At 35.9% G+C, this 57,527-nt stretch overlaps 1 protein-coding gene across 1 annotated transcript; it reads right to left on the reverse strand.

The window, feature by feature from the left end:
• Positions 1-3,557: 3,557 nt before the first annotated feature.
• Positions 3,558-46,202, reverse strand: LOC126973711 (zinc transporter 1). The gene is made up of 8 exons (XM_050821040.1): positions 46,050-46,202; positions 36,020-36,224; positions 21,902-22,154; positions 21,208-21,318; positions 20,096-20,218; positions 9,300-9,475; positions 7,118-7,217; positions 3,558-6,082 (listed from the first exon to the last, which is right to left on the reverse strand). The coding sequence occupies exons 2-8, from the start codon at positions 36,206-36,208 to the stop codon at positions 5,955-5,957; spliced, it is 1,080 nt and encodes a 359-aa protein (XP_050676997.1). The 5' UTR covers positions 36,209-36,224; positions 46,050-46,202; the 3' UTR covers positions 3,558-5,954.
• Positions 46,203-57,527: the final 11,325 nt, after the last annotated feature.

Here is a 57,527-nt window from a genome sequence, read left to right on the forward strand (position 1 = left end):
AAAAGTGTTATTCAGTGATGTTGTTGTTGGAATATAATAGATAAGTATATTATAGTTAGAACGCTTAAATAATAAAAAGAAAAACCTAACCTAAAAACAAACAAAATAATCATTTATTTCTCCACTATCCCGGTTCTAAATTAAAAATGTATAGTATCAATAGATTTAGAAAATTATAGAGAATTAATTAGTACAGGTCAGTTCTTGCGACGCTACCATTCCATTTTAAATATTTTGTAGTATGAAACTTCGCCATTGTTCTTTTCTGTTATAGCAACTGCTGTATTAGAAACAGTATATTTAAGGAGTTTTTGTACAGGTTCCTACATTAAGAATAATCTTAAACTAAAACTAATTATCTTAATTTTACAATTTAAATAGTACATAGGAACGAATTAGTAGGTAATTAGTGTAACATTATTATACACGGTTAAGAAAATCCGTTACAGTAACAGATTCGCTTTTCTTTACAGATGTTCTCCTTTCTCAGTATATAATTTAATAGAGGAATTCCTCCCTATAACGTGTAGTGTGGTTCCACGTTATACGGACGTATAAGGTGATGTAACGACCTCGTAATTCCTAATAATAATAAATCACAATTTGTTTTGTTTTTAAGGTGATAACCCTCACTTCTAGGATTAATACACTATAAAATTTGAAAAGATTTACAAGAGCGACATCTCAAGTCCTGTAGATGAAGCCACAACCTGTTGCACAAAGCATACAAGATTTTATGACGATACGTCACTGGAACGGTTAGCTCAGTTGGAAGAGCACTCGCAAGGAACGCGATAGGTCGGTCCCGCATCATTCATAAAATTTTGTTTTCAAATTTTATTTGTGAATAAATCACAATTCTTAATAAGTATCTCCAATTGTTTGCCTAGTTTTCCTATTTTATTAAGGTTTTTAATACACAAATTTAATAAAATAATTTAATTTTGTAATAACACAATTGACACACGTGCAAAGATACGCGAAGCTAATTATGAACTGTACAAATCATTATAAATTTCACTGTACAGAACTCCGCGTTATATGTCGATATGCCCATGTTATACGAGGGGATTGAAATCGCGTAATATGATACCGCGTTATAAGGATACCGCGTTATAAGGATACCGCGTTATACAGATTACTACTGTATATACCTAGTGAGTAGAGGTCAACGCCATTGTTCAACATTTCAATGTCTGTATTATTTTCGTTGACGGAAGTGAATTCAAAGGCTTATTGTAAACTTGAACCCGCCTTAACAAGAAGTTACTATGCGATGATACTTTAATGAATCATTCGTTTTGTTATCAATCAATCCGCACATCCTGTCAGTGCAACTTGACATGAAATAATAGATTACTTTCAAATTATCTTTTGCATTTACGTTCAATTATTTTCTACATACTTTAATCTAATAAGTATAATATCCGGACGACCGAGCCTTGATCGGATTTTTAAGAATGTACAAAACTTGAACAAAAAAAAACTAATAGGCCATCTGGATTCGAACCGGGGTCTTCTGCTTTCTGGATCAACCAATGTCCCATCTGAGCTATTACAGTCTTGTTTATAGTGCAGAAATTTACCTTTTTATTCTAATGTTATTGTAGCTGTTTCTCATTAAAACACGGATAAAACTACATTTTTATAAATTGAAACCTAGCTAGATCGATTTATTACCCCCGAAATCCCCAGTATACTAAAATATCAAAATCCTTGAAGCCGTTTCCGAGACATAGATTATCCCCCTTATTCATAATAGTCTGCTAACTTAAAGCATTGCTAACTCTCACTCTGTCTTCTTCCATTGACCTAAGTCAGAATGAGAAAAAACACTCCTTAGCGGCTGTTTAAAGTGAGCGGACCATTATGAATAAGGGGGTATATATATAAAATAACGAATTGCTCGTTTAAAGATATAACTTAGATAATCTTGCTGTTAGGCAACGCATAACAACAGGTTAGCCTTATTAGTTTAGTGTGCATGACAAGCTACATCTTATAGTCGCGATATACTAGTCACTTCATTTTAGTGTTCATGCGTTGTTAATAATTGAAGCTAACTCCGCTATATTTTTCGACGTGTTTACAGCTGTCACAGTCTCTATCTAGATATATAAATTATCTAAGGTATATAATAATTATAAAATATCCATGTATGTCATCATTATTTCACGGAAGACGTCCACTGCTGGTCAAAAGAATCCCCCAAACATCTCATGACGATCGGTCCTGCGCTGGCCTCATACAACGTATACCGGCGATCTTGACCAGATCGTCGGTCCATCTTGTGGGGGGCCTACGAATACTGAGTCATCCGGTACGTGGTCGCCATTCGAGGACTTTACTGCCTCAATAGCCATCTATCCGTCGAGCTATGTGCCCTGCCCATTGCCTCTTCAGTTTCGCAATCATTTGGTTCTCCTACGGATCAAAGTCACCGACATAGACAATGTATATATTATGTGAAACATCAAATGAGAAACTAAGTACGTACAATTTGCAATCTCTATTTTCCACCAGTAAACGATTATTTGTTAGCCCCTTGAACTTTATACATGAGTCACAACACACACCGGACGCCGGAAATATGCTTGTTGCGAGCGGGAATCGAACCCGCTATTACTAGCTATAATGAATCCGAGAAATGAGGATTCCACTTTAAAAATAACAAATTGTTTAGATTTAAAAGGGCGACATCTCAAGTCAATTTAACTAATATGCAATTATTGGGGTTGATCAGGTTATCAACTGTAAAGTAGATCCTGTAGACGAAGCCACAACCTGAGAGTTGAACAGAGCAAACAAGATTTACGAACCGTACGTCACTCGAAGTTTTCGCTACGTTGGTAAGAGAGCCCGGGTTCGAGTCCCGCATACTTCATAAATTTTGGTTACAAATTTAACGTATGTAACAAATTATTTCTTTTGTTTCCACCCAACTTACGCGATTCCTTTCTTACCTGCGACTACCTTTAGAGCAGCCATTAAGTTGAACGAGAACTGAATATATATATGTATGATATATCTGATAGATAGTTTTATGTGATCACCATATAACTATTTAGAAGATATAAGAGTACAATACAATTTTGGTAACAGCCAAAGCCTTGTAAAAAAAGGTTTCTTGTCTCTTATAATTTTTAGGGGAAAAACAAAGGTAACATTATCTTTCTAAACCGTTAAAAACACTCTGCACTTATTCTTAAAATTAGATTATTATTACCTATGTACACTTATATTTAACGCGTCTTATTAAAATATGAAAACTAAATCTAATATCCAACAGTGAGCATTAATACCCTGTTATAAATTAGTTTTGAACTTTCGTTGGTTTGTGATACATTTTATATATATATAGCACAATTGCTATATTTTATTAGATAACAATGTATAATATTAAATACATTTCACAATAGATAATACCTAACTATATAGTATAATAACTGTTTCAAATAAAACTTTTAAATAAAACACTTTTAAAGGATTCAAACGCGTGTAATTGTAACGGTTTTACTTTAGATGTTTGCGTAAAAGTTACATTTTTATATTTTCCAGATCTCCAGTCCCCCTGAAAACGAGATTTTAACACTTTAAAAGTGTTTTATTTAAATGTGTTACACTCGCGTTTATCAAAGAAAATACTAATATCTTTTAATTTCATTGAAACTTCAATTTAGAGTATTATCTAGTATTTGTACATCCATATAATATCTTGTAAACAAATCCGTACTTATGTACACATGTATACTTCTTTGGCAAAGCAAATCAAAAAACTCCGACAAAAAAAAACAACTTTTAAATAGAAATGTGTCATGACATCGCAAATGTTCGCCTTTTCGCTACAATGTGGCCGCAGCTTAAAATGTAAAAACTATTTTTAAACAAAACTCTTTAGTGCTTTGAAGTCTTAATTATTATTGTTACCTGTTCTCATATATTCACAATGTCACTGATTAATATATGAATAAAGATATCATTTCACACCAATGACGTTCTATACATAAAGACAAATCACGTCGCATAAGAAAAGCCGAAATAAGGAACATGCCACAAATTAACACATTATAAGCTTCTTAAACTGCTATACCTATACATTACCGCATTTACTCCAGTTGTTTAAAATATTATTGGTCAATAAGCAGCAATGTAAAACATATATTCAGTTCAGGTTACATTCGGACAGGTTTCATTACTTGACACACGACTAAGGAGAAAAGTGTGCTTACAATGTCTTTAACCACACCTTTGTCGTTCCGTTATCAGACTGTGAATGATATGTCCTTAAATGTGTATAGAACACTGACCTGTACAAATACCACTGGACAGGCTGTTCCATATGTTTGACAGCAAATTTTTTGTGCCTATTTGATGCGCCACTAGCGAGCGTCCAGAGAACTAATTTTAACGTTTAATACAAATGGCTGCGACAGAAGCGTACAGTACAGTGCATTTTGAATTAATTTCGTTCGTTTTTCGTGTTATTTATACTTCAGGAATCAACGTAATAAAACACACATTTTTTTTGTTGCAAATAGTTTCCCACCATCTATCGATGTTTGTTTAGCTGAGGTCGTGATTACTAGTTTTACTACCGCAGACTCTCGCTATGGCCAACAGCGCCAAAATGGTGAATATCAAACAGGCACATAAGCACTTTGACAGCCGCCAGTCCAGTGGTAAATAGTAGAGGGCAGTGGTATAGAATGTCATTGCTTCACACCAGAGAGATGTATCGATTCACTTCATGGTATAGGAAAATCATCGACAATAAATCACTCTTACAATATCTCGTAAACGTGACATATGAAATATAAACCTTAAAAATCTTGCTTAATTTAATAGGTCTTAGATACTATATACATAAATTATTATATTTGTCATTAATATTGTATTATAACATTACAATTATTCAGTTAATTCTACAATACATACACTATCTACATGGTTTTGAGCATTCGTTACGTCTGGTCTGCCGTGCTTACGTGTTAACAATCTTTGGGCGAATGTTCATGGCAAGTATAAGGCAAGAATATGTAGTACGCCAGAAAATATAGTGCTAGTTTCAAAATAATAAGTCCAATATTTTAAAATTGCTCCATAAATGTTTAACTACACGTTCCTAATTCTTAACTTCGTAACTAATGCAATACAATTGTCCATTTATTCTTAATTATCTTTCTTCGATGTAGATGGGCTACAGGGGTAAATGCGAACACGGCCCTAGTTCGCGCCCAGGAGCCATTACCAAAAACGAAATACGAAGTTTCGGTTGACGGATCGTACATTTTCCTGTTACGAAAGTGTTTCAGATCCGAAGATCGATACGAAGTTCGCGATAAGACATTTTGTGTTTCGTTTACCTTATTCCCAAATTCACTTGAATACTTTTCATTGTTTGACATTATTATTATCGTAACTATAACTTCAGTTTTTATGGTTATGTCTATGGTTCCGAAACGAAATTCGCCCGCACTATTCGGATCCGAAGTACTTTGGTAACAGGCAGAGGTGTACTTTGGTTTTCTAGCAAGGTAGGCATTCTAGATTTCACTAGTCGTACTTGCGCTTTAGTTTGCCAGTACTAGGTCTAAATGAATAAATGTTGAAGTTGTACATCGAATCTGCAGACTGCCTACCGGGTACTAGTATGTATTAAGGATCTAGCCAAAGGAAAAATAATATGAGTGGGTGTTCAATAAAATTTTGGTAATAAATTACGGAACTAAATCAACAACACTAGTTCTATATTTATGTAGGTTTTTAACGAGGCAGGCACTGCCTAATTGCCTATACCTATGGTATGCACGCTCCTGCTAATAAGATTTAATTAGAAGTTCGTCGTTCTTTCGTTACGGACCGAAACTTCGGCTTACATTTTGGTACTAGACCTCCTGTACTCAATTCGTCCATGCCTATAGGACCTCTTGCATGTCTAAATATGTAAAATGTATTCAAACTCTTGTAACTGCAGGCTTGCATGGTGTTGCACAGCATTTCGGAGCCATGCATTCCTTAGCGCACGGACATGAACACGCTGTGTTTGCGAAATCCACCATTAGCTTCTGTTCCTCATCAGAACCTGCAAAGATGAATTATGTTATATCCATGGTTAAACACTCGTATTAATATCTAAGTTGGTAATTACCTACTTGCAAAAGAACTCACAGAAACGGTACAATGAGCTGAGGGATATTTTATTAAATAGTTTGCGTCACCGAAATGCTTAAAGCAGTATATCTGTAGGTATACAGTTGACGTATTGTACAACATTAGTGCTGTGTATATCTTATAAGTGAAATTGAATGGATTTAATTAAAAGATCAATGTGTATATACTGTAAATTGTTGAAATATTATTTTTGTTAATTTATTATTGTTATTAAATAATATTATGAAATTTGAAATGCTAAAAGTCATAAGTTTTCACTTCCATCGGTTGCATTTAATATAGGCATAGTCTGCATCTGCCAATTTCTTTTTATTTCATTCATATACATTATTGATGAAAAAAAAAGTTAAACCAGCGGCTCATTATAACTGTCAATGTCAAATGGGTCCTATTTGCTTTAAGTCAAACCTGTATAACCGATTGTAATCTAAAACTGGTAATGGTCTCTTTGTATTGGATTGTAATAAAGTTTATAGCCCTAAAGACTTGGCCTAAAGGTCTAGATAGCAGGCCGTAAACTCCAAAAAAAAAAAGTTTATAGCCTTGAGTTATCGGTTATTGCATTGGATAATAGATTTTATAACATGACATACTACTTACTCTTCCAAAATTCATACTAAAACATGCATAAAAATATATACATCTTTGCTGAGATCATTTTACGTCTGGATACTGTGACAGATGTGAAAACGACGAAAAACATTGAGGTTGACTGTTAACCTCTTTTTCGAGCAATGCACGCACACTCACACAAAGTGACATACAAACGCCAGTGTAAGACGTAGCTTGTCACGCACACTATAGTAATAAACCTGGCATATTTTCATCGGTTGTCTAGCAGCAAGAGGTTGTATCTAGACGTATAAATTCTTACTTCACACAAACGTTTCCAAATATTGATTTGAACTTGGGAACCCTAGCTTAGTAACAATTTATATAAGCTAACCTGTCATAGCAGAAAGTGTAAACTCTGGTTGTAGGGTGACTAGTCCGATCCCATGACGTTTGAACACGTCACACACCAGACCGGAACTCTTGAGGAAATCCTGAAATAATATCACGGATGATTGGGGTTCTTAAATTTATCCATACATATATATACTAGTGGACCCGACACAAGTTGTCCTGTCCACACGTCTTAAATTAGAAAAATCGGTGCAGCCGTTAGGAGGAGTTCACTAACATACACATGAGCAGGAGAATTATATTATAAGATAAATATATATATATATATAAAAATAAGAGATTTCCACCCATTGACTCATCAAGATATCTCTGGAACCATAAGGCGTAGAGACGTGAAGCTTGGTAAGAAATTCCACCCGCAAGAGTTTTTATTATGAACAGAAAAGCGTTTGTCGGGTCAACTAGTCTTAATCTTAATATATATAAAAGCAGTGTCCTGATGTTTGTTTCCAGTTAACTCCTAAACTAATAAAAGGATTTTAATGGGGTTTAATTGTAATCTAAAACATCTCATTTTAAGGAATTCGTGTTTAATGTTTAGTGTAATCCATACATGTGGGTTGGGCTACTAAGTCATGGTGTCATTTAAAGAGTGACAGTAGGGCTGGGTTTTTCGTCACGTCCGACACGTGACCAGTTTTGTGTTCTTAACTCAATTTCGACATGATTGTGGTTTTATTTGGAACGTTTTTGGGACCCATAATTATTTTTAGTTTCATTATTTCTTTTGTATGGACATTAATTAATCTATGAGAGAATTTGTTGACGCACGGCTTGACAGTTCTGCTGTGAAACAATTTCAAAGCCGTATTTGATAAACTTTTAATTTATTCAAGGCATTGTCTGACCCACAGAACAGTTTAAGGCCCCGTATCCACCAAAGCGGAAAGGAGAGGAGATATTTATTTGATAACCAATCAGATTTCGTCATTTCCACATCTCCTCTCCGCTTAGCTTTGAATGGATCAAGCGGAGTGGAGAGGAGATGTCTCATTTGTCTATAGAATTATGTGCCGCGTCGACCGATCGATATTATTTCATTATGTATAGTAAGTTGTTCATTAAGGCTCGGACTGACTAGGATTGTAAATGCTACAACCAATGCTACAATATTTGTGTTGATCATGTGGATAAGCTGCAACTGGGCATTGTTATTACTGGTTTTCGTTTGATTTTTCAAATTATACATATTAAATTGAAAAATTATACGGTTTATGTTTTAGAAAAATATCATTCCTATTAAATTCCTAAAAAAAGATTGTTGTTATCGCTGAAAATTCAGAGATTTTTAACTCCAAACTTTATTTTTGGGAAGCAACTTCCAAATTTTGATAGGATATTTCAAATTGTATATAAATAGTCTATTCGGTTCACTATTTTCTGTGTCGGAATATTTTCATTGCGTTATGTTGTAATCGACTCTCTAAGAAACTAATTATTGTGGAATTTGAGGTATGACCGCGCCTTAAACTGTGTAAAGTAGGAACATACACACTTTTTTACACGCTTTTTATTAGCTTCACCTGTATGTTTGTATGTTTGTAACCGACTTCTTTGGGCGCGATTTTGACCTACTTTAAATGGCTAGATTTCGTTCAAACTTTGTAGATTTGTCGAGGACCGATGACATTACACTAATTTGACAAGATTATTCCATTATTCAATATGCAAAATAAGATTTTTGCCAATTTATATAATTTTAGAATAAATAAATCACTAATAAGCACCATCTAGTAATTTATTGTTAACTACAAAGGAACCGCGCGACATGTCAAGACAGTTCCACAAAATTATAGTATCTAATTCGTTTAGAAGCGAATAGATGGCGGTGAATTTGTGTTTCACCCCATCTAGCAGCATTTTAATAATGTAAAAAATAGTGTAAAAAAATATATTTCATTATAAACAAAAGCGTGGGGTGTAGAAGAATTATTATAAAAAAATATATATTTGTATGTAAAAAAAAAGCGTGGGGTGTTTTTAAGATATTATTAAAATAATAATTCTTCTACACCCCACGCCTTTGTTTATGATGAAATATATTTTTCTTCACTATTTTCAATTTAAATTTATTAAAATTTATTTTCTATTTTTTAGTTGAATTTTATATAAAGCGTGTTTTTTAGTTTTTTTTTTAAACTATTATTATATAATCCGATTACCTCTTGTGATCTGTAGGAGACATGTGCTGTAGCCACCATCTTGTCGCGATGTAGTTGCCAGACGTGCAGCTCATGCAGAGCTAGGACCCCGGGCACCTTAAGGGCAGCAGTTCGCAGGTCACAAGCGCCCAAACCCTCGGGAACTGTCTGCAATAGAACCAATCCTGCTGATCGCACTGGATAGGTTGAAAACAAAAAATATGATAAGTATCTTTATTCAAACAAAACAAATCTTATAAACATATTTACAATATGTACGAACTATGATTAGGTACTTTTAATAATATAATCTAAAGGAAGGTATATAGTAAAAGTAATTCACAAACTGACACTGACACCAAACCATACACGCACAAATACCATTATTATTATAAATATTGTTAATCCATTATTTTAAGTAAGTTCTGCAATAGTATTATTATAGCCTAACTTATGTTCTGTGGCTTTGTTATGTATTAAATAAATAAATAAATAAAACTATCGTTATGGGGAAGTGTAATAAGTATCTAATAAAGAATAAATTTAAATGTATATATAATATGTAGGTATATGTTAATTAACTTACCTTAACAAAATTAAATTTATGTGTGGAATATGAAATAACATCTATTTACTAAATGCATAATATGAATGTTTTCCCGGTGTTTATTCTAGAAGTTTTATAAAATTTATCTGTCTCCCTGATATGTGGGTGAGCTAAGAATAAAAGCTATGTTTATCTTAGAAAATGACCTACGAATTTGAACTGCAGAAAAGGACAATTCGAGTAGTATATAAAATGCGTTCAAGGTTTTCATTGAGAGAAATTTTAATGAAATCATAATTATAACAGTACACTAATATGTCAAAGTCAAATAAACTTTATTCAATCAGGCTTAAACTAAGCGCTTTTAAATTGTCACTACAAATATTTCTTGTAAATTACTGAATTTACGATATGTTCGTAAAAAGTAGAGCTCGTGAGATGAACATATAAGAAACTTAACGGCAACTCTTTTCAATCAAAATGAGTATTTTACAATTGCTATAATATACATAACAAGTTATTTTGTAAGGTGCAGCCAATATATGAGTCGTGTTTAAATAATATTAATTATATCATAAGAAGTAATAAATAATAAACTGTATAAATATAAATTATCGTGTAAATACATAGCTCCACGCACACACTTACACTACTACAGGCCGATAGGCGGCCATTATGAGAATTGTCATCGTCTGTGACAGATCAGTTTGCGCCTCAATAAAATATTTAATAAATGCCGTCGTGCGTTGTGAAAATGTGTAAAAATCTAAGTATTTGTGGCCATATATGATTATTTAAGGGAGAAAAAATTGTGTAACTAGTATCCCCCGTAACAGCACACAAGCATAACGGTGCTTCACTTGCTAATACCACGGCGCGGAGTCCTTTTTTTTTACTCGTCCGTGCTGTATGGATGCTTCGTGAACATGATGGTCGTGATTACTGTCACAATTAGTAATTGCATCCAACAAATACAATGATTTATTCACTATAACAGCCGGTCGTCATGTTGACCTGGCACCATAATATATGAGAGCCTATTGTAAGCTCATAAAAATATTAGCTAATTTAAAAAGAGTAGAGATGTACATAATGTCTCTACTCAAAATAAACATTCACTCTCAATTACATCTACTAGGCTTCGTAAAATTGCTAAATCTTTTACAGTGTCTTGTATTATATTGTTAATAACCTCCCACATGATATTAAAAAACCGGTCAAGTGCCAGTCGAACTATTCTAACCTATACTTTTAAAGAAGGGAAAAGTTTTTTTTCGCTAATTATCATAAATTTGAAACTATACATCATAAAAATAATTAAAAATTTGTTGAAATTGCTTTTGGTAGTGGTGGGAGGATCCTTTGCACAGGATGCCGCTAGATTATGGGTACCACAACGGCCTATTTCTGACGTGAAGCAGTAATGTGTAAGCATTACTGTGTTTAAGTCTGTGAAGGGCGCTGTAGGTAGTGGAATTACTGGGCAAATGAGACTTAACATCTTATGTCTCAAGGTGATGAGTGCAATTGTAGTGCCGCTCATAATTTTTAGGATTTTCAATAATCCAGAGCGGCACTGCATTGTAATGGGCAGGACGTATCAATAACCATCAGCTGAACGACCTGTTCGTCTTGTACTCTCGTCGTTAGATTTCTATGGTCAATTGGAACACGTACAAGGACAATACGAAGGATTTCCATCGTTCAAAATATAAAAATAGCTTTTATCCGTCTAAAAAAATCCCACATCAAATGGTTATATAGTTTCGTCTCAATACGATCAGTAAAATTCTGTTATTGCGCGTAAAAAAATATAAAGATTTTTTATATTTTTATGACAAAAACCTAAGTTCTATCATTTTATTTACAATCAAGCTAGCTAGCTAGCTAGCATGCTAATAAACAGTTCAATTTAAAGTAAAACTAAGAAAGTGTCCATCAGTCTAGCGTAACTCTCTAAGAAAAAAGCGATTTACCCGATTGTATGAAACGTGCATTCATTGATAGATTGACAGATGACGGCTATAATCTTTTAAATAAACGGCGATAGCTGAAATACACTACGTTTTAAGCAACTGTTTGCTTTCTTAACTTAGCCCAATTACACTTCGTCGTCAATCGCGATACTGTAATTACTACTATTTCAAACTAATGCCAAATCACTGCAAGTTTCATACATAATTAAATTTAAATTTTTACTACTACTACTAATTATGTAGTATTTACATCCTCTTTGGTGTCCATTAGCACTATTCTTATTGTCTCTAGAGGAAGTTACTATGCTCTATTGTTCTTTATTTAAAAATATCTAATAACTGAATACTATCCAATATTTTTAAATTTCTTTATTTATTGCCTTGTCAAGATCATGTTTTTTATTTTATTCATTTATTGTAACACATAATTTATATTACACAAGCCAATAAAGTTTCCACTTAAATATAAATAAAGTACGAGTGAATATAATACAAAACATACGATTTGATAATATACGAATAAACATAAGGCTAAAACAGTACACAAGAATATTAACGATACAGCAGTTATCAAATTTATTAGTTGGACATATTTTAGGGATGTTTAAGATATTCTTTAATTTTATAAGCAAATGTTCGAGCTATGAAAAATGACTGAATGACTATAATTTTTTTTGGAGTTTATGGCCTGGTATCTAGACCTTTAGGCCAAGTCTTGAGTATTTTTATTCGGTTTATTATAATTTCCCAACTGTATTTTCGATGAATTTATATAGAGGCACGTAATAGGATTTATTTTTCAACATAATTATCACTCAGGCGGCGGGAGGGTACTTACACTGTCAATTAATTTTGCACTATTTCACTAATTCCACTGACAATAATCAATCTGTCAAATGAAAAGCACTCACATTTAAATATGAAATGTTCGATATCACCAACAGAATTATTGCAGAAGGTGCAAATCACTATAATTATTATTATAAGTGTTGCATGCTCTTATAATAAACAATTGCTAGTATAATTAGTTTGACGAAAAGGGATAAAGAATGTATCGATAGAACGTGTATAATGTTTTGGACAGTTAAGTTTAATGTTACTTAAAACACGATCGGAATTAATTAAGTCATGTAATATTTTGAAAAGGAAAACTTGATCTCTGTATTCTATATGCTGTTGTAGAGATAGATAATTTATTCGAGGAGTATTACAGTTTTGAATAACTTATAATTTAATGTTAAACCTACATATTAAAGGTTACCTGGAAGTGATCGCTCACTAACGATAAGGTGGCCTGATGGTATTTATTCTTTCATGTAATTTACATTTTTTTTATGGAATACGAGGACAAACGAGCGTACAGGCCTGGTGTTAAGTGATCACCGCCGCCCACAATCTCTTGCAACACCAGAGGAATCACAGGAGCGTTATATATAATATTATGGCTTTTTTGAAGGGGTACCTTCAAATGTCGTATCGTCCCGGAAACATCGCAGCTTTGTAGTACGTGGAAAAAAAGCTCCTTGAAAACCGTACTGTGGAGGACCGCCACAGATCCAGATGGTGGGGATGATAACCTAACTTGTGGCGTGTCGTGCGAAGGTGGAATTCGGCGCCAGGAATCAGGTTAAACAGCTCTTCGTTATTATTATACTCTTTCATATTATGGTATTTTAATCCAAATGATTGATGCCCCTACGTTCATGCTTCACGGCAAGATGACAACTGTGTTGGCAATGATTATCACTATTTTTATTACGACATTGGCTGATATAACTTTCGATGACTCGAAATAGACCGCGACGTTATTTGACCCATAATACCACAGGCAATTATTAAAAGAAATAATGTTACTAAAAGTCTGTTGTTTTGGTTATCATTTAAATAAAACAATTTTTTAAAAGATTTTTGAGTGTAGATGAATTTAATGTCCCCCTGAAAACGAGATCTGAAAGGTCTTGAAACGTCGGGTTAACTAAAATAAAAATGTATGTTTTACGCAAAAATCTAATGTAAAAACACAGTTACAATTACACGCGTTTTAATCCTTTAAAAGTGTTTTATTTAAATGTGTAACACTCGCGTCAATCGAAGACAATACTGGCTGATTAAGATAATGGTTTTAAAAAAATACAATAAAAAGATATAATTGGTAAAAAAATACTGACTATTTTAAAATGCATAATCAACTAGTTGGTGTCATGTTAAGAATCGTTTCAGCTGAGTCAATAGAGAAAATATTCTAAAATGGCGTCGATTATCACTCTTTCTCAGTTACACCCTAATGTTATCTAAAGTTACTACAGGGCAAAACTGCGTGCAGCAAAACTAATAAATCAAAATGATTAAATAATATAAATCTTTAGGTCAATCGAAGAGCTCTTTTTTGCTGACTGTACTGTTGTAATGTCAAGTACAAGCCGCCATATTACATTTTATTATCTATAAAATCTTAATATATATATATTACGTGACACGTTGTTTGTCCGCGATGGACTTCTAAATTAATGAACGGATTCTAATGGGGATTACTTCATCGAGTGCAGTTTAGTCCACCTTGAGAGATATGATAGTTTTTATTTTGATTTGAGACCCATAATTATTTTTAATTCCAATATTTGTTTTGTATGGACATATTTTCTATGAGAGAATTTATTGACGCACGGTTTGACAGTTCTGCTGTGAAACAATTTCATTAGAGTTAACAATAGGGAGCAATAACGTTCTATACATATTATGTGCAATATCCGGACAACCGAGCCTTGCTCGGATTTTTAAGAATGTACAAACTTGAATTTAAAAAAAAAAACTAATAGGACATCTGGATTCGAACCGGGTCTTCTGCTTTCCGGATCACCCAATGTCCCATCTGAGCTACTATAGTCTTGTATATAGTGTCGAAATTTACCTTTGTATTCTAAAGTTATTGTAGCTGTTTCTCATTAAAACGGATAAAACTACATTTTTTTAAATTGAAACCTAGCTAGATCGATTTATCGCCCCCGAAACCCCCTATATACTAAATTTTATGAAAATCGTTGGAGCCGATTCCGAGATTCCAATTATATATATACAAGAATTGCTCATTTAAAGATACTCGTATAAGATATATAGAACGTCATTGACAGGGAGCATATTTTACAAAATGGGTAATTCTTGGTGTTATGAAATATTATTGACAAATTCATAAAAAACAGTATTTTATTTATTATGCACTGTTCTGTGCATCCGTCTGTCGGTTCAGCTAGTAAGCATACAATATGTTTTATTATAATACTATAGTAAACTGAAGATTCCCGAGTTATGCTCCATCATTAATCTTTAACATATTGTTCACAAAACAACGGTTAGCTTCATAGTTAATGTGTAAGTCAAATTTAATGTTAACAGTAGCGCTGAATTTAACATAAACTGCGGCATGTGTTGCATCGTCGTATTCCTTGGCTTTTTAACATTTATTTGAAACTTTTGACAGGTCGCTAGTTAGCTATTTAACATTATCAATAGCTTTAAACCAGAGCATATTGGACGGTTACGGTTAACAGTTAAATATATGACGTCATCTAAAAATTGACAAATGTTATTGCTAAAGTTAATTGATGCAACCCGGCCTAATGGGTTTACATTTCCTACAATTAACTATTACAACATAACACACATAATTATATATTACTAGATGACCCGACAGACGTTGTTCTGTATATAATAAATAAAATAATTTTATATGAATTTGTCAATAATTATCATAACATCAAAAGTTACTTCGTAAAATATGCACCCTGCTGTCGTAAAGAAATTGTTTCACAGCAGAACTGTCAAAACGTGCGTCAATAAATTCTCTCATAGAAATTATGTATGGACACATCAAAGGAAAAACAAATTTTTTTTTTTTTGTGTTAAATTTAGCAGCATTTTCCTATTTATTCACAATTCAAGACCAAAATCAGCTAAATCGGTCCAGTCGTTCTCGAGTTGGAATATCATCATGCTGATGTCAAATTCACATTTGCATACTATGTAAATGAAGAAGTTATCAAATTTAATTTAAATAATGACATATGGGTATGTAATTTTCAATTGCTCCAAACGACTCTCGAACCCAGCCATTGTGTAGACCACATACTGTATTCTGTAGCAAGTCATTGAACCCGCCAGGAAATTGTATTTATAAATGATTGAAACCGGAATTTTTAAAAATATCGTACGTGTAAGTATGACAACTGAAGGCGGTGACCTCATTGTGGAAGCCACCGGCCGTTAGAAAATATAAACAAGGCTATTGGTAGTCCGTTATTTTACTAGTGTACGTTGTTTGTACAAACACATTTGTATATTATCTTTAGTATATATTACTAGCTGGTGCCCGCGACGTCGTTCGCGTGGACGCTTTAAAGCCGCAAAAATATATATATATTTGCCTGCATCTAGCGTGACAATATGTAGCTTATTTTGAAGTTATACTTCATTAGGCGCGTGATGAAAAACGATGAAAGTGAAATTTTAAGATGCGCGCGCATAGCTATAACATAAAAGTAACAAGGTGAAGTGGTACCTAAAATTTTCTGATGTTTGCGACATTCGTTTTTTTTTCTTGGTTTCTTCGACCATTATAAGGTTAGGCAAACTGTTCAAGCCCGTACAGCCGTATTCGTTATTTAATAATTAATTGTCAAAGCCAGATGGCTATTGCAAGATTTTAACAAAATTGTTCTTTCTAAAAACGTATAGCTTGAGGAATAAATAATTTTAAGAATTTTGGATTTGTTTAATGACTGTTCTTTAACTATTATGAAATCATTCAGAAATACGATATTACACATTTCTGTTGGCTTTGTACTATATTACTCTCTTTCATCATTTGTTGTCTATTGATAGAACAGCGTCTTTCAGATCAGCTCGTATTCTATACAGCGTGTTGCAATAATGGCGACATTAAATGAACACACGGGTAAGAGGTATGTTACCTGTAGCGTAAAAAAATAATTCTAAAATTAAAAAGTAAATAATTGAAATTTTCAAACTTTCAAACAAACTAATTATATATATTTAGAAATATTAAAATTTTAATCATCCTTACGTTTTCGCATAAGACGGTACGAAGTAGGTGTCAGTGCCTATGTTAGCGCGCGGCTACTAGATTCATTACAGGTTGTTCCGAAATGATATTTTGGAAAATTTATTATTGGAGGTGTATTATGTTTTTTATGATTACGGGTAAGTAGTTTTTTTTATTGAAAAGGAGGACAAACTAGAGTGCGGGTCACCTGGTGTTAAGTGATCAACGCAGCCCACATTCTCTTGCAACACCAGAGGAATCACAGGAGCGTTGCCGGCCTTTACGGAAGGTGCACGCGCTTTTTTTGAAGGTACCCAAATCATATTGTCCCCGAAACAGCGCATAAAGAAGCTCATTCCACAGCTTTGTAGTACGTGGAAGAAAGCTTCTTCAAAACCACACTGTGGAGGACCGCCACACATTCAAATGGTGGGGATGATATCCTAACTAGTGGCGTGTCGTGCGAAGGTGAAATTCAGCGGTTAGAATCAGGTGAAAGAGCTCTTCGAAACACTACCCGTGATAAATGCGGAAGAAGACACACAATGAAGCGACGTCTCTACGCAACGCCAAGTGATCCAACTGTTCACAGAGCACTGGGTCCCTGACAATTCGAGTTTTAGAGTTTTTTTTTTACAGTTGTACCCATTTGTTTATTTAATGTCGCCTATGTAGCGACACGCTGTATAGTTTAAGTTTATGATATGTTGTATCTTAGGATGCATCGTTATTTATCGTTTTAGTATATTTTTTCACCTTTATTGTTTATTACGCGAAGTTGTAGCATCACGAATTGTATTGTTCTTTCAATCAAACATGTAATTAAAAATATGTGCATCATACAATGACGTTATCTTATCTTCTTATATATGAAATTCTCGTGTCCCGGTGTTTGTTACCAAACTCCTCCGAAACAGCTGAACCAATATGTTTGAAAGTTTGTGTATTTATCAGGTAGGTCTGAGAATCGAATATATTTTATTTTTAGCTTTTTTTGATATTTTTTTTTATTATGGTTCAGCATTAAAAATACACACAACTTAAAATTTTTACTCGTCCCTATTTTTGTATCGCGATTTTAATATTATTTTATTCGATCCGCAGATACGCAATAGAGTTGCAAGATGGCAATCGAATATCATGATTATTGTAGTACGATATATTTGGTAGGTCTGAGGATCGGTCGTCATCTATTTTTTAAACCGCAAAAAATTTAATTATTGAATATTATTTTATTAGGTACTTTAATTGGATTAATGGAGTGCAGTTTAGTCCAATTTGAGAGATATGATAGTTTTTACTTTGATTGGACCCATAATTAGTTTGACTGCCAATTTTTGTTATATATGGACATATTAATTTCAAGGAAGAATTTATTGACGCACGTTTTGACAGTCCTGCTGTGAAACAATTTCATTATAACAACTAGTCAACATATTTTACGAAATAATTCATGATGTTATGAAATGTTATTGACAAATTTATAAAAAAACAGTATTTTATTTATTATAGTACAGAACAACGTCTGTCGGGTCAGCTAGTATATACATAATTTTGATTATTTACGAAATAAAATGCGTTATTACTCTGGAAATGAATTAGTTCTGCTGTGTTGCTAAATTAAAAAAACCTATATTAAAGAACGTTTTCAAGATAATATGCATTTTATTAATTTGTATAGATTTGACGAGGTTACTGACATGTGGGATGTTGATTCAACAAAAATTGTCTCGATAGTCGTTTTCGTAAACGGTCTTAAAGCAAAGAGCCTCGACCATCATCTAAAGAGGCTTCTCGCTTACAGAAAACAGTTATTTTGTGAACCCATCCTGCGGAAGTTGTTCAAACTGTCACCCTAACTCAAATTGTAGTGAACCAACGCCTGTCGGACTCTATTTTTATATTTATACTAGTGGACCCGACAGACGTTGTCCTGTACACAGGTCTTTAATTTGAAAAATCGGTCCAGCCCTTAGGAGGAGTTCACTAACATACACATAAGCAGGATAATTATATTATATGGATGGAATTGTAAATCTAACCCATTAAAAAATCCACCTGAAGAGACACCGAAAGTTTCATTAAAATTGGTCCAGCCGTTTAGGAGGAGCGTGAGAGAAATTTATATATTAGGGTTCGTAACATTGTTATTTTACAAATATGTTATGTATAATATATATGTAGATAATAAGACGAAATGATAAGAACGAGTATTTTAATAATATTGACACACTAATACACAAATTAAATAGCCCCAACTAGGCATAGCCTGTGATTTGCAAGACAACGATATATTTAATACAATATACATACTTAAACAAACATAAATACATATAGAAACAAAAATATATTTATTTACCATAGGGGGTGACAATAACATAATATACTTCAGCAAATATTTTTATTCAAAATAGGATTCAAAATCACTTATTGAACGTCAAAAACTCCCACCCATTCAAAACAGACTGCCTGAGACCTGAGAAGAACGGGCACAATAAACTCAGCGAGCTTTTTTTTATAACAATATGGATTACAATGTAATATCGTAAAAACCACATTTATAAATAAGAGCCTGAGGGTCTTCGCTTCATTTCCAGTCAGTGGTATAATTAAGAAAATAGTTTATGTTATAATAACCTTTCCCACACAAACGTTTTTTAACAATAACATTGTAAAAGCATATACATCGCCCAATAAAAGACTTACTAACTCGACTTAACCGGGTAGTAGGCATAACAAGTTTATGTTTGTTCCTCGTGTGAACAGTATGATTGTCACAGTTTTTAGCAAATTCCTCAATGTGCTTATGAATATATAGAACACTATCTGACCCGACAGACGTTGTTCTGTTCATAATAAAAAAAAACCCCTGCCGGTGGAATTTCGTAAAAGCCGTTCTTAGCTGACCTCTACTCGGTGAAAAAAATATTCATACCAGTTGGATATTAAAAAAATTTTGGTGGCCAGCGCAGAACTAGACAAACATCATTATCCACTATATAATCTACTATACCATAGTAAGCCTTCTTTGTCAAAGAAGCTTCATTATATTTCATGAATTTGTGCTCAGTGAGTCCTAGTTTACTATCTGGTATTTTATTGTACAATACAAGAAGAATCTATATTCAACATATGAATGTTTGCACCTACCGGGATTCCAACTCGGGACTTGTAAACTAGGCAGGGTCTCTAAACACTTGGTTATATGGTAAAGATGATATAATATGATTTAACTTACTGAAAGGATAATTGAAGATAACAAGAACAATAGCAGCGCATGCGGAGAGTCCTGGATCAGCGATAGGAGCTATTTCTGGTTCCCACTCCAGTGTTAAACCAGCACCGAGCACGAACAGACAACCTGGGTGAAAATAAAATACCATTATAGCAACAAATGATTGCGGAACTGTAGTGGCAGTTTGCAGGGACATAGTCCGACGGACAGATGGCCGTTGGGGCAGGTCCTCCAATGGCAACCACGTACCGGAAAACGCAAAAGCAAGTTGTGGCCACGCACTAGTAAAAAAATAAGGACTCCGTGTCACCTTACATAATAGTGTAGCACCAAAACAAGCCGATTAACGTGTAAGTACAATAAATACATAGCCCCACGCACACACTTAGACTACTACAGGCCGATAGGCGGCCATTATGGGAATTGTCATCGTCTGTGACAGATCAGTTTGCGTTGCAATAAAATATTTTAAAAATGCCGTCGTGCGTTTTGAAAAAGTGTAAAAACAATAACATAAAAGTATTTGTGAATATATGATTATTTAAGGGAGAAAAAATTGTGTAAATATACCCCGTAACCGCACACACACTAGCATAAAGGTGCTTCACTTGATAATGTCACGGCGCGGAGTCCTTCTTTTTCTACTAGCCTGTAGTTGTGGGGGACAAGATGGACCGACGATCTAGTCAAGATCACCGGAATACGTTGGATGAGGGCAGCGCAGGACAAATCGTCGTGGAAATCTTTGGGGGAGGCCTTTGTCCAGCAATGGACGTCTTCCGGCTGATGTTGAATGATGAACTTATATTTAATCCCAGAAGTGAGGAATATCACTTTAAAATAAAAAAAACTGTTTAGATTTCAAAGAGCGACATCTCAAGTAAATTTCCTTATATGCAAAAATTGAGGTTGAGCAGGTTATCAACTGTTAAGTAGATCCTGTAGATGGAGCCACAACCTGATAGTCGAACAAGACACACCAGGATTTATGATCAATGCGTACGCTTGGCTCACTTAGTAAGAGCGCTCGGACGGAACCCGAGCGGTACTGGTCTAAATCCCGCATCGTCCATAAATTTTGGTACAAATTAAATTTGTATAAATTTTCAACTCACTAGCTATATCAATTGGGGCATGTGCCAGCACTGGTTCACCAGCTCCTGTCTTCAGCACCACTCCACCACTCTCTGTGACACTCAATCTTCGGCTGTAGCTCAATTCACGCCCTGAATAAACCCTAGAGATTAGCATTTGTAAAAAGTTACAATTAGATTCACCCTTAAATCAAGGATTGGTCTCTACTGCGCTCCAACTAGACTAGTTGCAAAGTTATACAAATGATTTAATTTTTCTTTAGTGTTAATTCCACCAATATTTGTTTTTAAAACAATACGACACGTGTTTCGCCTCTACACGAGGCATCCTCAGGACGTGTTGTCTCGCCAAAATCTGGCGCGAGACTGATTATTTTAAACTTAAATCATTTGTATAATTATGGATTTCCGCAAAGTAACGCCTAATTCAATAAATTTTCTTAGTTGCAAAGTGCTATACTATGCACAAGTGGGCGTACTGGAGCCAGTGTCGAACAATGTGTGACGTTGAATTGCCACAATATGTTCTGCTAAACTGTGCTAATAATTGAAACTAAAATGCCGGGTTGCGTAGTAAAACTTTGTAAAAATAATACTACAAAAAATAATAAAGACACTGGGATCTTACTTATCCGTGTATTACAATATTCCGCGGGTGAGAATGACCTGCTTTTCCCCTAGGTGCGTAATATACTATTATTATAATTTGGCTTACCAGCTAGCAACAAGTATCCTATAGCATTGAAGAGCAGTCCAACAACGGCAGTTCCTAATATAGCTCGAGGGTATCTCGGAGGCTGTAAGTGCGCCGAATGCACTCCAAGTTGCAAAGCATTGACCACAAGTGCCAGAGCGAACGAGGCAAACAGGACATGGACGGACAGTCTCCCGACGACCTCGATGCGAGCCCATCCGAATGTGTTACGCAGCTTTCCTTCTTGTCCGGTCCCTTCGTCAGCACGCTCATACTGTGGGTATAATGGTAGAGTTAACAAACGCACAGACATTAAATATAATGTAATAAATATAAAACCTAGAATACTAGGTGGTTTGAAGTATATTGACAGGAGAGTGGGTCAGGGATTGGAAAATAAATACAAAGCTTGAAGGAACGGGCCTTTATTGCGTTCACTTTTCCGAACTTGCACTTCGCCGGTCTGCCGCGGTTCCTCTTGCCGATGGCGGTGCCTTCAGCAGATCACACCGCACCGAGCACCAGTTTTCTCGAATCTTTTTCTTCTCCTGGACCACTTTCCACTTTTAACTTCTTCTTCTCTTCCTTCTTTTCCTTTTGACTTTCGAGTCTGAACTAGAACTGCCGTAGTTCACGCTTTGAACAGCTTATATACCCCCGGATCTGTTGTATTTTCAAAATGATTCGCTTTAAATTTAAATTGTACGAGAAGTTTCTTTTAACTATTTTTATTTATTTAATCGGTTTGGTCGTGAACTATCTAGAATTTTCCTTTAATTTTACAAAACCTAAATATTCCGTAGTTCAGTATCGAACCCGGGTCTCCAACGTCTGAAGTAAACGCTTTTCCGCTGAGCTACGAATACTGTTGACGAAGCTGTCGAAATAATCTATGCGTTGAAGTTTGACAACTCTCGTCATGTATGTTGAAGCGCTGCTACGCTCTCTCGTGATGTCATCTCACGCGCGCCCGAAGGGCGCGTGGGGGATGATGATCGAGGCGATAGCCTCCTGCATCAGGTATCAGCGCTGGATATGACTATGTCCAGGTCTTTGGGGTGGGGTTCTTACGTCCCCCATGACGTTTTTCCTTCCGTTTTTCATCTTTACTTCCTTCATTTGGCTTCTTGGTTGGCGCCCCCGCTTGTCCCGAGCGATCGAGCCCCGTAGGAAGGATACACGGGGCGATCAGCTGGTCGGCGAGGATTTTCGGCTTCAAGACTTCCGGGACTAAGTGTTCTAGTTGGAATGCTTTTATGAAGGTGCCCAACATTCCAAATGCCTCATCACTTATGTCCTCACTTCGCAATGGTGGTTTTTCCATTATGCGGGTACTCTTAGGTTTCTTTTTTCCTTTGGCCACTCGAGGCAAGGCTTGATTTGCCGAGGCCATGGGTATGGATTCGTCTGCCACGTCTTCTGGCCGTGGGGTTGGCTCTGGATCGCTTCTTTCTGGGCGCAACAACTCTTCATGGTTGTTGCGGGTATCTACAAAAAACTCACTGCGGGTAGTTTCATATTCCTCATTTTTTTCCACGACTTGTGGGAGGGGCGGCGTGGGGGAGGCAACAGGCTTTCTGGAGCCGGTGCGCGTAACCGTGCTTGCGCGTCTGTTGCGAGCCTCTTCTTTGTAGACCCGGCAGCTTGTGTTGCTTGCCGGGTGGGGTCCACCGCAGTTTACGCAGGTGGCGGGTTCCGTCAGTGGACGGCTGCAGTCTTTGGCTGGATGCGGTCCGCCACATCGTACGCAAGCTTGCTGCCGATGGCAGCCGTGCGACGAGTGTTGGAAGCCCTGGCAGCGGTGGCACTGTGCTGGCCCTTTCTTCGAGCGCCACGGTCTACCTTGATGCACGCCATGTTGAGTAATTCAGTTATCTCATATATGGCGGGGGTAATTCCAGGAGATCTCTTCAGGATTATAAAATATATACATCCTGGCCGGCCTCTTCTTGCTTGCACTCGCCGGCAGTACTCGGGACTGTACCCCCGTGAGCGCAAAGCATCTTCAATATCTGCTGGTTCAGTGTCGACCGGCAGGCCCCGAATCGCAAACTTAAGTCTGCGATCTGCCGGCAACGAGTAACTGAACCAGGGGAGCTTCGCGGTTTCTTCTTGACTTGAGAGGTACTGTTGTACCACTCTGTACTCTGCTTCGTCCGCTGGCAGGAAGCGGACCCCTTTGCCGAAAGGGCGGGCATTTGGGGGCCGACCCAACTTCTCGCGCAGGATCTTGAAGTGTTGGATCCAGTTGGGCATTTCTTCAACCACCAGCGGCGGCATTCTTCCCTTGCGGGTGGTGTCGGCGGCCGTGGGGCCGGTAGTGGCCGTGGGGACAGTCTGCGTCTTCACTTGGTGGCCGGGAGTCGATACAACTGCGGCGAAACTCGCAGTTGAGGATGCATTTTGTGGTGGCATCTCAGATGAGCTTGCCCGTATACGGGTGTGCTCATCTGTTGATGAGCGCTGGCTGCAAGTCGATGGAGGTGCGCTGTAGGTCTGCTCGAGGATGCTCTCCACACTTATAGAATGATAGTTTGGAGAGAGCTTCTTTTCAACCGCGTGGCAGGCGGTCGTGACCAGACGCGCGTATTCCGCCTTAACACACGCGACCTCGATCCCCAGACCAAAGTGCGCAACTGCGAAGTTGAGCATGCTCTGGCTACACAACATAATGTTGTGTGCTAGGGATTCGGTCTTGGGCTTCAGGGGAGCGCACTGGATGGTCTCGACTGCCGTGTCGTCGCGGGTCTGCTGTGGCGTCTTGCTGGGCGCAACGCGTGTTTTAGACGCGGCGGGTGCTCGCGGCGGTCCTGCGCTGATGTGCGGCGCGGAAGCGATAGGCGTCGTGTCCATCGGCGATTGTGGTCGCACGACGGACGGCTTCTTTTTCTTGGACTTCGGGCTCCAACGTCGGTGGAGCTGGGACCGTACTTCACTGCTCAAGGCTAGCAGCACATCCCTCCCTGCAGTTGTGCCGTTCTCCGGGGGATCCCGCTGGTGGGAAGCCGGGTAGTAGGTACTGAGCCTGGAGGGCAGCTACGTAGCCGGAGATCGGAGCTGGTGACGGCGTCCTCGCACCACGGATGATGGCGCGGCGCTTTCTGAGGGTAGCTTTAAAAATAAAGCGACTCAGAGAGCTAGGTTGACAACGAGCACGAGTGAATATGGCAGTACGGTTGCCAATCCGCGCTGCTACGCGACACTATTGAAGTGGTAACATCTTATGGGATAGTAAAACTGCTTCGAAACGTAACGCTTCACAGCGCCAGGCTTCCCTTTCTCTCACGCATACGGCAGGCACCTCCTATCTCACTCTAACCAATTGTTACTTTTATAATAATATTAATAATGAACATATTCAAGAATTGTAAATATGAATAAACCAATGAAAGAATCTTAATAACCTTTCCTTACATTGTCATATTAATATACAAAAAACTTTAGTAATAACCAAAGTTTTTCTCAAATTACATTTTAGCCGATCTCAAAAGAGGAGGAGGTTATTAAGTCATATGGATGGATAGATTCAAATAAAAACTATTATAAAAAATCATATTATCTAACAAGATGTATGAGTGATTAAGTGATTTTTAAACATATATTTTTTTAATGAAAAAAAGGTACGAGATTATCAAGACGATGGTAATTGATACGCACTGTCCATTAAAAGGCAGTGCCGCTCAGGGTTCTTGAAAATCCCAAAAATTCTGAGTGGCACTATAATAATTGCGCTCGTCACCTTGAGACATAAGGTATTAAGTCTTATTTGCCAAGTAATAAGATATTATTAATATTATATTATTACTAGCAGATACGCGACTTCGTGTAGACTTTCGCGTAGGTAAAGGGTTCTTAAAAATAATAAGCAAGTTTGGAATTGAAGATCATCTCATGTCCTAGTCCAGTTCTGGTTCCCGTTTTCGCTCCCGTTCCCAATATAATATATGAAGATTTCTATGGCAAACTAAACCTACTATTGGTATAGTTATAACTCATCGACGTGAATTTCAGATATTCACTAATCCCTCGGGAACCATAGGTTTTTCCGGAATAAAAAGTCCATTCCCAAGCTCCAGTCTATCGCTGTCCCAAATTTCAACAAAATCGGTTCAGTAGCTCCGGCGTAAAAGCGGTACAAACAAACTTACATTCACATTTATAATATTAGTAGCGTTCTAATATGGTATTCCACGGAGGCCGACAAGGTAATGATAGATGTATATGAATTTTTTTCTAGCAGCGTAGGTGAAGTTGTTGCGCGGGAAGGAGCACAATCCGGGAGTTCTGTGCTGCTTGAGTCTCCGTGTGCCGGACCGGTACGTGTGGAGACGCCTCCATCCGCCACTACTATCCATTCCGATGGCGAGAACAAATGTGTCGGTAAAGTCGACTTTAACTAGAGCCCTTCGCCATATAAATGAACTCCACCACAAAGTGGACATTTTTGGGTGTACGTGGAGTGAACTCGCAAGGGTATTGTTATATGTAGTATGTTATGGTAAATAGTTGTATGTTCAAGTTTTTTGTATATTCTTGTGTGATGTATTTTTGCTAATGTAATGTTTGTTTTATTAATTTTTGCTATTGTATGATTAGTTTTAGATTGATTTGTTTGTTGTTTGTATATATGTTATTCTTGTGTATGTAACTGTGGTTTACCAGTGGGAGGTTCCTTTGCACAGGATGCCGGCTAGATTATGGGTACCACAACGGCGCCTATTTCTGCCCTGAAGCAGTAATGTGTAAGCATTTCTGTGTTTCGGTCTGAAGGGCGCCGTAGCTAGTGAAATTACTTGGCAAATGAGACTGAACATCTTATGTCTCAAGGTGACGAGCGCAATTGTAGTGCCGCTCAGAATTTTTGAGTTTTTCAAGAATCCTGAGCGGCATTGCATTGTAATGGGCAGGGCGTATCAATTAGCATCAGCTGAACGTCCTGCTCGTCTCGTCCCTTATTATCATAAAAAAAAACTGTCGCATTAGGTAATACCTGTAATGATAGTTGCTGTGTGTGGTAAATAAATAAATAAATAATTTGCTGATGAAGCTGGAAGGTTCATTTGCAAACCGAGATGACTGTAACAAAACAAACGACGACCTCTATAGCCCAGTGGTTAAGGACCCTGTCTATTGTGCTAGAGGTCCCGGGTTCGAATCCCGGTAGGTGCAAACATTTATATGATGAATATGAATGTTTGTTTCCGAGTCATGGATTTTAATATGTATTTATGTATGTTTAAGTAACTATAATGTATTAAATATATCGTTGTCTTGTACCCATAGGCTATGCCCAGTTTAGGGCTAGATAATTTGTGTTAAAGTGTGTCAATATTATTATAATTATTATTATATTGGACCATCGTAATGTGATTCACCTACTGAATCAAAGAAATATACAATTTAGATTTTTAGTGTATTTGTCAAGTAATCATTAATAGACTTATTTATAAATTATTGATCATGTGATCTCTTCAATGAAATAAGAAGAAAAAATGAAGAAATAAATCAAATCAAATCAAAATCATGTAGCTCACAGAATGACACTTATGAATGTCATAAGTTTACTTTTCTTATTAAATTTACCGCCATTTCGTAAGACAAAAATACTCAATAAAAAATGAATAAGCTGTCTCGAAGTACAACAATTTTGTGGGCCTCACAAATAAACTTGGTATGAAGAACCCTGAGAGTAAACCAAGAATATGCGCATAATGTTGACTATATCGCTGACAACACTGTCAATACAATGATAATCCTGAAGTTTTCCGAATAACCGGTGACCTTGCCAATAAACGCGGGAAACGTTATATGTTCGAATAAATCAATCATAAGCAATATGTCTATTTGTAAGCATTTTGCATATTCTTGGTTTAATATAAAGTATAACTTTATATCAATTTTATTTGTAAGGCCGACAATGTTCATCATATAGGTGCAACGGCTTCAGTTGCTCAAAAAAAAAAGTGTGTGTACACTTATGTATGCACGCAAGAAGTTATACTTCTTTGGCATTACAAAGCAAAAAATCCCTTAAAATCATTTATTGCTCCTGCTATTCTACGTTTGTAGAAAGAGCAATATTGTAAAAATCTTGCAAAGATGGCTTTGACAATTAATTAATAAATAACGAATACGGCTGTATGGGCTTGAACCCTTTGCCTGTCCTAATAATGGACGAAGAAACCAAAAAATATATAAGTAATATAAATATAAAATAATGATTAATGTCGCAAACGTCAGAAAATTTTAGGAACCAACTTCACCCTGTGACTTTTGTGTTACAGCGATGCGTGCGCATCTTAAAATTTCACTCTCATAATTTTTTCGCCTCTTAAGAAGTATACCTTCAATTAATGATGTACTTGCACAGAACCTTAATTGGACTCGAACTTTAATTTGTTTTACACCTATTTACTACAGCTTTATCATTTAAATAATCGAATCAATTGATTCAAATTCGATGGAAGTTGAAAACTTGATAATTTGTACTTTTGAGTAGCATACCGATAAAACGGATAACAAATGAATGTGTTGAGTGATAAATTCTGACTTTCACGTGTATAACTATATGAGCACACACAGAAAAAAGTATGTGCGTGTAATCTTTACGCGCGATTGAAGTAAAACTTAATAATAATTAAAATTTACATAATATACGGAATAATTACATATAATAGTCCCTCAATCGGAGGACTTAGGAAGCTTATTTCCATTTGCGAGACATATGCAGCGGCTCACGGCTTAAAATATAACTCATCGAAGAGTGAAGTTATGATATTTCGAACTCCAAAAAACAAGTCACGAAATTATCCTTGCTTATTTCTCGCAAATAAAAAGCTAAAGATACTTGATAAGTTCAAATACTCAGGTCACATCATATCGAATGACTTAAGAGATGACTACGACATAGAGCGGGAGCGTAGAGTGCTGTCAGTGAGAAGTAATATGCTCGCCCGCAGGTTTGCTCGAAGCACAAATAATGTTAAAGCGTTATTATTCAAAGCATTCTGTCAGTCTTTTTACTCGAGCGGCTTGTGGGTGTCATATTCGCGCGGGGCTTATAGCGTTCTACGTGTCACATATAATAATGCGTTTAGGAGGCTGTTGGGGCTACCATGGCGTTGTAGCGCTTCTGGAATGTTTGCTGAGGCATCTGTGGATGGTTATCATGCCATAATGCGCAAAAAAGCGGTTTCCATGTTGCAGCGTCTTCGTGTTAGCAGTAACAGCATCCTAAAGATGATTGCTGCCAGAGCTGACTGTTCCTTCCAGAAACACTGGATACAGTTAGCTCTAGGTTTATAAATATATTCCACTAATAATACTAACGTAGTACATAATAAATATTGTTGCTAATACATTTACTAATATATATGGAGATCTCTCTGAATTAAATAAATAAATAAATATATATGTATATATATTACTAGCTGACCCGACAGACGTTGTTCTGTATATAATAAATAAAATAATGTTTTTATATGAATTTGTCAATAATATATTATAACATCAAAAATTACTTTGTAATATATGCACCCTGCGATATAATGAAATTGTTTCACAGCAGAACTGTCAAACCGTGCGTCAATAAATTCTCTCACATCAAAGGAAAAACAAATTTGTTGTATTTAGCAGCATTTCAAAATTAGCCAAATCAGTCCAGCCGTTTTCGTGTTTTAGCGAGACTAACGAACAGCAATTCATTTATATATATATATAGATAATTTTAAACATTAATTAAGGCCGTGTTACCAACTCAGCACTCACGCATTGCTGAAGCATTGTTAGCTATTATTGCTAATTTTTTTTCAGAAACGCTGACGATATAACCTCATCTTTTGAGCAAAGTTGGCATTTTATTCTCTTCCTTGAATAAATAAATCCTTATGATTCTATTATTTTAACAAGCGAGCTTTTATTTATTTTACAAAGAATGATAAAGCGTTATATTGATATTATTTATTCGAAAATAAACACTTACACTTTTTGCAGGTCAAATCAGGTTTTTGATTTTCTCTTTTATTTTTACTGAGATTCCGCCATTTCATTTAACTCATTAGTATTTTCATTTTAAATTCTATTTATAATTCATTAATACCACTTGCACGTATTAAAATTTAAACTCATTAAATAAAATAATAAATAGAAAAATGAGATTATTATTATTACATATCAATATTACATTGTTATTGAATATTAACGAATATGGCTGTATGGGCTCGAACCCTTTGCCTGTCCTAAGAATGGACGAAGAAACCAAAAACCCGATGGTACAGATGGTACATTGTTGTCTAGTTACCTCGTACTAGCGCCTAAAAAAGGTTTACTTGAAAAATGTACAAATAAGTAAAATCGAACGAAAAATGGCGAAAGGTCATTGGTATCCAAAAATAAGTAGCCTTTAATCATCTACCAAAAATTTAATGCGATTTAGCATTTAATGGTCATGTCCCATCTCGATTAGTTCCGTTAATAGTTTTTGCAAGATTTCGCCTCTATAAAAAGTTGATTTCATTTTATAAATTGAAATTTAAATATTTTTATGCAAAATAGAATTTTAAAGTCAATTATTGATCATCAGAATCTAGAACCAATTCGATTAGATATGCAAGAAACTCTGCGGGCTTATATTTTATTTAGTAAAATGTTGTTACAATAAAAATTATTTATTATGTTGATTAGGTATTATTCTGATTCCTGGCGCCGAATTCCACCTTCGCACGACACGCCACAAGTTAGGATTTCATCCCCACCATCTGGATGTGTGGCGGTCCTCTACAGTGCGGTTTTCAAGGAGCTTTCTCCCTCGTACTACAAAGCTATGGAATGAGCTTCCATGTGCGGTGTTTCCGGGACAATACGACATGGGTACCTTCAAAAAAGCGCGTACACCTTCCTTAAAGGCCGGCAACGCTCTTGTGATTCCTCTGGTGTTGCAAGAGAATGTGGGCGGCGGTGATCACTGAACACCAGGTGACCCGTACGCTCGTTTGTCCTCCTATTCCATAAAAAAAATGTAGCTTAGGGAATCTGCTCCAATTCTAATCTGTGGTATCATAAATGAGAAAGAGAAAGTCATTCATGCTACAGTTTACCACATATACCTTTACCACATAAACGTTTTCTAATAATTCTAATAAATTACGCAATAAATGTTCTTTGCACTCATGTTCTATTTAATATACGGTCACAAAAATCGTTACCTTTTTGCACTTAATAGTGATTTTCATTATTATGACACTAGAAATAAGGGATTGCTTGTAACTAATTCTAGTAGGCTTCATAAGACACATACCTAATAGTTTTAAGGGTAAATGTATACACTTTTATAATAAAGTCCCAGCCACTATTCAGGCATTATCTATAAATAAATTTAAATGTTTTATTCAAAAATGTATTTATCGTAAATCCTACTATTCCACAGCTGAATATCTAAGTGATCCGACAGTCTGGAACTAGATTATGATTATTTTATAGCAATAGAAATGACAATACAATATTGTATATTTGATTAAAAAGAGCGCAAAGAAAAATGCTGGGAGAGTTTCTTGCGCTGCTTCTATTCTCTCAGAGCGCCATTTGTTTCCGATGCGGTAGTAGTATCTAGTATATTAGAAATTACATCAAAACGAATTCTTATCAATTTTGAGAATATAAATGTCTTTTATGCCTTTTGCACATTTTTAGCCGACTTAAAAAAAGGAGGAGGTTTTGAATTTGTTGTTATGTTTTTTTTTATGTTTGTTACCTCAGAACTTTCAACTGGGTGAACCGATTTTGATAATTCTTTTTTTAATTGAACGATTTTTAATCGAGTTTGGTGAGAGTTTGGAAGGATCTGATTATGATATCCGTGACAATGTAACAGAACTCTTCAATTCTTAGGAGCAAATTAAGGATACTCGGCCGAATCATTTTTAAATTTTTGTTTTGAAATCATATTTGAAAAAACATATAACTACATCGCAAGCAAATCTAGCTGACCCGACAGACGTTGTTCTGTTCTTGATAAATAAAACTCTTTGCAGGTGGAATTTCATAAAAACCGTTCTTAGCTGACCTCTACTCGGTAAAAGAATATTCTTACCAAATTTCAAGTCTCTACGCCTTATGGTTCCAGAGATATCGTGATGAGTCAATACATAGGTGGAAATCTCTTATAAGTATATAATATATTTAAAGATTATGTAAAAATATCAAACGAAGAAAATGACAAGTTTGATGTTGGAAAATGGATAAGTTTGGATTAGTTTAGTTAATAGGACATAGACAACATTTAAGTAATTAAAGTATTTAGTATTTAAGAAAAATACAAAACTATGTTTTGTATAGTATAGTAAGATATACGAACAATATTAATATTAATGGTAGCAAAATACAAAAAATTACAGTAATATTTAATCCTACTATAATATTATAAATGTGAAAGTTTGTATGTCTGGATGTATGTTTGAACTTCTTTAAGGCAAAAACTACTGAATGGATTTTGTTGAAACTTTACAATAATATAGCTTACACACCAGAATAACACATAGGCTATTATTTATAAAACTATCGCGTGAATTATACTTTATATGGCAAAACAACGTTTGCCGGGGCAGCTAGTTATAGAATACAGAAATAATCCATGTATGTGGTAAATTCTTGTTATTTGTATAAATGTGATAGAAAGAGCTGTCCTAGTATATGTCTTAGGATTTGGAAAATAAGATCGTAGAAATGCAGATTCGGATTTATTTATTATTTAGATTCAAATTTAAAGTTAATGTTATGTACAATTTATATAATGCTAGCTGTGATTTATTTTATTATTTATAATTATTATTAAATAGATCAATTAATTGTTTATGTCTCTCTCTACCATTTTTATTAATATTATTAATTCATTTATGTTTTGCATCTTCTCTCCCAACTTTGATACCTATATGTGTATTTTTGTAATATTTTTTAACAAGTTTTAATAATGTACTTCTATTATATATTTATTGTTAATACCGTTTGTTTCCAAAAAAAATGTTTGCACGCAAGAAGTTATACTTCTTTGGCTTTACGAAGCAAAAATGATTATTTGACAATTAATTATTAAGTAATGAATACGGCTGTATGGGCTTGAACCCTTTGCCTGTCTTATAATGGACGAAGAAACCAAAAAATAACGAATGACGCAAACGTCAGAAAATTTTAGGAACAAACTTCAAACTCAAAATTTTATTCTGATCATTTTTTCATAACGCGCCTAGAGAAGTATAACTTCAAAAGTATAACCAGTTCGGGTATTAACAGCGGCCTTAAGTGTCGAATACTCGTACCAGGCTTTTAGTAGAGTGTTGTATAGCAAAAACACGAAAAACTATTTAGATTTCTTGTTGCAACGAGAATAAACGAGAAAAATATAAACAAAAACGTGACTTTCTAGATGTTGAGTTATTATGGACACAGAGTGCGATAAGCGGCTAATAAAACAGTAGAGCGGCGTTATTAAGTTTAAATTTAATCGTGTGTTACACGATAACGGAAGCGTGATGAATTTATTGCTTGTTAAGATCTGAACTGACTTTGAATACCGAAAAATAACTCTAGTTATAACCGTTTTTATCTAAACTAATATAACTAGCCATTCTATAAAAAATATTAAAGTGTAATGATTTAAAACGTCGGATGATTGTTGTACTTTTTTTTAAATCACATGTAAAAAAAAATCATTAATTGATCGGAATATTTAGCTTAAACGTTAACGTTCGGTTAATATTAGTCCGGATTACCATTTTTTATGGTAAAGGAGAACAAACGAGCGTACGGGTCACCTGGTGTTAAGTGATCACCGCCGTCCACATTCTCATGCAACACCACAGAAATCACAGGAGCGTTGCCCACATTTACGGAAGGTGTACGCGCTTTTTTTGAAGGTATCCATTTATCTATTTATTGTCCAAATAGCACGGCAGTGCCACTTACACTAATTAGACGACACAAAAAGGAAAAATTACAAACAAAAAAGGAATATTAAAAAATAATTGAATTCAGTATACAATTTCATTGCTCTAGTATTTCAGAAACTAGGGAAGTCCATCCATCATTGAATTGATCCCATTAAGCATTCTTGTCGTATCATCCCGGAAACAACGTACATGGAAGCTCATTGCACAGTTTTATTAAACGTTGAAGAAAGTTCTTTGCAGACCGCACTGTGGAGGAACGCCACACATCCAGATGGTGGGAATTATATCCTAAGTTTTGGCGTGTCGTGCTAAAGTCGAATTCGGCAGCAGGAATCTCATCAATCAGATCTTTGGAATACTCCTTGTGATAAATGCCGAAGAAAATACAATGAAACGACGTCTCTACACACCGCCATGTGATTTAGCCGTTTACAGAGCACTGGACCCCCGAAAATTCAACCAGTCTGTTGGAGCTAATATTGGGCTTGGTGTAAGCAACTTTTTAACAAGCAGAATAATCCAGCTTATGCTTATGCTCGATAGAAGCTTTTCAATGACCCAGCAACCCAGTGTATAATGTGGGTAATATCAAACTCAAAACTGATGGTTTAGTTGTGTGTTAACTATTAAGGAGTAACTAAGGAATATTTTGTGAAAAGAGTGCCTTTACACCATACACAATGAAGAGGTTTTAGTTAGTAATAGTATAGGGGAACCTGTTGAACCTTGGCACTACATGTACCTAGGCCATTAGGCTAGTTCCAAAAATTCCCGCAATATCAAATTCTATTGTCTAGTGTATAACTCTAGTGTATTCTGTACGTCACTACTGACTTTTCAATTTGAAAGTAGTCACTTACCTCCATTAGGCCGGTGTTTGGTGCTATCGACGTTAAAAAGTTTTTTGGGGCAGTAAAGAGTAGTATTTTAAATATGCTTTGAGGACTGATTATTCTAAACGTTTTATAAAAGTCGCTGATCTTTTATATGCCACTAGCTGACCCGACAGATGTTGTTCTGTTCATACTAAATAAAACACTTGGAATTTCGTAAAATCCGTTCTTAGCTGGCCTCTACTCGGTGAAAAGAATATTCCTACGAAATTTCAAGTCTTTATCTCTAATGGTTCCAGAGATATCGTGATGAGTGACTATATACGTGGAAATCTCTTTTATACATATAGATTGGTTCTTTTATTTTACTAGTTTACTTAACGTTGAGAGATGAGTAACCCCAAATTATTTAAAATCCACCATTTTGTTGAAGTTGAAGTAGTGTTGTACCTCGGTCATTGTCATTCAGTTGTACCTAGGGCACGGTACATTTAGATGTTGTATTTTGGCCAAGAGAATATTTTATAAAATTAATTCACATTCACCTAATATAATATTCCTAACAAACTATAAAATATTTTGTTTCATTAGAAAAAAGATACTATGAATATCATTTTGATTTTGTTCAGAATTTGTGAGTTATTTTTTGTTAAATATGTTATTTAAACGAATCAAACGGTTTTAGTTAAGAATAGTTATATTTTCCATAAATTACCCCCGATTCCTCAATGTGTCCTAGGTACACCATAGTACTGGTCTAGATACATAGGGTATGTTGTACCTTGGCCATAAATCCCTTTTTTCGCTTTAATTATTAAAACACATGTAAGTATGAACACATTTTTGATGTTTTGGTGGTGAATACTCAAATAATTGATCTTTCAAAATATGCAAAATGGTTTGAGTACAGTTCGTCAAATAAAAAATAAATATCTAAAAAAAATGTTCTAGGTACAACTGGTTCCCCTACATTGAATGAGCTCATAATATTAGCCCTATGCTTCCCCGGGGCATAAAAAGAAAAGGGAAGTTACAGGCCCAAGGGGGAGGTAAGAAAGTAACGTAAGAGGGTCTCCTCTTACGACACCCTTGGGCATTAACCATTGGGAGGCTCTTTTGCACACGATTCCAGCTAGATTTTGGGTGCCACAACCGCGCTTTTTTCTGCCGTGAAGCAGTAATATGTAAGCATTATTGTGTTTCGGTCTGAACGGCGCCGTAGTTAGTGAAATTACTGAGCCGATTTGATTTGGTTTTCGGATTTCTTCAAAAATCCTGAACCGCACTACACTGTTATCAATTACCATCAGGTGAAAGTCCTGCTCGTCTCGTCCCTTATTGTCAATACAAAAAAATAATAAATTTACCTTATACGCCACAAGCGTGGTAATGAGACCAATCAACCGACATAATGAGTGACAGGTGTCAACGAGGAGTGTGGGTGAATGTGTGGCGTGTGCTGCGAATAGTCGCCCGCTGAAGCCGGCCACCGCCAGGAGTAACGCCAGGAGAGAGCGAGGTGGCGGAAGCCATTGCAGCCACTCTTTCATCGCCATTGTTGCCTTTCTTTATCTATAACAAAGTTGATAAAGTCAAGTAAATATTTCGGCCAACGCATTGGCTGTTCAACTAAGTAGTGCTGCTGGAGTTTCATGTATTTTTTATATAAGAGGGGGCAAAAGGGCACATAGTTTGACGGACAGATGGTCGTTGGGGCAGTAAAGTCCTCGAAAGGCGACCACGTATCGGAAGACGCAGTGTTGGTCCACAAGATGGACCAACGATCTGATCAAGGTCGCCGGAATACGTTGGATGAGGGCAGCGCAGGGCCGCTCGTAGTGGATATCTTTGGGGGAGGCCTTTGTCCAGCAGTGGACGTCTTCCGGCTGATGATGAAACGGGCAAGATGAGCGGGATGGGGAGTGGCGAGGCAACCGCCCATGGACATCCGCAACAGCAGGTTTCTAGAGATGAGATAATGTTGCGAGTATGTACCTATATCTTGAAGGTCCCTAAGTCATATCGGTTCGGGAAAACAGCAGACGGTAGCTGATTCCACAAAGTGGCTGTGCGAAATAAGAAATTTCTTGAAAAACGCGCGGTTGTGGAATGCCAGACGTCAACGTGATGCGGGTGGTATTTAGCATTTTTAAACATTTATAAAATTCGTTACTTGCAGTTAGATATAATGAAATACACCATAGTTACACGTTGGTGCATTTCTTGGCACTCAAAATAATAATACTTAATCACTACTTAGGCGCTGGTTATCCATAAGTTAGGCTATGTTAATTGTATGCAACATCTTATTTAGATATCTATTATAAGAAAGAAAGAAAAACATTTATTTCACAAAACACTCATAGTCACACACTTGATATAAAAAGATAAAATTACAAAAGATACCAAAAAAGAACGTAATTAAATTGTAATTGATTTAAAATTAGAGAGTTCCTGTGCAGTGCAGGAAATGGGTCACCGACTCAGGATTATCTGTGACACGGCCGTGGCTATGAAACAGCACTGATTTTCAGCGGTGCCCGTTTAACTTTGGAGATACAGTGCGCTTGCCATATAATAAATAATATACTTATATAAATAATTCAATAAGACATAAATAAATATAAATCTCAATATATAAAAGAAGATAATAATATAATTAGATGTTTTAAAATAAAAAGTAGCATTTAAAGGAGCGTATATCTATAATATTGGACTACACCTATATTTTCATCATCAATGCAACCAAAGCTGATCTTGTTTTTGTCGTTCTAAGAATAGTGACTTACATTTCCGACAAAAATTTAATGATCATTATTATCATACGTCAAAATAATTATAGGACATAGATATATTATACGTCTAGATAGAGTATTTTGCTGTTAGACAACCGATAAGAACAGGCCAGGAATATTAGTTTAGTGTGCGCGACAAGCTACGTCTTACACTCGCGGTTTGTATGACACTTTGTGTTAGTGTGCGTGAACTACTCTACATATAGGTTAGTACTAAACATAATATTTTTCAACGTTTTCACAGCTGTTATAGTCTATCTAGACGTATAAATGATCTATGTTATTGGATTCTATTCACTGACTTGTATAAATACCACTGGACAGGCTGTGATATTTTTGACAGCAAATTTTTTGTGCCTATTTGAAGCGCCACTCGCGAACGTCCAGAGTTTTACTTTTATGCTAGTGTGTGTGCGGTTACGGGGTATACCAGATACACAATTTTTTCTCCCTGAAATAGTCATATATCCACAAATACTTTTATAGTATTGTTTTTAAACTTTTTGACAACGTACGACGGCATTTTTAAAATATTTTATTGCGACGCAAACTGTCACAGACGATGGCAAATCTCATAATGGCGGCCGATCGGCTTGTATTAGTGTAAGTGTATGCGTGGGTCTATGTATTTACCTACACGTTTACCGGCTTTTTTTGGTGCCTCACTGTTATGTAAGGTGACGGACGAGTAAAATAAGAAGAACTCCGTCCTATCCGTCCGTCTTATTTTACTCGTCCGTGACTCTGAAGTATTATTGCATTTTGAATCAATTTCGTTCGTTTTCAGTGTTATTTATACTTCAAGAATCAACGTAATAAAGTAAACAATTATTTTTTTGTAAATAGTTTCCCACCATCTATCGATGTTTGCTGAGGTTGTCATCACTAGTTTTAGTACCGCAGACTCTCGCTACATGGCCAACAGCGACACAATGGCGAATATTAAACAGGCACAAAAGCACTTTGACAGCCGCCAGTCCAGTTGTATATAGTAGACTAGAGGTCCGTGATTCTATTTGAACATAGTCAAGATGACGTTAGTCTGTCCAGTTGTGTAAACTTGGTGATTACCGACTGTTGTTCCGAAAGAAAAGATACCATTTGTAACCAATCTAGAACAAATTATGCAATAAATTGATTGAATAATGCAATTTCATCAAAACGTTGGTCGCGTTCATTACATGTAGGGTGTGTTGCCGAATTCGATATTCCTTTTAAGGACGATGACGGCTTTAGAATTTATTTGCACAAATTTTGAATAATTTAATTACATTAGTGTTATGCTTTTCAATCTAAGTTTTGAATGTATATATTCTACTTTATTTTACGTGAGACAGCGTTATATGAAGCCTTCCATAACAAATATATAAATAATTTAATTCGTTTTTAATCGACGAAAAAATTGAGGTTTTTTTTCAATTCGACTGTCTTTTATGTGTGTTCGAGAATAACTTCGTCGATTATGAACCGATTTTGATAATTCTTTTTTTGTTGGAAAGGAGATACCTCGAAGTTGTCCCCATTAATATTGGAATAAAATTCCACCCCTAAGGGTAGGAAAACAGTGGATGATTGTTCACTCACTGCTTGCAATGTATGACCAGGCATAACTTTATACAGAATAGTTTCATTTGGATTTTTTTTTCAACAACGTCTCTCTTGGTCCCTGGTTCTGCGGATGTGGGATTATGGGCGCTTGCCTCATCACTGCATACTAACCTATTGATGATAAGAATAAAAAAAAAATACTATGAATAGGGTTGACTGATTTATGACAGGAGCAAGTTCAAAATCGCATACACTTATGTTATAGGTGACAAGTCTCTTGCAGTTCCTCTGGTGTGTATATCTTAGATACTAATATTATAAAGCTGCAGTGTTTGTTTGTTTGTTTGTTTGAACGCGCTAATCTCTGGTACTACTGGTCCGATTTGAATGATTCTTTCAGTGTTGGGTAGTCCATTTATCGAGGAAGGCTATAGGCCATGTTTCTTTTTTTTTTCAAAATTAGGGATCCGTAATAAAATTGCTATTTTGTAACACAAGGTGTAAAATCGAAAACCTATTTTTGCGTGCGCTACAAAAACTATTGACAATAGAACAAAATGATGTACAGGCTGTAATATAGGCAATATTTTATTACTTATAAAACTATCGCGTGAATTATACTTTATATGGCAAAACAACGTTTGCCGGGTCAGCTAGTTCTTGATATATATTCTGTTCACAATATATTCTGGATAATGTTATTAATGTACGTAGGTGAATTTGCTAGAGACTGTCATATCTATAATGTTAACACCAGGAACAGAAAAACTTATAATGCCTACTACTCAGCTAGTCGAGTTAGTAAGTCTTTTGTGGGGCGATGTATATGTTTTTACAACAAGATCCCAGATAATGTTGAAAACATATGTATTACGAAATAGAAAAGACTTGTTAAAAAACGTTTGCGTACTCGTAGTAAAGGTGACTATAACATAAATGACGTTCTTAGTGATACCACAGATTGGGAATGGAGCGACCGCTCAGGCTCGAAAAAAATTGAGGTTAACTGTTAACCTCTAATTTTAGTAATGCTCGCACAGCTTGTCACACACACTACAGTAATAAACCTGGCCTGTTTTCATCGGTTGTCTAGCAATAAGTGGGTCTATCTAAACCTATCTAAGGTAATTTATATTAAAAGTAAAATATAAACTTTTCTTAAATTTCTCGTTAAGTGCGTAGTAACCTTTGCAATGAAGGAACACAGCACTCAGGCGGATTATTGGCAATCTCCGGCCGTTGAGAGCGGGCAGGACTTCCATAGAAAATCCAGAGTGAACCAACGATTGATAAATTACATACAAATTTAATTTACGATGCGGGTTTAAACACGCTCCTTTCGGTATACGCCCCGGAGCTTTGACCACTTACCTAATCAAAAGACGCACAAAAATTAGCATACATAAATTCTGGTATATTTGTTCAACTGTGGAGTTGTGGATTTCATTGTCGATAGATTTTGGTATTTAAAGTCCCAGAAGTGAGATAAATGATTTGTCTCGCGCCAGATTTTGGCGAGACAACACGTCCTGAGGATGCCCCGTGTCGATTTGTTTAATGACAAATACTGGCGGAATTAACACTAAAGAATACTCAAATCATTTGAATAGATGATTTAATAAAGAATTGAAAAGTTACGTATTTGATATCAGCAATCAGGGAACGGGTGTGGTGTTCACTTTATTGTCAACGAGAGGGCGCCTGCGACATTGCCTGCTCTGTTCGTGTGGTATTTGGAATATTATTTATTTCCTCCAATTTTATAATTTACTCCTCACGAGTTAAGCTTTATGCAAGTGAAAAACTTAACTCTAGTTTGTCAAGTGATTATTATGGAAAAAAACGCCAAATGCTAAAGAAAAGCATGTCACATTAAATTATACGACCCCTAGCTCAGTGGTTAGTGACCCTGCCTACTGAGCTAGAGGTCCCGGGTTCGAATCCCGGTAGGTGCAAACATGTATATGATGAATATGGATGTTTGTTTCCAAGTCATGAATGTTAACTTAAATTTATGTATGTAAGTATATTGTATTAAATATATCGTTGTTTTGTACCCACAGTACAGACTATGCTTAGTTTGGGGCAAGATAATTTGTGTAAGTGTGTCAATATTTATTTAATATTATTACTTACTTTTAATTAGTAGAAAGCGCGTTCAAATAGTTTTATCCATATTTGTTTTATTATATGTAATGTTTTAGTTGATTGGTATAAAAATTCGATTTTATAGCGCTCCCCAGGGAGCTCTCAAAATTTTTGGATAAAATATATCCTTCGTGAACTCTTGAAATTTGTGAATAATCAATTTCATTAAAATCTATCTTCTATTTGAAATAGTAGCAGACAGATAGAGAAATTATTAAAACACATTTATCATTTGTTGGAGGCTCCTTTGCACCGGATGCCGGCTAGATTATGGGTACTACAACCGCGCCTATTTCTGCCGTGGAGCAGTAATGTGTAGGCATTATTGTGTTTCAGTCTGAAGCGCACCGTAGCAAGTGAAATTACTGGGCAAATGAGATTTGACAACTTATGTCTGAAGGTGACGAGCGCAGGTTGTGGTGCCGCTCAGAATTTTTGGGTTTTTAAATAATCCTGAGCAGCACTGCATTGTTAGAGCGGGCGTATCAATTACCATCAGCTGAACGTCCTGCTCGTCGCGTCCCTTATCTTCATAAAAAAAAATCATTTTGGTCTTTATATGATCCAATTTTGTTAGCATAAAATAAGTCAATGTATAATTTAAACATATTCACACAATATAAATAGTTCCGACTGTTGAAGGAATTCTACAATGTCTGTAAACAAGATAACTAGGTCATTGTGTCGGTTCTAGATTTTTAAAGCGTTGTAAAACTCCCACACCACATTTTAGTAAATTTCAACATTTTTATATTGTCTCTCATCAATTTTTATACATCTGAAGAGATGTTTATCTTAAAAATAAACTGTCTATTTGACATTCAATGGAATAGATTCTTGAGTCAGGATGAAAATTTTAGGATAGAAAAAGTGTTTTAATTTTGCAGTATTGGAATAATTAGTAAGTAGTAATAGGAATAGAGAAAGCTACTGGTCGTTCGGAGGGCAATGGAGAGGGCTTTGCTTGGAGTTTTTCTGCGAGATCGAATCAGAAGAGAGAAATCCGTAGAAGAACCAAAGTCATCGACATAGCCCAAATTTTTGCGAAACTGAAGTGGCAGTGGGCAGGGCTCATAGTTCGATGGAAAGATGGCCGTTGAGGCAGCAAAGTCCTCGAATGACGACCACGTAACAGAAGACGCAGTGTTGGTAGGCCGACAAGATGGACCGAAGATCTGGTCAAGATCACCAAAATACTTTGGATAAGGGCTGCCCTTATCAACCTTAGGGCAGCGCAGAACCGATCGTCGTGGAAATCTTTGGGGAAGGCCTTTGTCCACCAGTGGACGTCTTCCGGCTGATGATGATCATGATTAGGAATAGTAGCAGTGGTACGAACTATATGTGCAATTATTATGTGCAGTGTATATTTGTGGCAGGAAACGTGCAAGGGGTTTGCCTAATAGAAAGTGAAATGCAGCGATCCATGGACATCAGAAATAGGTCAAGAGGTCGGAGTATATTCTCAACTGGAATATCCCTTAGGTTACTAACTACCACCAAACTTGAATAGGTGTTGAGAGGGAGTACCTACAACAGCCAAACGTAGCTACATGTGGTTGCAGCACAAGCCCGTTAAATAACGGTGCACTTGTGCTATTTGATTTTTTTTTTATTAATGGAAGAGGATACTAGGGTATATTTATCATAAGCCTTTTTAATACGCTGTTTGCCAAATGTTGCAACAAAAATAACTGGAGATTTAGAGTTCCTATAATTTCGATTATTGCTACTTCGCAAGAAATTATAGGAACGGGAATGGAATGTTATGTCATTTTCATATAATATTAAAATGTCAAAATTAATTGTACTTAGATTAAGGATTGGTTTCCGCTCCAACTAGTTACCGCACTTCCTAAGAACAATAGCTTTTTAATTACAACTATTAGATACTTGTTTGTGTGCGTGGACTCTTGACAAGAGGATGATTTGATGATGCCATTTGCATCTTTAAAATTTTGTAACATACGCTTCGTATTATTTTTCATTGAAATATACAAAATACTTACTGATGATATGTGATCCCAGTGTTTTTATTATTTCTTGTAGTATTATTTTTACAAAGTGTTACTACGCAACCCGGCATTTTAGTTTCAATTATTAGCAAAGTTAAACAGAATATTTGGCACGTCAACGCCACATATTGTTCAAGACTGGCTCGAGTACGCCCACTTCGGTGTTGTATTTGTTGCCGCACTTTGCGACTAAGCCTCCGGTATCTATTTGGAGCGCAGCGGAGACTTAGCAGCAATTCTTAATCTAAGATTGTATTGTTAAAAAAGATTGGAAGTGTTTGATGTTTGAGATCACCTAAATCAACTGTAAATAGCTTATACTGAGAGCTGCAACTTACAGTAATATTATGATCTATTTAAAAAAATATATTATTTTCGGTGCAATTTGTCTGATTTTGTAATTCGCGTCTTCTGCTTTGAATAATCAATTCACTAGATATCGAGTCCTATAAAATGTTTGGCATCTTTAAGTAATCTTCAACAAGTATCCGTTGAAGTAGTCTGCTTCTTTTGACACCATCTGGACGTCATCTTGGTCAAACCTGCTTATATGTCGAATATTCTGTAAGTGTTTAATAAGATTGGTAATGCATTTAAGTATTACTCACTATCTGCCAGCTACTGTTGATTTTTGTTATCGTTTACAAACAATCTTGTGTACTGAGAAATATACGCTTATATTTATTTACCAAACAAAACGAGCGTTTCTGTTTTAATAATAATTTATATTGATATTTGCCTTGAAAGACATATTGACTGCACCACTTCATTGGGTTATTGTATTTTTTGTTATTTAATATATTTTTTTTTGATAATTTAATAGTTATTTATGCAACTGATAAGTAATAAGGGGTATTAAAACACGAATGTGGGTTAGCTCGGCTTCGCCTCTACACTCGGCGTTTTAATAATTTATTATCAATAGTTGCATACAAGTCTTTATCTACACCCATAATATGAATCCTCTATAAAATATTCTGAAACAGCTTACTGCTAACAATAAAAAAGCCAGTCGTCGTAACCATAATATTATCCAAAGGAGTTTTATTATGAAAACGGATTAAAGAAAAACCTAAGCTTAAAGACTTCAAAAGATTATAAAACGGAACACTCATTTCGATTATGTAATAGTTATTGGGTGTTTTAATGTAGGCAATAAGCTAACTGTTTTGAGAATCTTTAATAGAGGACTTGGGTAGACATGGGTGTAGATAAAATAAAACGTCAACTACTTATTCCTATAACCAATATATGAATATCATGCCGATAGTTTCATAAGTATTTCATTACGTAAGTATAAAATATTATTTAATTTCAACTATACTAAACATTTTATACAACACGAGTCCACGCTTTGGCAAAATTTGACAAATAAAATTTGAAAAACAAAATTTTATGAACGATGTGGGATTCGAACTCACGACCAACTGAGCTAACCGTTCGAGTACGGCCTCGTAATAAAATTCTATTTGCTTTGTACAACTCTCAGGTTGTGGCTTCATCTACAGGATCCACTTTACAGTTGATAACCTGCTCAACCCCAATATTTGCATATACCTGAGAGTTGAACAAAGCAAACAGAACTTTATAACGAGGCGGTACTCGAACGGTTAGAGCACCGGCACGGAACGCCGGAGGTCGTGGGTTCGAATCCCGCATCGTTCATAAAATTTTGTTTTTCAAATTTTATTTGTGTATTTATCCTAGAAGTGAGGTTTATCACTTTAATAACATAAAATATTGTTTTTGAATCGTTTTCGCAGCGAATGCCTAATAATGACATTTTTTCCATTTTCATAGGATTTCTTTTATATTTCTTGAAAATACAATACATTGCAACAGCACATATTGCTGATAATGTTGTAGCAATCAAAATCACAATATACAGCAAAAAGTGATTTTTTATGATTTTTTTGCTTTATGTATTATCTATATTATCCATACCTTAAAAACTTTTCTGATTATAATATTAGTTTATGTAATATTATTATTAAGTCACAAAAACTCTGAACGCGAAATAAATAAATGATGAACACTATTTGTAGCGTTTGTGCCTCTCGTTCACTCTACCGATGCATCCATTTAAAAAAAAATGTTTACTAAAAGTTTTTATAAGTGGCGATAAAGGGTTGGCCGTGGATTGGTCCTACATTCACTAATTTAAATGATAAATTATCTAACAAGGCAATTAATATTTATTTGCGATTATGTATATATTTGTACAAAATATAAATGTGTTATGTAGCGAGTGTAGAAACTACTAAAAGTAAGACCATATAGCTCAGTGGTTAGTGACCCTGCCTACTGCGCTAAAAGTCCCAGGTTTGACACCCGGTAGGTACAAACATTTATATGATGAATATAGATGATTGTTTCCGAGTCTTAGATGTTTATATGTACGTTTAAGTAAGTAAATTGTATTGAATATATCGTTGTCTTGTACCCATAGGAGAGGCTATGCCTAGTTTGAGGCAAGATGAATTGTGTCAAAGTGTGTCAATATTATATTATATTTAACATAAAATAATAAAATATTAATAATATTATTGAAACTAGTATCGAATAAAATATATGTACTTACTTTATAATATTGAAAAAATAATACACGAATTATTACATAGTATACAAAACGCAAAGAAAGTAAGTTAACTATGATACTTAACTTGCTAGTGCAAAAGAAAGTGCCAATATGAGAGTGGCTTACCAAGTAAGGGAGAAATGAAATCTAAGGTGCCGGTTATGCATGGCTGCCCAAGATCATCTTATCATCTCATTCACCTAGATATACAAGCACAAACGATAAAAATAATCAAAAACTATCCTATTGTACATCAAATATCGCGCTATAAACATTACACTGAGAATTCAACTGTAGTTAAATCTATATTTACCTTTTTGGTAGTACTAAACCACTGTTTAACAACACGATTAAACTTTGAAGTAAAAGCAAACGGGACACAGTTTACTAAACACCGGTCGACGGTTAATTGTTTGTTTTGTAAACCCGGCACGACCGTTAGACGACACAACCTAACCGGCGACTGTCGCCGCGTGAACTGCGCTGGCGCAGACTTTGTTATCGAAACTCTTATGATAAGAAAACAATCGGGTTTGATGTTTGTTGTACGTGCATCTGATGTTTGCTATCTACTGTTTTATTAGATGATATTGTAGGTCAAAGCCCCCTCTCGGGCGTGCCAAATGCAACACGTGTACCTACAACCATGCAATGTGTATCGTAGGTGGAAACTATAAATAAACTATACAGTTCGCTCAATATATTCATAACATTAGCTCAGTAATCCAAAGACTGCCTCATCTTAGACAATTATCAAGTAGATCTGCATCATCAAATTAAGTAAATCAAATTCTCGTGATATTGCAAATATATATTTAAAAGTGACAAAGTCTACAACTAAAGCTGTATAACAACTCTGTATCCAATAGAAAGCGTCATTAGTATTTTACAAATATTTGCAAGTAAAAAAAAGAGTCGACCTTGTCTATAGTTAGACAGAAAGGCTTACCAGTGGGAGGAGGAGGGGAGGACACAGGCTTTGCACAGGATGCCGGCTAGCTTATGGGTACCACATGAATGCGTGCCGCTCAGAATTATTGTGTTTTTCAAGAATTCGGAGCGGCACTGCATTGTAATGGGCAGGCAGGCGTATCACATACCACCAACTGAACGTCCTGCTCGTCTCATCCCTTATTTTGATAAAATAGGCAAAGCATTCAACAGAAAACGATTTTCTTGTTTACTTTCCTCTCTCCTTCCCACAAGCACACAGCCGGTCTGAGGTTCGAGTCTCCTTAGGAGACGCGACTGTTGTTGCGTAGTCTTTGCGGCCTCCACGGCCCACGTCCTACTTCGCTGTGAAAGCCAGGGCTGCTAACAGCACAGAGGAGGTTTTAGTCGGTATGGGGCGTCCGCTTACGCGGACACTCGAGTCCGACATATTACGCCCCGTTCCGGGGCGTAAATACGTAACAGTATTTCCTCCTCTCAAAAAAAAAAAAAAAACTTGTTTACTTTCTATTATTTTCTTACTGACACAAGAGGCAATCGAAATAGTTGTTAGATATACAGAGAAATAGTAACAAATAATACATCGTTCAGGAAAACACCTCGATATTTTTAGGGTCATGGTCGATCAATGTGTATTTTAGTGACCGACGGAGCGCGCCGGCTCAGACAGAATTAGGTTTTACTACTATTAATTCATTGCTTGTTCTAATATACATTCTATATATATTACACATTACCACCTATGTATTGACTCATCACGATATCTCTGGCACCATAAGGCGTCGAGACTTGAAATTTGCTAGAAATATTCCTTCTGCCAACTAGAGGTCAGCTAAGATTTTACGAAAATTCACCCTCAAGAGTTTTTTTTAATTATGAACAGAACAACGTCTGTCGAATCAGCTTGTATCTTATATCTTTAAATGAGCAATTCTTGTGTATATATATATATATATATATAATTGAAATCTCGGAATCGGCTCCAACGATTTTCATAAAATTTAGTATATAGAGGGTTTCGGGGGCGATAAATCGATCTAGCTAGGTTTCAATTTAAAATAATGTAGTTTTATCCGTTTTAATGAGAAACAGCTACAATAACTTTAGAATACAAAGGTAAATTTCGACACTATATACAAGACTATAGTAGCTCAGATGGGACATTGGGTGATCCAGAAAGCAGAAGACCCCGGTTCGAATCCAGATGTCCTATTAGTTTTTTTTTTAAATTCAAGTTTGTACATTCTTAAAAATCCGAGCAAGGCTTGGTTGTCCGGATATTTATATATAATATTGACACACTCTTACACAAATTATCTTTTTAGTTACTTATTTGATACTTTTCAGTTTTTGAAGTCGGTTTTTTTAAACGTAGTTAGTTTATTTTTTATTTTTTACGTTTTAGTGTCCGTACACAGATAACAAATATGGTATCCAGGTAGACAAAAATTTTCATATAAATGTTCACTAAGTGAAAACTACTGGGCCAAACTATGTAAATTTTTTATGGGACCAAATGGCATTTACAAGAATTACGTAAATCGGATCATAAATCTCAGAATAATCGTTGTACATACATTAAAAAAAATATCGATCGAATTGAATCCTCCTTTTTGAAGTCGGTTAAAAAGCAAAGTGAATTGTAAGAATACGAAACTCCGGTCGCGGGTCCGAGTCCTGCATCGTTCATAAAATTTTGTTTTCAGTTTTATTTGTGTTATTAATCTCAGAAGTGAGGGGTTACCTTTAAAAAAAAACGAATTGTTTAGATTTGATGCCGACATCTCAAGTCAATTTCCCAATATGCAAATATTGGGGTTCAGCAGGTTATCAGCTGTAAAGTAGATCCTGTAGATGAAGCCACAACCTGAGAGTTGAACTAAGCATACAAGATTTTATCAACGATACGTAACTTGAACGGTTGGCTCAGTTGGAAAGAGCGCTCACACGGAACGTGAGAGGTCGCGGGTTCGAGTCCCACATCGTTCATAAATTTTAGTTTTGTGATGTATATTGGTATCAAGTCACGAGAACATATATCTACTTACTCTGGCCATAAATATTGTTACAATTAAAAATAAACAAAATATGACATTTAAATTTGGAATCTGTCATTTTTATATTATTGTTCATTGAGTTTTCTATTGAGGTCTCTCGATACGCTTCGTATAAGTAAAATGTTTGTGTACCGGGCTATAAATAGGTACAATGAGACCTCTTCTGTATGTGTAAGAAAAAGATCTGGCCATCTACGTAGTGTTCGTACGAAAAAGGTGGTCAAAGCAATAAGGGAAAGAATTCGAAGAAATCCTGCCCTAAAGCAAAAGATTTTATCTCGGGCGATGAAGATAGCACCTAGAACCATGTCGCGTATTTTAAAATATGACTTAGGACTTGCAGCCTATATGAGACGTAACTACTGGTCATTTCCTAACTTATAATTTAAAAAAGAACAGGGTGGTAAAATCGTAACATTTACTGAAGCGGTACGCAAAGGGAGGTCAAAGAAAAATTTTGTTTACGAATGAGATTTTTTTTACAATTGAGCAAAATTTTAACAAACAAAAAAAAAAATTAACAAAAAACAACCGACTTCAAAAACAATAGATATAATATGCACTTAAAAGTATAAAAATAATTGCGTATTTTTATAAAATCTAATTAATTAATCTAATTCCAGTTACGATTATTGTAATTTTTTAACCTGTTAAATTGTTATTAACACCTTGAGACAGAAGATGTTAAGTCTCATTTGCCCAGTAATTTCACAAGCTACGGCGCCCTTCAGACCAAAACACAATAATGTTTACACATTACTGCTTCTCAGCAGAAATAGGCGCCGTTGTGGTACCCATAATCTAGCCGGCATCCTGTGCATAGAAGAATCCCACTGGTACAATATCCTTTTTAAACACATTTCATGTCGAACTGATAACAAGGGCAATATAATTAATGATATAAGTTTGAAACACGTGTTAGTGGCAGCCTTAATCTGATTACAAGTCAATTATATTGTTTTTGACGATAACAAAATTTATAAGTGGCAGTTTAATATAGCTCTTTATTAGGACACGATAAGATATTATGTCGGTGTTAAGTGCAGGATTGAATATCGTACAGTAATGTACCGTCTAAGAACATCGGCTCAAATAATACAATAGAAGACTATAATCTTTCAATGTACATGATTTCAAGAAAATTCGCGCTTTAGGTTTTTAGGGTAAATCGTAATACCTTTGAATATTTTCAGCTTTCCTATTGATAGTAATAATAATAATAAAATAGTTTATTTGCAGCTAATAATAATCACAAAAAATAAAACAATTCTTTAATTAAATTAAAATTAAAAAATAAAACACACCATACTTATTAAAAAGACTAGGATCGTTACCCGCAAATAAGCTCAAGCTCGGCATATGCTGGCACACATATTATGCATGCTCAGCGCCGATCTTCCGCTTGAGCCATTGTGACTTCGTAACTGTCCCAACACTTATACGCTATAAATATACTACAATACGTATGTAAATGACGTATACTTTTTAATGCAGATAAGCTTCTTTTATAAAGAAATGGAATGGTTCCGTTGTGTAAATTTAGCTATCCTGAGTATTGACAGCCCAGTCAAATGAGCCTTAAGCAAGCGTCTCTTTGGCTTAATGGTGCATATATACCAATTTGTATTGCGTTATTGCTGAATATAATGCATAATATAAAGAAAATAAATGTAGAATATAGATCGAATGAGAAATGAGGTGATCCGTAGGGGAACCAAAGCTACCAACATAGCCCAAATGATTGCGAAACTGAAGTGGCACAGGGCAGGGTTGCCAGTGATGACTTACGGTACGCAGACGTAGTCGCTAACTATGGGCCTGATGAGAAAGCTCATGGTCGCTCAGAGGGCAATGGAGAGGGCTATGCTTGGAGATTCCCTGCGAGGTCGAATCAGAAACGAGGAGAACCAAAGTTGCCAACATAGCCCAAATGATTACGAAACTGAAGTGAAAGTGGGTAGGGCACATAGTTTGACGGATAGATGGCCGTTAGGGCAGTAAAGTCCTCGAATGGCGACCACGTACCGGAAGACGCAATGTTGGTAGGCCTCCACAAGATGGACCGACGATCTGGTCAAGATCGCCAGAGTACGTTGGATGCAGGGCTGCGTAGGACGGATTGTCGTGGAAATCTTTGGGAGAGACCTTTATCCAGCAGTGGACGTCTTGCGGCTGATGATGATAATGATATTAAATTAACTTGATGTCATATTACGTGAAATTCCACAACTTTTCCTATCGCTAACTCGTCTAACGCAGAGGTCCTTGTCCGAATGCAGAAGAACATCGAGTTAGTGAGAACTATCAAGCAGCGTAAAATCTCGTACCTCGGTCGTATACTACGCAACGATAGGTAACGCCTGCTCCAAACTATTTTGATGGAGAAAATTGCTAGGAAAAGAAAGAGGTTGGCTCAGAAATATAAGGGAGTGGACTGGCATCAAGACAGAACTACTCCTCCTAGCTATGGACAAGGAGAAGTTTAAAAAAGCTAACTGATGACCTCCAGTAAAGGGGAGGCATGTGAAGAATATAATGTATAAATCTGGATCTCCAGCTATTTATATGCCAAGTTTCACCACAATCAATTCAGTAGTTTTTGCTATTCAGCTCTATAGAATTCAAGTTTTTCGTATAGAATTCAAGTATATTTAATATTATATATTAAGGAGATGCATACTAATTTGCACAGTTTTTTCTAATTTCGCGATTTTTGACATGTAGTTTGCCTTAGGGATAATCCACCTATGACTCTATGTACTGTACATTTAGTTCCGTTTGTATCATTTATTGTATATAATTTCAACCGACTTGTGTAATATATTAGGTTGTATTAAGGTACTCTCATTCAGATAAAAAAAACCGCGCGATGTTATTGTATCTTGACACAGGCGTGGAAAATATCGGCCTGCAAACTAAAAACTCTAACCCAAATAATGTTTATTTATAAAGGCTAATTTATACCAAGCACTTTTAAAAATACATGACACTTTGCATTTAATTAATCTCTTTGATTTCGAAAGGCCCACGAGAAGAACATGAAAAAAAGTCACAGTCCACCATTTGGATTCAACAATTTTATTGCAATAATTATAGACTTCATAGATAAGTACGTCAGGTGATCCATTCATTATACAAAGCGTCGTCGGAGCAGGCATGAATAAAAATAATGTTACTGAACTACTTCTGATGTTGCAAGATAACATGAGGTGTTGAGATCGCATCGATCACGTGATTATGATTACGTTGCTTTGTTCTAAATGTTTTTTACTTTCTAAATGTTAATGAAAAAATTTACTTTCAATATTTATTGTTATTGTTACCTTTGTCATTATAATTTAGTAAATAACCAAACAATACAAAATATTGAAAAGGCGATGCGACATGTTAATAAAAAATTGCTATCATATATTTCCTTTGTCGAAGCTCAAATTACATGTAACCCAAAATATTTCTGGAGTAAAAGTAAAAGTAACTACCCGGCAGAAATGTCTTATGGTCATGAAAGTTCAGATAAAATTAATACCATTTCAAATTTATTTGCTTTTCATTTCTCATCGGCTTATACAAGGCCTTCACTAAAACGTTTGAACGATGAAAATGTTATTTGTGAGAGCAATAACGTTCTGCGTACTGTACATATCACTCACAACCAAATCGAAAAAGCTGTAATAGCACTAGACAAAGCGAAGGGTGCGGGCCCAGATGGTATTCCACCTGTGTTTTTGATCAAATTAGCTGCTGAACTATCTGTTCCTTTAGAAATAATATTTAACACTTCTATTCAAAACGGGATCTTTCCAAATGTTTGGAAAGAAACAAAGATAGTATCCGTTTATAAGGATGGAGACAAATGCTTGGTTTCGAATTATAGACCCATAGCTATTTTATCTATCTTAGCTAAAATATTTGAATCTTTTATTTGTGAAAAAATCACGTGGCAATTATCGCAATTAATTGATACTCGGCAACATGGTTTCATTAAAAACAAATCGACAGCAACAAATCTTGTTGAGTATACTGAAGAAATTGTGGAAGCAGTCGATGGCAAAGCACAAATTGATGCCGTATACACACCGACTTCAGCAGGGCTTTCGACACCGCCAATCAAGAAATTTTATTATACAAATTGCTGAAGTATGGAGTGTCGGATCCCTTGTTGGGTTGGTTTCGCTCATATCTCAGCAATAGGCAACTAAGAATGGTTATCAATGGGTATACTTCGGAATCATACATAGCGACCTCAGGAATCCCACAGGTATCGCATCTCGGACCGCACCTCTTTAATGTGTTTATTAATGATATCTCTGAGTGTTTTAAGTATTCCAAAGTTTATCTTTTTGCTGACGATCTCAAGGTCTGTAAAGTTATCAAGTCACTGAACGATTCATATCATCTGCAGGAAGAACTTGATAGTTTGGAAAATTGGTGCGAGCTTAACGATATGTCACTTAATGTAAGAAAATGCAAATATATTAAATTTAAGAAAAATAAGAATGTGCTGCATACGTCGTATCACTTAAATGGAGTCATGTTGGAAGAAGTCACGTGTATGCGTGATCTTGGAATTCATTTTGATACCAAATTGAATTTTAACACTCATACAGATAAAATCGTACATAAAGCTTCAAAATTATTAGGTTTTGTTTTAAGAGAGGCAAAGAATTTTAAAGACCCAATGACTAAAAAAATTATGTACAACTGTTTGGTGAGAAGTCATTTAGAGTACTGCAGTGTTGTTTGGTCGCCACATTATAAAGTAAATGTTGCTAGACTTGAGCGTGTCCAAAAAAAGATGGCACAGCATCTTGCGTTTAGTCATGGAGTTCTTAAAAAGATTAAAACATATGAAGAACGACTATCATATTTCCACATGAACTCCCTAGAAGAACGAAGAAATTATTTGGACCTAGTATTTCTAAAAAAAATATGCACTGGCCTAATTAATTGTCCCGACTTGCTCAGCAAAGTTAGATTTAATATACCAAATAGAATTCCAAGATGATGTCAGTGACAAATCTTATTTTCATTACCAAATTGTCGCACTAATCTAAGAAAATTTTGCCCATTGTCACGAATGTATACCCTGTATGATCAGTATAATAAGGATTCCTTAGATATTTTCGCTTCCTCAAACTTTCAACAAACAAAATTATTCTTGAAAGAGATATCTTTAATAATATTACGCAAACAGGATCTTAAATCTATGCTCACTAATTTTTCTACTATTTTATGTATGCAATAAAAACATAAGTGTGTTGTTATCTTAATTAAGTAAAATTCTGTGCATCCTGTGATTTCCTGTAAGTGATAAGACACTTAGCATTAAATTAATTGTATTGTTTTTATTGTTGTATTAGTGTACTTGTTGTTGGAAATCCTAATAAATAAATAAAAAAAAAAAAACAACTTCATTCTCCTTTTTGTCTTCAAAACTCTATAATATGTATTCTCCGCTAATTGCTAATCACTTTTAATAAACTTTTATGTGTGTCCTTTTATTACAAATATGTAATTATACGAAAAATTGGAGATAAAACTTAATGGGGCTCAAAGCATAATTAATGCATTCTTATGAAATGTCAAATTCATTTTAAAATAAAATTCGATTTCTGTGAACGCTACCTAGAAAATAGAACTTGGTAGATATCAAATTTAAATCAACTACAAAGCTTTGAGGTACCTAGCTTAAAAAAATATCAGAACATTATAACAATAATAAAACAATGAAAGCACGGAGTTATATTTACCCATCTGTGACAGCCTTAATTTATGTTATGCTGCGGCCGCAGGGAAACAATAGCGGTATGGTGTGCGTTTAATTGTAAACAACGATGTTATGGGGTAATTATTGTTACTTAATGATGTTATTAGGGCATGTTTGTTTTCTGTACTGACAATACTTGCTTTATGCAAGCTTAATAATTCTGTAGTTGCCTTGGCCAGGCCTGTCTCACTCAAATTGTAAGTAGGTACGTGCGGTGGCCTCTACACAGTAAGCCAGCCAGTAAGTAGAGACTCTTGAGCGAGCTTTGTTTGTAGGTTTGACAACGAAATAATATTGATTTAAGATTACGATTACATACCTATTTATTATATAGAAGAAACTAAGCTACGCTATAAGGTGACCTTATCTAGATAGATTTTAGGTAAAGAAGACAACCCTAATGTCGTCAGAAGAGGTAGGAGTCACGCGATAGAAAGAGAGGCAACTTATAAGTGAATAAAAGTGTAGGTTAATAGCGCTCTGTGATCTGAATTACACCTTATTATATCGACGCAAGAGTTCCTATTTCTTTAATTTATTTTGCGGAGTGAGTCTTCTGTACTTGAACTATTACATATTCTTTGCCATGGCTGCCTCTCGAGTAGTGAGTGACGGGTTTTAGCTCCACTGAGAACATATTTTTCCACATCTATTTGTCTGTGTGGTTTTTTGAGTACATTCTGGTTGCAGAAAGATCTGTAGGGACGATAGGGCTGTAGGCGTTCTTTGCGATGTCGAGCTGTACTTTAAATAATCAACTATATAGTGTCAATTGGGTCAAAGGCCTTCCAACAGTACCGGGAAAAAGTGGATAATAATATGGGCCTTATGAGAAAGCTCATGGTCGCTCAGAGGGCAATAGAGAGGGTTATGCTTGAAGTTTCCCTACGAGATCAAATCAGAAATGAGGAGATTCGTAGGAGAACCAAAGTTACCGACATAGGCCAAATGATTGCGAAACTGAAGTGGCAGTGGGTAGGGCACATATTTCGACGGACAGATGGCCGTTGGGGCAGTAAAGTCCTCGAATGGCGACCACGTACCGGATCACGCAGTGTTGGTAGGCCCCGCAACCACACAAGATGCACCGACGATCTGGCCAAGATCGCCGGAATACGTTGGATGAGGGCAGTGCAGGACCGATCGTCGTGGAAATCTTTGGGATAAATTTGCCTTTGTGCAGCAGTGGACATCTTCCGGCTGATTATGATAAAAATAACTGCCCCCAGGTGCAGATTACCTTGTCATATCTTCATCAAATGCTTTATCTTCCACGCTAAGACCTATGCGGTCGCACGCGCAAAGGTCTCGAAACGTTGGGTTATCTAAAATATTAATAAATATTACTTTTACGGAAAATTTAATGTAAGAAGTTTAAAAGGTATTGTTTGTTTTTTAACACTCGCGAAATTATCTTTCAGTGAAACCACGCCTTGGCTGAAAAGATAATTGTTGAAATTTAAAATGAACATAAATTTCTGCCGAATCGGCGATAGATGAAATAGTTATATAAATTAACAAAAATCTTATTTTACAAATTGATAAATGGAATAATTTTATCAAATTAATGTGTTGTCCTCGGTTCTCGATAAAACTACGAAATCTGGCCGTTTAAAGTGGGTCAAATCACGCCCAAATGAGTTGGTTACAAACAAACATACATACAGGTGAAGCTAATAAAAAGCGTGTAAAAAGACCCTGAGGCAGATCAGAGATGTTAATTTGTTTGCAAGATTGTGTTGAGAAATATCTGAGGAGAGAGGAAAAACATATATCATAGAAATGACAGAAGATAATCGCTAAGGTTGTGATCAACAGGCAATACTTTATAGGTCCTTGATATGGTAACGTTAATCCCAGCACATGTGATGTGAGTGACATAAATGTTTATCATTTAACAATGATCGTTGATAAAATTATGAGCTGTATATTTGACCCAATTAGGACACTCATCTATTTATGATTATAGGATTAACCAATTTGTCTATTATGTGAAGCATGAAGTTGTTATTCAATACTGATCAACATTATTCCGAAAATTTCCGATTTTAAAACTAACTGATTCAATCTCAAGAGATGCAGTGGAGATTGAAAATAACTCCTGGTCCATGCGTCATGCTCGTGAACGGGTGCAACTTGTGGTGGCAGGATGATCCAGTTACCAGAAACACTGCTTCATGTTTTAAAATTAGTTAAGTATTAAATTTTAAAAATCGCTTATAAAATGCTCGCAAAATACCTTAATTTATTTATTTACAGTGTGTGTGGATTGATGCATCTACTGTACTCAATAACTTTTTTTTTTTATGGAATAGGAGGACAAACGAGCGTACGGGTCACCTGTTGTTAAGTGATCATCGCCGCCCACAATCTCTTGCAACACCAGAGAAATCACAGGAGCGTTGCCGGCCTTAAAGGAAGGTGTACGCGCTTTTTTTGAAGGTACCCATGTCGTATCGTCCTGGAAACACCGCACAAGGAAGTTCATTCCACAGCTTTGTAGTACGTGGAAGAAAGCTTCTTGAAAACCGCACTGTGGAGGACCGCCACACATTCAGATGGTGGGGATGATATCCTAACTTGTTGCGTGTCGTGCGAAGGTGGAATTCGGCGGCAGGAATCAGGTTAAACAGCTCTTCGGAACACTCCCCGTGATAAATGCGGTAGAAGCCACACAATGAAGCGACTTCTCTACGCAACGCCAAGTGATCCAGCTGTTCACAGAGCACTGGGTCCCCCACAATTCGAGCTGCTCTACGTTGCACGCGGTCAAATGGATCGCCAGACCAGAGATGACAGCAATACTCCATGTGTGGCTGGACTGCGCTTTGTAGAGCGCTAGAATGTGGGCCGGCTTGAAGTATTGCTGTGCTCTATTAATGACGCCCAGTTTCTTTGAAGCCAATTTGGCTTTGCCCTCCAGATGACCACAAAATTGGCAATCGCTCGAGATTTCGAGACCCAGTATTCCGATACTAGGCGAGGCTTTAAGGGAAGTGTTGTCGAAGAGCGGTGA

This window comes from Leptidea sinapis, chromosome 30, assembly GCF_905404315.1.
Source record: "Leptidea sinapis chromosome 30, ilLepSina1.1, whole genome shotgun sequence".
In the NCBI taxonomy this organism is placed as follows: Eukaryota; Metazoa; Arthropoda; class Insecta; order Lepidoptera; family Pieridae; genus Leptidea; species Leptidea sinapis.

What these genes read in the sequence shown, in the direction of transcription:
- LOC126973711 (XM_050821040.1), bottom strand. Translation starts at nt 36,208, where the DNA reads ATGGCGATGAAAGAGTGGCTGCAATGGCTTCCGCCACCTCGCTCTCTC. An exon ending in TATCTTCAATTATCCTTTCA is followed by an intron (nt 9,476 to 20,095) that starts GTAAGTTAAATC and finishes CAACCTATCCAG; the next exon opens with TGCGATCAGCAGGATTGGTT. An exon ending in TCTCCTACAGATCACAAGAG is followed by an intron (nt 7,218 to 9,299) that starts GTAATCGGATTA and finishes ATATTATTTCAG; the next exon opens with GATTTCCTCAAGAGTTCCGG.